The 72,089-nt window shown below is 39.1% G+C and overlaps 3 protein-coding genes and 1 long non-coding RNA gene across 6 annotated transcripts in view; 2 read left to right on the top strand and 2 right to left on the bottom strand.

Moving 5' to 3' along the window:
* The window catches only part of TRAF3IP3 (TRAF3 interacting protein 3), a gene marked incomplete at its 3' end in the record, with an annotated part of 37,890 nt that extends 37,731 nt beyond the window's left edge, over window positions 1-159 (bottom strand). The window contains 1 exon segment of the mRNA XM_072425522.1: window positions 4-159.
* A 10,429-nt stretch (window positions 160-10,588) lies between these two features.
* On the bottom strand, window positions 10,589-25,428 carry HSD11B1 (hydroxysteroid 11-beta dehydrogenase 1). Of its 2 annotated transcripts, none has more exons than XM_072425468.1 (6): window positions 25,246-25,428; window positions 16,687-16,817; window positions 15,381-15,492; window positions 13,478-13,663; window positions 11,925-12,068; window positions 10,589-11,268 (listed from the first exon to the last, which is right to left on the bottom strand). In XM_072425468.1, the coding sequence occupies exons 1-6, from the start codon at window positions 25,331-25,333 to the stop codon at window positions 11,042-11,044; spliced, it is 888 nt and encodes a 295-aa protein (XP_072281569.1). In that variant the 5' UTR covers window positions 25,334-25,428; the 3' UTR covers window positions 10,589-11,041. The 2 variants fall into 2 exon arrangements, with proteins under 2 accessions (XP_072281569.1, XP_072281578.1); XM_072425477.1 differs by lacking the exon at window positions 25,246-25,428 and adding an exon at window positions 24,547-24,747.
* Window positions 25,429-34,974: 9,546 nt separating this feature from the next.
* Window positions 34,975-43,381, top strand: LOC140340337 (probable crossover junction endonuclease EME2). 2 transcript variants are annotated; one of them, XM_072425458.1, is made up of 9 exons: window positions 34,975-35,105; window positions 35,447-36,453; window positions 36,734-36,870; window positions 39,077-39,169; window positions 40,080-40,192; window positions 40,314-40,416; window positions 40,656-40,771; window positions 42,375-42,564; window positions 43,003-43,381. In XM_072425458.1, the coding sequence occupies exons 2-9, from the start codon at window positions 35,550-35,552 to the stop codon at window positions 43,228-43,230; spliced, it is 1,884 nt and encodes a 627-aa protein (XP_072281559.1). In that variant the 5' UTR covers window positions 34,975-35,105; window positions 35,447-35,549; the 3' UTR covers window positions 43,231-43,381. The 2 variants fall into 2 exon arrangements, with proteins under 2 accessions (XP_072281559.1, XP_072281550.1); XM_072425449.1 differs by lacking the exon at window positions 34,975-35,105 and having other exon boundaries at window positions 35,179-36,453.
* An 8,782-nt stretch (window positions 43,382-52,163) lies between these two features.
* On the top strand, window positions 52,164-63,760 carry LOC140322472 (uncharacterized). Its single transcript, XR_011919200.1, has 3 exons — window positions 52,164-53,100; window positions 62,789-62,857; window positions 63,637-63,760. It is a non-coding gene; the product is annotated as an uncharacterized lncRNA (long non-coding RNA).
* Window positions 63,761-72,089: the final 8,329 nt, after the last annotated feature.

Raw genomic sequence — 72,089 nt, 5'->3', positions numbered from 1 at the left:
TACTGCTATGTGGTCACCTGCGCAGTTTAGTAAACCGTAAGTGATCATCCGCACATGTTGGCTGTTTTCTTTTCCAGTGCTGCATTACAGGAGACACTTTAACATGTAACACCTCACATACTTGTCACTTTGCATTTTTGTTTAAAACAGGAAATTAAGAAAGCCACAACATCAGCCTTTCCGCCTCTCCTTGCTACTACTCTTTCCTCCTTTCAGTGCATGTCTTGAGTGACACTGCCATCTTTGGGTTAACCCCTTCAGTTCCAGCTGCACACATTTCAATGACTATAAAACTTTTTTTGTGCATTTATATTTGACTGACATTTAGCTAAGTCATCCTGAATAAGGTGTGTGTTTAACAAAATTGTAGATAGTTTTAAATGTTAGCATCTCAGGGCGAGGTGGTTTGTAACCCTTTGGGCCTGTTACCATTTCTAAAAACAAATTAGTCTGCTAGCTTCTATCAAAAATGTCTGGTAATACTTATCTTAACTTGTCTTGAGGAAGTGACTACAGGTATGAACAAGGACTAGTGCGAATGTTATCCAAGTAAAGTTCAACTCTTATGTAGCCAATTCAATCATAATACATTTTTTAGATTGATTGAAAAATACCAATATGTAATAATATTATTATTGAGAACCAGTATTTATTTAGCCTCAACATATTACGCAGTGCTGCACATTAAATAGGGGTTGCAAATGACAGATGAATACAGACAGTGACACAGGAGGAGGAGCGAACCCTGCCCTGAAGAGCTTACAATCTAGCAGGTGGTGGAAGTATCAGACAATAGGAAGGGGGATATGGACTGGTGGGTGAGTAGGGAGGGTTTTACAAGATAGAAGAAGACAGGTAGGCAAGTTTGAAAAGATGGATCTTGAGCAGAAGATAGGAACAAGCCAAACAAAATGAGAAGACCATTCCAGAGAATTGGGGCAGCTTTAGAAAAGTTCTGGAGCCATGCGTGTAATGGGGTTATGAGTGAGGAAGTAAGTAGTAGGTCATTGAAGGAGTGAAGAGAGCGGCTGGGGGAGTATTTTTATACCAGGTAAGAAAGGTAAGTGGGCCAAGAACTGTGGAGGGATTTGAAGACAAAGCACAGGAGTTTGAATTTGATTCTAATATGAAATGGAAGCCAGTGAAGAGAACTAAAGAGAAAGGCAGCAGATCCCGAGTGGTGAGAAGACGGATAAATCTGGCTGCAGCATTATTTTAATATTTTGTTTATTCTGCATTGAAGTCTATCAGCCATTTTCATCACCTTATTGGAGGGAATTGTCCCTAACCTAGAAGTGTCAACAACTGCTGTTGGCCAACTTAAAAAAGTTTTGGAAGGAAAGCAGAGTTTTCAACACAGTGGAAGAGGTAGTGTGTTTTCAATTACTCTAAAATGGAGCTCATTGGGGCTCTCTATGTAATTAACTTGAATAAGGTGAAGAATAGTGACACATATATGTTTTTCAAATTGATCAAACTCAAATATTCATCAAGTTTGAAGGTAACGTGATTCATTGTTTCCTAACCAGATTAAAATGGAACCATATGGTTCCTCCAGAGCATTCTAGGGGTTGCCTGAGCAATGAGCAATTTGGTCCCCTCAGTTTAGTTAACAATGACACAAAATTATCTTTTTGGCTTTCTGTAAGAGCGACATTGTTCCCACTGACCAACAATACTAATATATTGTGAGCTGTGGAAACAGAAATTACAGAAGAGGTTCGCTAAGACCTGGAAGTTTTTAAATGGCCCTCCCCCCCTCCCTGCCCTTGTAAATCAGGTTGAGATACACTGATCTGATGAAATTGGATTAACTCAAACCTTGGCAAATTTGCCAATCCAATATGGATCCATAAACTATATAGATGATCCAGACTGCTCAGACTTACGTCAGGTTTAGACCTGTGGCAGAAGCAAGTGATCCTGGTGGCTGGTACCTTGCCAGCCATTCAGCCTCTTGCCCCTCAATGTTGGTTCCTAAAGAACTAGCATCTGCATGTTTGATAGTGGGCAGCAGTTAGCAGTACTAAACTGCTCACTGCTGCCCCAATTCATTCTCTATTGTGCTGCCGTGGGTAGATGTTACATGTAGCATCCCTTCCAAGGCAGCAGATGACTAGCAGGATAAAGCAGTAACTACACCACAACCTCATCAGCAGTGCAAACAAAGTCTTAGGCAATATTCATACTTCCCATGAGATTGTGATGCATTTATCACTTACTCGTGCCAGTAAACTGCTGCCTTGAAGGAGATGCTACATGTAGAGCCTACCTGCAGCAGCCCAATAGAGAATGAATGGGGTGGCAGGGAACAGTACTAGTACCGCTCACTGCTGCTAGCTGCCAACTCTGCAGATGCCTCTTTAACCCCTCCGGGCATTCTAATGCTCTCCGTATTTTTATGCAAAAACGGTACGCTGTTTTGCATGTATATTTATTTTACATTGCAGGCTTATAATTCTAAGGCATAAACCATCAAATATGTCCAATATTTAACAAATTTAATAATAAACTTTGAATAAAAAACAAAAACAAAAATCTGTTAAAAAAAGGGTGCAAAAAAATACAGAAATCTGTAATATAACTGTACAGTAGCATATATATATATATATATATATATGACACCAAGGCAGGATTGGAGGTGGAAGGAAGATATATTTGCCCAAGAGGCGGAAGACTCTCACCTGTGAGATAATTAATGAAGAAGCGCTGAGGGTGGGGATATAACATGGAGCCAGGAGCTCAGTCAGTAGCTTGGCTTGGAGAGACACAGACAGGGGTCTGTGTGAGTTCAGCTCTGGTTGGAGATACAGACAGGTGGACTGTGTGAGTGAGCTCTGCTTGGCGAGACACAGACAGGGGCGCTGTGTGGGGAGCTCTGCTTGGAGACACAGACAGAGGCGCTGTGTGAGGAGCTCTGCTGAGAGACTCAGAAAGTCGGTCTGGGTGAGTGAGCTCAAGTCAGTCTGTGTGAGTGAGCTCAAAAGTGAGTGGAAGGTTGCTGAACGCTTGGTTTTGAGCTGACAGGGAGAAGCCGTCCAGCTGATAGACAGGAACATTTGATGCATAGTAAGTGCCAGACAGGCAAGGTTTTCTTTTGCTGTTTTGTTTTTTTATCTGCAACGTTCAATAAACCTGGCTGCAAGTCAGCTTAAGGCTGATACCTCGGTGTGTGATCTGAGTTGGATGAACCAGACAAGTGTCCTTTGACCCCAGCAAAGGTGATCCTGAGCGTAACCCCTCACAATATGTATTGGATTCAATAGTTATTTTGTATTGAATCCAATACAAAATTATTTTAATTACCCTCCGTGCTTCCTGCACGAACCAACGCATGCACCGATGTCACAGGGAACTCCCCGGGAACGTCACTGCATTCGCCGGGAGATCGAGAGAAGAGGACGTGGCCTAAGGACCTGCATGGTTGTTTTTTTTAAATGTTTTAGGCGACCCCGAGTGTTGCTTTTTGCATGTATTTTTTACCCTGAGCCACACTCCGGAATACCGCCAGGGGGGTTAATAACCATCATTGCAGTGGGAGTGCTTGAGTAGCTGGCAAGGTGTTAGCCTGCCCATAAATTTCACCTGGTGATTCTGCCAGCAAAAAACTTTCTCTCTTATAATGATGTCGCTTGTTCACTCTGTTACTATATCAGGACAACAAAAATGTGACCTTCCCTTCCATGTTATAGAGGGGTGGGATTCTATAGACCTCAGAGGTAGCTGAGAACAAAGCTAGGGAGTTATCACCTAACAAGATTTCTGTCTGGGACCAACAGGTAGTTTTTATGCATCTTCCAAATGGATATGACCAAATGCTTTTCATTGAATATTTAACAGACCAAATAAGGAAAGATATTTATGTATACATTTGGAAACTGATGTCTATTAAATAATAAATACAGTGCTAAAAATATCTGTAGTGCTAAAGCAAGAATTAAATTAAACCGGAACTAAAGCCGTGCAACTCTGCATCCTTCCTTTCTTCTTCTTCCTAGAGATGATCCTCAGCGATCTTGCATGATGTGTTCGTTGTTTATTCCTCCCCAGCACACACAAAAAAGCTGAAGTTGCTGGGTTTCCCTGGCTTTATTCACAATTCACAGGCGTGAAAAAGCAGAAAACACAGGTAATAGCCTCCCATCTCTGCAATAACCACCTGCCTGATCCTTTATTTTGTAACGTGAGAATTTATTTCCACCCTAATTACCTAGATCACCAATTGTATGTGACTGCAAAAAGCACAATATTCCAACTGTGCAAACTCATATATACATTTATTCACTTATTCATTAGGTCTCTTCTCAATGTTATAAAAAAAAGCAAGGTGAATGAATTTTCTCAGTATTCCCAGCTTTCCACCTTCCTTCACATTCACTGACTGGAGGTATTACAGCCCCTTATTAATGGAATGTATCTGTAGGCCTCCCCCTTGGTGTGTCTCAGTTTATTACCCTATTAGAGATTATATAATATTACCTATTATATAATCTCATATTATTAGTCAATGTACCACTGTATAAGTATAAAAGTTTACATAGTAAAAAATTCTATAAAACCTTTATTTTTTACCAATATATTATAACTCACATTTTATTCCAGCACTGCTAATCACATCAATCTATTTACTCTTAGATTTCCTGTTCCCACCTACTTCCGGGTATGACATAACTAACCACGCCCAAATACATTTTATCACTGGGCTTTCTCATTTGTGATGTCAGTGACACGCCCACCTTGCTTTTTATACATCTATCTGTTTTCTTGAGATTTATACGGTAGTTCGGATAGCTTGCTTTACTGAAATGTGCCCACTAGGTGTCCTCTGTGTACATTTCCCCTATGATGCAATTACAATTTGTGCTTTATTATCTCACCCCGCAGGCACCACTAGATGTCACTAGTGTACGATTCTCCAATGCGCCACATGTAAAATATTTTACACAGCTCAAAAATAAAATAAAAAAATGTTTTCACTTGCCAAGGACTTTTCAACATATTTAGTGTATTTCAGGTCTGCTGAATCTAGAAATGACATCCGTTTAATTGAATTGGCTCTAGTTCTTGTGATACAGGAATCAGAATAGATGATTTTACCAACAACAAATATTAGCTCAGCATATTATCATCAACCTTTATTTACACCAATGTTTTGCATTTTATATATTAAATGTAGCATTAATTTCATGAACCTTTCATTTGCCTTCCTTTTCTTCATACATTTTCTTTTTTTTTACAGAAATATGAGTTCTTCAAGAAAAAGCTGTATAAATGACCCCAATGTATTTTGCTACATTTGTGGTGAATATTCTCAGTAAAAACAGAGAAGAAACATTAATGAATTTGTGAAACAAGCATATGTTGCATATTTTGGTATTAAACTGGGGGACCAAGATAAGTATTGGGCTCCCCATATAGTATGCAAAACTTGTGTAGAGTGTCTACATCAGTGGCAAAATGGAAAACTGAAAAGTTTGAAATTTGGTGTATTTATGGATAGGGCGAAAGCCCAAAATCATCATATTGATTGTTATTTGTGTGCTGTGAATGTAAAACGTTTCAAATGTTACAAGAAAAACAAGAGGGAGTACCTTGATTTGGAATCAGCAAGATGACCTGTGCCGCATGGTGCTGATGTTCCCAAACCAGTACTCAGTACACTCCCTGATATTCCTGTATCCGACATGGAGGATATACAGGGTTTGGAGTGTAATCCAGAAGTTAGCAGTGGAAGTGAATATGAAGGAAATGTTTTGTCAAACCAGCAGTTCTCCCAATAGGAGCTCAATGATTTATTATGTGACATAAGTCTGTCAAAACAAGTATCTGAACTTTTAGCATCCAGGCAAAAAAAAAAGAACTGTGTGAGACCGGAAGTTAAAATAACGGTTTATAGGACAAGAGAGGTGACACTCCTACCATATTTCAGTGAAGATGGAGACTTGGTGTACTGTTGTAACATGCCTGGACTACTAGCCCATATGGAAGTACCAGAATACTGAGCGCAAGACTGACGGGTTTTCATAGACAGTTCCACTCGAAGTTTGAAATCTCTTTTACTGCATAATGGCAACTGCTATGCATCAATTCCAATTGGTCACTCAAGAAAACCTAAAGAAGAATATGAAAATATCAAAATGTTCTTACAAAAGCTTTGCTATCATGAATACCAATGGTCCATATGTGTTGATTTAAAATGGTGAGCTTCCTACTTGGACAGCAAAGTGGATACACAAAGTACCCATGGTTTATCTGCTTGTGGGATAGTAGAACAAAGCAAGATCAATAAAAAAGTGACATGGCCTCCAAGGGAAAACATGAAAAAAGGTGCAGCCATCATCAATAATGAGCCAATGGTTGACAAAGAAAGAATCATTCTCCCTCCACTACACATAAAGTTGAGAATAATGAAGCAATTTGTTAGAGCTCTAAATAATGATTGTGATTGCTTCAAATACATTTTTAGATTCTTCCCTGGATTGAGTACTGAAAAATTAAAAGCAGCAATCTTTGATGAACCCCAGATTCGGAAACTGATAAATGATTTAAGTTTTATAAGTTACATGACTGATACTGAAGCTTCTGCCTGGCACAGCTATGTCATGGTTCTCAAGAGCTTCTTGGGTAACTATAAAGCACAAAATCACGAAGAATTGGTACAAAACTGTAAAAATGTGGTTGCTACTATGAGAATAAAGGTACACTATCTCCATAGCCGTTTGGAAAAATTTGCAGAAAACTTTGGCGATTCCAGTGAAGAACAAGGGGAGAGGTTCCATCAAGATATAAAGGTGATGGAAGAAAGATATCAGGGCAGATGGGATAGACACATGATGGCAGACTACTGCTGGAGCCTTCAATGTGATTGTCCTGATCATCAGCATCAAAGGAAATCATACAGAGTTTTTCAGTGACTTCTTTGTGATTACTTCTGTAAATATACTTAATATAGCATGTATTGACATTAGGTATTTCAAAAATGTAAATTTTGTATTTGTAGGCATATCTGGTTTAATTTTGCTTAATTTTCATGTTTCATTAGTTTTCTATGAGGTTATTATTGAGGTCATTATTTCAAAAACTAGAGCCAATCTAGCAATACCAACACCATATTTGGAATCTGTGTATCAAACATAACCTAAAATGACTTTAATATAACTGTTTGGCAAGAAAATGTTTGCTGACCAGTGTTATTTATTTAAACATAAATAGTCTATAATTAAGTTAAAATCAATAACTGACCCCACAGACAATGGGAGAATAAAATATTTATTTAAACTTTTTGTTTACAAAAAAAATAGGATGTTAGTTGGGATAATTTTAAAGCAATCAGTAATGAGAGGAAACATGAAATAAACAATTTATTGTCATAACAGATATGTGTGGCTCTGTGTTAAATGTGTCATTGTGGCCTGAAATATGTAGATCATACAATGATCAACATTTTAAATAGTTTCATAGGAAAGACCAGAGGATTCTTCGGGATTTGCAAGGATCTGAAGAAAAAAAACTATAATGAGATAAAATAGCTATAGCAACGGAACATACTGAGCATACTGAACAACAGTGGTTAAATGTAAGTTTAAATCTAAAATGCTTCTTTTCAAATTAATACGGCCCTGTGGAAACATTAATGGATTAGTGTATGCTTGTTTATGTAAAACAATCCTAAAAGATAATTATAAAATTAATATGTAGGACATCCCCATTGGAGAATGCTCACTAGTGACATCTAGAGGTATATGTAGGGTATAGCATAATGTATTGGTAGTGGGGAAGGAAGAAAATAAACAAATCATAGGGAAGTGTACACTGAGGACACCTAGTGGTGAGTATGAGAATTAGTGATGTCATACCCATTAATCAACAGCAGGGTATACGCACCTGTCCAGTAATTCAAGTCAAGTGAAATACACCTGGTAACAGGAGGTAGGGAGAGGGTTTGTAAGAGTTTCTAGACATTCAAAGCAAGCATTTAAAAGCTCCTAAACACCTGTAAATCCTTCTATTTATTTCATTGGAGGTGTTTATAAGCATTTACAAGCAGTTAAAAAATTAAAAATGCAGTTTTCCTTATGCTTATTCTACACAGAATGTTTCCTTTGAAGTTTAAAAGCCCATTTTTGAAATTCATATGCCTTCCAATGGGCTAGTCTATACCAGGGCATTTGTGGGAAGCCTGTTTTTGAGCGTTTAGAAACACATTTAGTATGTTTTTTTTTCTTGCATTTTTTTTCCTCAAATTGATTTATTTAATTACTCCTTTTTTTTGGCTAGGTATTACTAGCTAGGTAGTTATACTTTGTATTGTTGGACTTGTAAAGTGCCGTGTAATATGACAGCGCCATATCAATACAAGATAATCCTTTTACCTTGAGCCTGGAGTTGGGCTTTCATTCTTTTTATCCTCTAAGATGTATACACAAAGGGCTCTATTTATAAAACAGGGAATCAGACATTCCCTCAAACAATCTCTCGTGAGAATCTTCCAGATCCATATGTTTCAATGGCAGCAATTGCTTCCCACCAGGGAATGTTTGAGGGAATGTCAGATTCTCTGTTTTAATAAATAAAGCCCAAAGAATGATATTATATATATATGTATATATTATAAGTGCAGTTTATATTGATAAATAAATGAACTCAATGGTATTCTATGACATTATTTAAAGTTAATATTGATAAATACAAACAATGCATAAAAGAATTACCATACAGTGATAAAAACCTCACAAATTTGGCTTGTATATGTTCATGCCTGAATGTATTTATTAATTAAAGCAAACCTGTGTCATGCCTGAACAAGAAACCGCACAGTAATGCCTGCAAATGCTTTATCATGTAGTGCGTTTTTTTGTTCTTCAGTTTTTAACAAACAATATTTAAACAATGTTTAAACAATATTTATATTTATATACAGGCAAACATTTGTAGCACTCCTTTAGTGTAGTAAAGTCAGTTTAAATTCTCCGCAACAGAAAGATGTCAGGTGAGTATAACAAGTCTTAGTTCCTTTTTGAGGACAGCATCTCACAGGTGCTCAAATTTGGGACTGTAGGGACAAAATTTCCAGTTATATTGGGATTATGATGTACTGCATGAAAGTACCTCTCTCTCATACGAGGGGGTGTTGAGAAGTTCTTGCTTTGCCCCCTTCCAAATGAAATAGAAAAATGAGTGTGGGGGCATATGGCAGCCTAATATCTTAGTATGTAACTGTGCAAATATCAGGTCCTTGCGATTCTTAAAACTGTTTTTTTCTTTTAGTGAGAAGCTATAATGGCAGAGGCACAAGCAAGTTTCACGTTGTTGGAGTTATGGACCGTCATGAAGTTTTTGTTTCTCCAGGGAAAGTCAGCAAGTGACATTCACATTAAGATGTCACAAACACTGGGGGAGAAGTGTCCTTTCTTCAGCACTGTCAAAACCTGGATATTTCCTTTCAAGACTGGGCATTTTACCGTAGATGAGCCCTGCAGTGGGTGATGCTGTCCATTAGCTGATTATTGAGGACCGGCGAATATCCATAAAAAAGATAGACCAGATACTTGACATCTCACAGGAGCGTGTTGGGTTTGTTATCACCAAAGTGGTAAAGTGGGTCCCGAAATGTTTGAACAGTGATCAGAAGAAGGAACGAGTTGAAGAATCCAAAGCTGTTTTGGCCCATTTTGAAGCTGCACAGGACTTTTTGGCTAGGTTAGTGACTGAGGATGAAACCTGGCTCCACATCTATGATCCTGAAACCAAGGAACTGTCAAAGTAATGGCGCCACAGCGGGTCCCCACGGCCGAAGAAGTTCCGAACCTAGATGTCATGGCGTCAGTTTTATGGGACAAAGACGGTGTTCTGTTGGTTGACTACCTACCTCAGGGCTCCAGTATCACCGGACAGTAGTATGCTAACCTCCTGGACAGCTGAAGGTGGCAATTAAGTTAAGACAAAACGCTGTGGAAAGTTGACCAAAGGGATCCTTTTTTTTTGCAGGACAATGCACCTGCGCACACGTCCAAAGTTGTGGCTGCCAAAAATAACACGATGGGTTTCCAATTGGTCCACCATATCCCCATCTCACCTGACCTGGCCCCTTTGGACTATTCTCTGTTCCCGAATTTGAAGAAACACCTGAAGGGGAACATTTTGAGGACATTTCTGACGTCAAAGATGCTGCTCTTAGCTGGTTTGCAGCCCAATGAAAGGACTTTTTTGTGAACCTTCTAAAAAAGCTGCAACTACACTGTACCAAGTGTAACAGTCTCGGGGGAATATGTTGAATAAATTATTTCATAACTCTCTTCTTTCTGGGCAAAGCCGGGAACTTCTCAGTACCCCCTCGTATGTAGTTTGGATTTACAAAAAAAAACCTTAAAAATGAAGATCTGCAAACCTGTGTAAGTTTCTGTTGTTGCCCCACCAGAAAGGACCTGGGTACAAACTGGCTGCTCCTATGTGGCTGTGTGCTACACTGCGTGCGGGAAAGCAGTTTTAGTGTTTGAGAGGATTTTTCTTTTTTCAAAAAAATATTTTTTTCCTTTAATTTTTTATTCATAGGTATATTGAGAAGAATAAATCATTTTGATTGTCCAGAAAAATCTTGGATATTTTTTATTGCTTATTTTTGTTTCACAAGTTATTTTCATTGCATATTTAAACTTTAAACTAAACATTTTACATTTACAAGTAGAAGGAAATAAATATCATAGAGACATAAATTTACCCTACATGTTGTTTGGAAGATTGAAATGTATCTAAAGGATACAGTGTGTGATGTGTATGGTGTATGTTGGTATATTAGGTAGTAAAGTGTTTAGGATTTTTTTGTGCTTTCTGTTTCTCATTAGGGAGATTTCCCATCACTTCCTATGCTGTAGACTCAAAAAATGTGAAAAGATATATTTTCAATATCAGATAAATCTCTAAAATGATTGCCACTGTAATAAGTGTCTCCACTGATATCTGTTCTAACTTAAAGTTGCCCTAAACTCACATTTTTAGCTTTGGCTAATGAATATTGTTATTTCTTACTTTATCAAAAAACTTTTTATTCTTTGTTCTTGCTGAGTCCATCCACATTGTAGTTTTTAAGCACAAGATATTCTAATAATTCAGGGGCCCAATCTCTCATAAGCATTGGGATCTTAGTGGCTTCATACTGGTAATATACTTCCCTCTGACGCATGGCTCCACCTTTGATAATTTCATAAGCACATTCCTCCTTTGGAGCAGCAGGCTGCTGTATCACACGCGAAACGGTATTTAAAGCAGTATCTGCAATAATGAAATAGGGAAAGAAAAAAAAAAGTATTGCAGCAGTTTACCAGGTCCTTAAAGTTTGTATTCAATTTCAACATGTGTGTAAATGATTTAATTATTTATAAGGTAGTCTAGGTTTGTTTTGATGCTGACTTTTTGTTTTAAACATATGTCATACTGTGCACACTGGGTTACTTTGCTGTTTTAGGGCCTGGGCAACTTGCAGCCATCAAGTCAATTCTGAATTCTGTACCACAATGAGTGATGGATGGCAATATGGGGATATCTGCCCCAAAATTGAAGTAAAAAAATATTTTATGGTAATAATGATCTGATGTTCATTAGTAAATCCAAGAAGAAAAGGCTCCAAAAGAAAAAAAAACATTGAATACCAATGAAAGTTGTTGGGAAAGGCCTTTTCACAGTTCCTGTGTGTAAACACATCTATTTATATTATTGCTGAATGCTGTTAAAAAGTAATCTTTCCTTTACATTTAGTACCCTTAAATATGTAATAAACATCAACATATACATAATTGTTAACATACCAATGTTGTTTTTTAAATTAAGCATATAAAAAGGGCTTTAGATATCATTTTTTTCAGCATGCTGCATATAATATGAAAATACAGGATACATTTAATACATAATATGTCTGTCTAGACATTTACCTGTGTCAATATAGCTGAGAACACACAATGTAATGGAGACATTTACTTTCTGGTGGTAAAACTCCATTCTTAATGAGCTAAAGAAGCCATCAAGAGCAAACTTGGTAGTGGAATAAGGTACAGTTAGCGGTAAACCAACTTTTCCTGTAGGCAAAAAAAACAAGTTAAAGCAGGTTTTAAAAGTAGAGATTCTTTCTATGAAATATTGCTCTCACACAGAGTTCTATGCTTTGGGCAGGTATGTTGCTGGAAGCCATTGGGCCTCAAAGCAAAGGTTTATGTCCCCTGCCTTGGCACAAATAAAAAAAAACTACCTGACTGAAAAAAATAGAGCAATTGCATGAGTTAAAGTCTTGCATTGGGTAAAATTGAGCATAGGGGTCAGGGGTACAAATTACTCCAACTCCCCCTTGTACAGATCTTTCTTTTCCCCCATCCAAAGCCACAGTCACTGTATTGTTATTTTAGCCAAAACTGCTCTAAGCTGCAGTGTAATGTAGCAACAGATCACCGGATTGTACAACTACAGGCGCCCCACTTTGTTCGACACCGGGTAGTGCAGACTATTTGTCCAATCTACGAAGCAAAGAGGGCATGCATGTATGTCTAAAGGAATTCTAAAGATGTCTCCTTTAATAAAAGACCTGGCCACCCACTGTCTAATGATGTAATTAGAAAAATGAGGTAATAATGATTATTCGAGGTAAATTTATCAAGGGGTATACATGATATTCACCAAAAAAACACTATAGGTGCATCTTGCTAGGGCATGTTTTAAATTTCAATAATTAACCTACAGTGAAAGTTTGCTGAATGTCACATTTGTTGCTTCATAAATATCCCTCTTAAGTTCTAACAATTGTGAACCAACACTTGATCTGTTATCATTTCTCCTTCTCCTCTTTCTCAAGCCCTGGAGCCCCTAAACCGTACCTATACTCAGAATTTTCACTTTACATAAAAGAGTAAAGAACCCTTTTATGTAGGGTAAAAATTTTTTTTTTTTTTTTTTTTTTAGGGCAACATTACCTAATTCTCTGCAGCACCCAGCCCCCCTCCCCCCCCTAATTCTTGGCTGCCTAGGCAGTCGAGAATGAATGGGAACAGAAAGCCTCTCAGGATACCTAGGTCAGGCATCCCAGGAGGCTCTTGGGCACTCCTTCTACGCATGCCCAAGCATCTCAGGCATGCGCAGAAAGAGCCTTTTTGCTCAAATGTTTTTTTCATCCAACATCACCCGATATCGCGCCTGGGTCGGGTGATGTAGGATGAAGAACCAGAAAAAGAAGACGAAGATGGCGGCACCCAGAGCGCCGGCTCCGGGACGAATGTTAGGACGATACGGGATCAGATTCCGCACACATTTTCAGAGTGATCGGTCTGCCCTGCGGGATTGAAGGTATATGTTTGTTTTTTTTTTGAGTATAGTTTCTTTAATGTACTTTTGAGACCAATAGCCCCTTTGTCAGGCATTTTAATTAATTAAAACACTACAGTTTCCCAGTGTAGATGTTCCTGAAGGACTAACTGCTGTATTATAAACATGTAAGTACCAGCAAAGGAGGAGACCACCACAATATTTCCACCACTTGCTTTCAGCATCGGAAGGGCCTCCACTGTCATAGTCGCATAACTTAGAAAGTTAATTTCCAGAAGTTTCCTTATATGATCCACATCTCCATCGAAGAAACCAAAGTAGGTATAACCAATGTGGTTCAAAATGAGCATGTCCAGGCCACCTATTCATAAAGAAAAAGAGTCAAGGCAATGGCCAACAAAACAGGACCCCAGATAATAGTTGTAATTAAAATGTACGATTGGTAAATACGAATCACAGTTCACATGAATCAGTAAGAAAATACCTTACATCACCAACATCACATTATAAGTAAGAGAAAAAGTCCCTTGCTTTGAATAAATTTTGTATCTAATTTTGAACAACCAGGTGCTTTTCTGCAGACTTTCAGCTTTAATTCAGTGGGTTGAACAAAAAGATGTAAAGGAACTAAAGCATTTTTTTTACACAATCACTTAACTTCTGGGGCTTAAAAGTAATTGGACAAATTAAAAAGCTGAAAATAAAATGTTCATTTCTAATACTTTATTGAAAACCATTTGCTGGCAATGACAGCCTGTAGTCTTGAACTCATGGACATCACCAGATGCTGGGTTTCCTCTTCTTTAATGCTTTGCCAGGCCTTTACTCCAGTGGCTTTCAGTTGCTGTTTGTTTGTGGGCCTTTCTGTCCGATGTTTAGTCTTCAACAAGTGAAATGCATGCTCAATTGGGTTCAGATCAGGTGACTGACTTGGCCATTCAAGAATATTCTACTTTTTTGCTTTAAAAAACTCCTGGGTTGCTTTGGCTGTATGTTTTGGGTCATTGTCCATCTGTATTATGAAACGCCTCCCAATCAATTTGCCCGCATTTAGCTAGATTTGAGCAGACAGTATGTCTCTGAACACCTCAGAATTCATTCGGCTGCTTCTGTCCTGTGTCACATCATGGATAAACACTAGTGTCCCAGTGCCACTGGCAGCCATGCACGCCCAAGCCATCACACTGCTCCCGCCATGTTTTACAGATGATGTGGTATGCTTTGGATCATGAGCTGTTCCACGCCTTCTCCATACTTTTTTTTTGCCATCATTCTAGTAAAGGTTGATCTTGGTTTCATCTGTCCAAAGAATGTTTTTCTAGTACTGTGCTGGCTTTTTTAGATGGTTTTGAGCAAAGTCCAATCTAGCCGATCATCCACCACTGTTGTCTTCCATGGATGTCCAGGTCTTTTGGCGTTGCTGAGTTCACCAGTGCTTTGTTTCTTTCTCATGATGTACCAAACTGTAGATTTTGCCACTCCTAATATTGTAGCAATTTCTCAGTTGGGTTTTTTCTGTTTTTGCAGCTTAAGGGTGGCTTGTTTCACCTGCATGGAGAGCTGCTTTGACCGCATGTTGTCTGTTCACAGCAAAATCTTCCACATACAAGCGCACCCCCCCCCTCAAATCAACTCCAGTCCTTTTATCTGCTTAATTGATAATGATATAACGAAGGAATTGCCCACACCAGCCCATGAAATAGCCTTTGAGTCAATTGTCCAATTACTTTTGAGCCCCTGAAATGAAGTGATTGTCTAAAAAAAGGCTTCAGTTCCTCACATTTTTTATGCAATCTTGAATCTTATGAAACAAAAACAAATCAACAAAAATACCAAAAAATGAAATAGTATAGTTACCATCTAAAATCAAACGTTGCAGTAGTGCTTATAAATGAAATATCTTTAAAACTAGATAGAAATATCTTCATTTTGTCCACTATGCATAAAACAGGGAATCAGCCTAGTGGGAACCAATTACTGCCTGGAAGATTGCTACCAGGGAATGAGGGAACATCTGAGTCCCTGTTTTATAAATGGAGCCTTAGGAGTGTTGGGCCAGACATTATTCGGCTTCTTACCAAATAAACGCTCTGCTTCATGTACTACTTGTTTAGCAAAAGTCATGTTGTCCATACTTCCATGAATATAATAAGCAGATGCCGATCCGAGCTCTGTACACTTTTCTGCAACCTAACAAAAAAAAATAGGCTTGTTTAAAAGACAAAACAGATTTCAGAAACTGCATGTTTCAGAGTTCAGAAATACTAATGAGTTTGGTAAGTATGATAAATACTCACTTCATCTTGCTGGTGGAGGAGCCGCTTTATCGGTATACTACACATTTTCTGGCCCATAAATTTAACCCATATTTTTTATACGATTTGTTTGAATCTCCATGCAGGGCTTTCTTTCATGCATTATCATCATCTTTTGTCTGGACTACAGCAACATCCTCCTCTTTGGTATTCCACTAACCCGACTCTCTCCTCTACAATCTATGAATACTGCAGCCAGACTCATCCATCCTTCCCTCCGCTCCTCCCCTGCTGCATCCCTTTGTATTTCTCTTCATTGGCTTCCATTTCACCTGAGAATCAAATTCAAGCTCCTGTGCTTTGCCTTCAAATCCCTCCACAGTTCTTGTCCCACTTACCTTTCTGACCTGGTAAAAAAATATTCCCCCAGCCACTCTGTTCGCTCCTCCAATGACCTACTAATGACTTCCACACTCATAACCTCATTACATGCATGGCTCCAAGACTTTTCTAGAGATGCCCCAACTCCCTGAAATGGTCTTCCCCATCCTATTCGTCTAGCTCCTACTTTCTGCTCATTTAAAAGAGCACTCAAAACCCATTTTTTCAAGCTTGCCTACCCATCTTCTTCTGCCACTTATTTCCACCACTACATATCCCTCTCCTATTGTGTGTTAACTCCCTCTCCTATTGTGTGTTAAAGCTTTCTGACCCCTATTTATTGTACACCGCTGCATAATATGTTGGCGCTTGTTTAATAATAATAAATAATAATAATAATTATTATAAACTGAGCTTCATTCTGCCACCTAGTGGCCAGTTATCAAAAGGCACATCAGTTATTATGGTAAATTCTATATATACTCTATGCATCCAAACACATATTGGAAGAATTTCCTCTAAACTTGTTTTAGTCAGGCAGTATATTTCCAACTAAATACCCTGGATAATTAAGAAGCCAGTGGGTAAATAATAATTTCCCTAGTATCAAAATAAAAAAAAATTGTTAGAGTGGACTTTAATGTCCTACAACATGATCTAAAAGTTATGCAATGTTTAACCACTTACGATCATATGATCACTGCCCATCTATTATTAAAAAGAGAGTAGAAACACAGAAAGATGTTACCTTTTTGAGTTTCTCTTCAGTACGGGCTGTTATCAATATGTGGGATCCCATCTTAGCCAGCTGATAGGCCATCTGCTCTCCAATGCCGGAGCTTGCACCAGTAATGATTACCCTCTTGCCCTTTAACATGGCTAAGTCAAATAAAAGATTTGATAAATACTTCATAGAATTTTATCTTAGAATATCATCTTAATGAACAATTTTACAAGCTTGAGTTTCAGAGAAATGTCACATTAACAGAGATAGCACAGCAAACAATGAAGTATCAGGAATAGCATTGAGTTTCCCGTGCAATGTAAATAAACTTTTACTAATGTATGTTAGTTTATTTTTTCCCTTTGCACATGATTATTATTTAAAGTGAACACAGGTTCAGCGTATTCAGTATTTTTTACTTTACAAAGAGGTATTTACCTTGCAAGTAAGGAGCCTCTACCCTATAGTAAATTAATCCTCATGTCAATCTATGGTGGACACACTACAAATGTATTAAAAATTGGCAGCACATATGTAACTTTTCTGCCCACCACCCACTGCTTGTGGAGTGTTGAAAAGATGCTCCTTCAGGGTATGTGAACCAGCAGGGGAAACCACAGATTGCTGGTTTCCCTGCTGGTTCACATAACCTGAAGTTTGGGGTACCTACATTAGCAGGAGGGCTTGTACGTGCTGAAATTTGAAACACTTGCATTAGCAGAGCAGCAGTGGCACTTGATATAGAGTGTAGAGTAGGTATGTATACAAGGTGTAAAATTGGTAAGTATATAAGGAGCAGAGTAGGTAAGTATATAAGGTGTAGAAAAGGAAAATATATAAGGTGTAGGGTGGGTAGGTACATAAGGTGCAGTGTAGGTAAGTGTCACACTTACCTCTTCCTCACTAAAGCATTTTATCAGTTTCGCCCATCCTGCCAGACAATCAGGAAAATATCTCTTAATCATCCCTGGCTATTTAGCCAGCTCAGACCCAGCACTTATGCAACCTGTCTCCACTACTGCCAAGACCCCAAGCTCTGCTGAGCATTTCCTATACACCTGCTGATAAATGTAGTATTTCCCTGTTTAGCTCCCGTGTTAACCCTTTGTTGCCCAGTCTATTGTTTCCCAGCCAGTTCTCTTGTGCTGTTCCAGTGTCTATAGATATTCCTGTGTACCTCCTGTGCTTCTAGTGCCTCCTGTGTTCCCTGTGTCTGCAGTGGCCCCTGTGTCACTGGTCTCAATTTCCTGGATCCTTGGTTTTTGACCCCTGCCTTGTGACCTGACCTCTCTTGCTTGCAGCTTGCCTCGACCCCCGGCCTTCCTTGACAACTCTTCTGCCTTGTGATTTGGTACCGTGTTCATCCTGCCCACCCTGGTGTGCCCAAGGACCGCAACCTCTCAGTAACCAGCAGTGCAACTTCCTCACCACTAGAGGCTCTGGAGAAGACCTGGTTACTGCTTAGCACCTTGGCTCTTCTAAGGGCTTACACAACTTTTGTGCAAGCCATAGCGCCCCTTAGAGGCTCCGTCTCCCCAAGCATGACAGCAGGTATATTGTAGGTGGGTTCTATAAAAATATGGGAGGTGTACAGTACGTGGAGGAATACAAAATAATACTTGTACAATGGGTAGGGGGTGTATACAAAATTTATGTACTGTGGGTGATGTGTACTTACCTTCTAATAATTAAAAGTGGCAATAAGGGACAAAGACAGAGGATATTCATAGCAAATAGTGGGTGGGGTTCAGTGGGTGGAGCAAATGTTAATTATTTAAATTAATGTGGAACATTTAATAGGTGAGTTTTTTATATGTTGGTCAGTAAGGATGAGAAGTGGTTTGCTGCCAGGGATGCATTCACATCTGCCTCTCAGGAAAATGTCAGGGATTTGTGTGGCTGATAGCTGGATATAGGTTCTGTTGGTGTAATATGAGTTAGAAGTCAGTATGTAACTGTGCAAATATCAGGTCTTAAAACTTTTTTTTAAATATTTTTTTTCCTTTAGTGAGAAGCTGTGATGGCAGAGGCACAAGCAAGTTTCACGTCGTTGGGAGTTACGGGCCGTCATGAAGTTTTTGTTTCTCCAAGTTAGGTCAGCAAAGGAAATTCACACTGAGATGTCACAAACACTGGGGGAGAAGTGTCCTTCCTTTCCATGGAGAAACAAAAACTTCATGACGGCCTGTAACTCCAACAACGTGAAAATTGCTTGCGCCTCTGCCATCACAGCTTCTCACTAAAAGAAAAAACAGCTTTAAGAATCGCAAAGACCTGATATTTGCACAGTTACATACTAAGATATTAGGCTGTCATATGCCCCCATACTAATTTTTCTATTTCATCTGGAAGGGAGCAAAGCCAGGAACTTCTCAGCACCCCTTTGTATATCATACAGGTGCCAGGGTGCGTGTTCCCAGTCTATTCTGTGCAGTGATTTTAGCTGGGACAAATGACACATCCCGGCTTCCCCTGTGACGGTTGTGACTGAATAAACTCCTGTGTGCCCACACTCATTTTTCTATTTCATCTGGAAGAGGGCAAAGCCAGGAACTTTTCAGCACCCCCTCGTAATTCTATATCCAATGAGAAGTGGTGGGCCAGATCTTAATTCTCCAAGCTCACAATGAAATTTAAACAAAACAGCATCCTGAGATTAGGGGCATCTTGAACAATCAACTGTATAAATAAATTGAGGATGCATACATGCAACTGCAGGTGCTGCTCTGAGGTTGCAGTATGAGTTTATGATCGTGGAAGTCAATGCCCCTGATTCATCAAGCAAAATCGGATTATCGCTCGCGCATTCGTATTAGCGATCCGGAATTGTGCGCCCGCGGTAATCCGCGATCGCTGGCCGCGCGTACTTTCGCGCTTCCAGCGAGCGCGGATTTCATTGATGAATCAGGGGCAATATTGGTACTTGTGCTTTTAGTATATAATATGTAGGAAATACTTAGAAAGGGTGCTAAAAAGGAGAAAACATTTCACTGGTTCAAATATTTCAAGTTTAGCCTAAATTCTAACTACTGTATATTAGTTAGAAGATAAATATATATGCACTATAAACACGTACATTATATGCACGTAAGTTTCTAAGCATAGTTCTATAGGTAGCCATATCAGGCGATATTCTTTTTCCCCAATCGATATTCATGAGATTTTTTAGGTAAAAGTAATAATATTTCCAATGAAATGTATACCTAAATTTATTAAAATTTGTAAAGCCTGTTCTAGGCTGAGTCTTTACACTGGAGTCATTCATGTTAATCGGTAACCAGCAGAATGATCTTTAACCCAATGAACTTTCATGTCATAGTCAACCCAAGTAGGTCAGGAGTTTTCTTACTGTGTGTGATCAATGTCACAGTTGAAAATATTTTATACATTTTCCTTTTCATTTAAATTTATCTTTCTTTGGCTTCAAATAACACAAAATCATAGTTTTTATTTAATTCAATATCTATATTGTAGGAGAGTTATCATAAACGTACTACAAAGCAAAAAGAATACTAGGAACTGACCCAGTAAAATAGCCTGTCACCATTACACTACACCGAAGCAGTTACTTTAGGCAGCACTTTCTCAATAAACATGGTAGATTTCAACATTTGAATATATATAAAAGAGCAAGAGTAGAGGAGCAAGTAAATATAATGCCCAAAATTCAGTAACCCATAGCCAGAGCTGGACCAAGGCGTAGGTGGAAAAGGTAGCTGCATTGGGTGTCTTGGAAAGGGGGAAGAGGGTTCCCCAAAGGCAACTGATAAAGTTTACAGCGCGAGAGGGTACAAATGAGCTTTTTGCCTTGGTCACTAAAGGACGCAGCACTGCCTTTTGCAAACACAAATCAAATGTTAGCTTACAACAGAAACCTGCGGTGGCATGGTTACAGGGAAGGAAACACAGAATTATATTTATGTTTGCTTTACACATTTGTGTTTTGCTGGAATGGACATTAAACTTTTACCTTGCATACCAGGCACTGAGCTGTGTCACCTACAGTATATATATTTATTATCAGGTTTCTTGGATACCATCAAGGTCAAACACAGATTTCAAAAGGTAGGTATTCCCAAACAGGTTATCACAAGCAGGTTTACCATTTAAACTATTGTTCATGGTAAACATTTAATTTTACAAAAAGAGAGTTTAAAATGATGCCACAAATTTCAGTTCTTGAGCTTAAACTGATTTATTCCAAAGGTTACAAGTACAAAACATGTGCATAGATGAGTACTATACAAAAAGAGTCCTTCAATCCAGACTTTCTCCAGTATATACCATGCACATATCCTTCTCATGTCTATCATTATTATTTTTTTTAACGGCTCGCCATCCCTTGTGGACAAGTGAACTTTAGAATTTATGTTTACTATGTTTATGTGCTGCATAAATTGTAATCTTCGGATATTTGCCCGTTACTGATATTTCTACACAACCCTCACCAGATTGATCCAGGACTTCAGGGGTTAACAAGAATTTGCTGCAAGGTGGGGCCACGTAATACCGCTAAGATATTGGCCACACAACAGTGTTGTTAGCGGCTAGGGCTGACAATAGTAATATTATGATTGTATTGGATGGGCAGTGCAGCTTTGAAAAAACTGTCCTGTGAATTGCAGATGTTGTGAATCATGATCCAATGCAACCTGCTCGGACCTGGAGCAATGTATAGGGGTTGGGCAGAGAACAATAAAGGTAAATGGGTCCCCAGGCAAAATGGCACCGTTGGCCACCTACAGCTTGCACTCTTTAGTTTCTATAAATGTTTGAAGTATTTCAGTTTTATTTAGAAAGCTAAATACTGTATATATCATAACTTCAAGACTAAAGCTGTTCAGTGCCTAGGACCACTCTCCTGTCTTTAAACCTGTCCTAGCTGAATGTAGCAAATTTAGCACGCACTTCCATCACACTATACATCAAAATATTTTCAGCAATAATTATGAGAATAAATAATACTGAGATACTGAAAGTTGGTATAACACAGAGAGAATATTGTACATAATAATGGTGGTAAAAATTAATAAAAGCATAGTAACTGTGTTGCTGTAAATAAATGGGAATAACACTGGCATGGTATGATAGGGGCTTGCCTAAGGGACATTAAATTACTATATAGTAACAAGGTCCTCTAAACCCCCCCCAGCGGGGTCCGGAGAATTGTCTCCGGTACGCATCACAGGCTTAGGACGGTGGGCGGGTTGTGACTCTGGACCTGCGATAGGAGAGTGAGGCGGGTTCTGGCATCATGACGTCAATCTGGGGGAAGATTCTTTCCCTTTAAGTGACACCGCATGTGCGGTCTGGAACCTGTGCATTTAGTGGTCCGCAAGCTCCAAAGGGTTGGGGACCACTACTCGGTAGTAACTATGGTTACTTGGCAATATTTAGGAATGTCAATAGAAAATAATATACAATATGCAAACAAGTAAAAGTCAAATGTTACAAAATGAGAGCAACAAATTTTAAAACATGACAAAAAGGGTGTCAAATAACTAATCATGACAGCATGTGGACAATGAATAAGTAGCAGTTACATGCAGACAGTAAGAAAATACCTATGACAATAATGTGGACAACAAACAAACAATTTTGACAGAATGCAGGCAACAAAATAACATTTGTGACAACATGTTGGCAACAAATGGTCAAATATGAAAATATGTGGTAACAACAGGCAACCATTATATTATTGGCAATAAGTATACCGTCATATCAATATACAAGCAAACAAGACAATATGCTAGCAAGACAACTGAAACAACATGCATATAACTAAAAGTGAAACATGGCAATATGCGAGTGACAAATGGTCAAGGAAGAGTCACCCCAGATAAGGTTGTCCTTTCTGGAAACCACTAGGATCCACGCTGGGCCCTAGGAAAATGCCTAGGTCGTCATGTGAATAATTTGGCTCTAACTGCAGTTTTAGTCTTGGTAAAAAGAATTATTTAAACTTTCCCACTGGCCTTGCAGTAAACCTTTAGGTTAGGACTACACTGCCAGTTAAACTCTGGTATGGTGCCAACTTCTGAAAGGAATCAGCAAAGTGTCATGGCCACTGGATTCCTCTGCAATTGACACCGGTTTTACAGGCCCAGTATACTGGCTCCGTACTCAGCCAGTGGCTCCCTAAAGAATGCTAATGCCATTGTCCAACAGACCCAATCTATCTCCCATTTCATTAACCAATAGCCCATATGCTTTTTTCTGCTCCATTCCATGAGAACCATCCTGCAGGATTACTTCCACGCCATGGCAGTAAAGAAAAATCCGCGCTCACCATGGTGAAGACATTTTACTGGTATATACCTAACTGTTAACAACACTGTTATTCAGCCCTCCCCTCAGGCACGTTGTCTTGGTGTCACCTTTGACTCTGCCTTCTCATTTACCCCCCATATTCAGAATATTTCCAGGTCCTGACACTGTCACCTACGCAACATCTCCAAAATCCGCCCCTACCTGTCCCCTGAGACCACCAAATTCCTTGTACATGCTCTTATCATCTCTTGTCTGGACTACTGTAACCTCCTCCTCTCTGGTATTCCACTAACCCGACTCTCTCCTCTACAATCTAATATGAATGCTGCAGCCAGAGTCATCCATCCTTCCCTCCGCTCCTCTACTGCTGCATCTCTTTGCAGATCTTCACACTGGCTTCCATTTCACCTTGGAATCAAATTCAAAGCTCCTGTGCTTTGCCTTCAAATCTCTACACAGTTATTGTCCCACTTAGATTTCTGACCTGTTAAAAAGTATTCCCCCTGCCGCTCTCTCCGCTCCTCCAATGACCTACTACTGACTTCCTCACTCACAACTACATCACAGGCACCGATACAAGACTTTTCTAGAGCAGCCCCAACTCTCTGGAATGGTCTTCCTCTTCCTATTCAGCTTGCTCCTACTTTCTGCTCATTTAAAAGAGCACTCAAAACCCATTTTTTCAAACTTGCCTAACCAACTTCATCTGCCTTTTGAAACCATCACTACTTCCCTCCACTACATATCCCCCTTTCATTGTGTGTAAATTCCCCCACCTACTAGGTTGTTAGTTCCCCAGGGCAGGGTCCTCTCCTCGTGTATCACCGTCTTTATTAGTCTGTCATTTACAACCCCTATTTAATATACAGCCGCTCCAACTCAAACTACTCTAATTTTTCTCATTTTTCTCATCAGAACACCACCATCTAATAGGAAGTGAAGTAGACATGCCACCTACATCCCCCCCCCCTCCCCAACATCCTGCTTCTTACCCTCTCTCTTTCCTTTATACAGGAGATACTTGTAAGATTACCCACATTGAGTTTACAAACTATTATACCAGCTTTATGGTTCTGACATACTGTAGTTAATTCACAGGGTCCTGGATATAAATGTAAATCCAATAACTGTACTCTGTCTATGGCCTATCCAACACTTGTTTGACTGGTGAATTTCAAGTAATATTTAATGTACAACGCGGAATAGATTTGTATCTGTGGTTGACCTATGGGTAGGGTGGCCCAGTCATCATCTCTCTACTGTGGGTACACATACCCTTTCTTTGTCCTAATAGTATCTGTAACATTTAACCTCCCTGTCCCTTTTCCCAGGAATGTTTTGTCCCAAATTTAGCTCACACTGTTTGCAGAGGCACTCTATTTAATAATGAGTCACTGAGATTTTTACATTTAACATGCTTCAATAAATTATATAGGTTATAATTATAAATGTCATGAATGTAACATTTACCAAATATAAGCTACAGGTGTTTTTTTCCAAATATTTGTGCTTTAAATGAAAGTAGTTGATTCACCTGCAGTGAATATATAGTAAAAGACTGCTTTATAAATATGCCTCTTAGACCTTAAAGCAGAATTAACCTGTTATACTCACCTCCCAGTTCCATCATGGGCACCGCCATCTTCTTTTCTTCCTGGTTGCGATTTTTGGCCATCTTGATTAGCCAGGCTAGAATGACATAACTCCTGTACAGGTGCACAGGAGTTTATTCAGTCCCGGCAACTGCAGGAGAAACCAGGATGCATCTTCAGTCTTCTCTTGTCTTCTTGGCACGTCACCCGCTGTATCGGGGGAAAAAAAGAGAGCTGATCTCACTGCGTTTGCATGAGATCGGCATCTCTTCCCGTTAATAGAAACCATGCCCCTTCTGCGCATGTCCGAAATTAGGGCATGCGCAGATGGAGCACCCAGAACCTCCTGGGATGTTAGACGTAGGTATCCTGGGAGGCTCTGCACTCTCATTCAGTCTCAACCACTGCGGTGAAAGAAGGGTGTTGCACTTAAAAAAATAAAAGGGTCCAAGGTTTAGGTCCACTTTAAAAAAAGGTACGCCCTGCTATTGTCACCATGGAATCATGTTAGAAATGCTGGAGAAATGCTATGCAGCCATCACTAGACTGTAATACATGCATGTACACTGCCAGGACTTGGTTGCAAAAAGCCTTTTAGATTTGGGAGTGTGTTAAGATTTTAAGTCACATTACTATTAACATACAAGAAAATTGTGTGCAGTCTTTCAGTAGCCATCTTTAACAAACATAATATAAATCTATAGAGTTGTAAAATACTTACATGGTTCAAACACTGGTCTCCCAGGGTAGAAATAAATAGCTATGAGTATCCCAGTCAATACTACCAGTGTTTTACTGAAGAAAGACATGATGAAGGCTGACTTGCACTGGAAGAATTGCTTGCACACAGCACGTTAACAATGCTACGGAATCAGTGCTGCCTCTACAGGGATGAGCTTCTGTAAACCAGACAGGTTTGGCCTTGCTGTATCAGGGAGTTCAAGGCCTTTCTTTTACAGCAGCAATGTTAAACTTTAACTAGTTCTGTCCCTACACCTGTACACCACCTTATACACAGGAGCACCTGTAGATTTCTACTACGGGCCTATTTCGTTTTGTGATAATGTAAATAAATATTTCATAGTCAATAGAAAAAAAATAAACACACACATTTTACTGTCAGTTTAAAAATACTGTTTACAGTTAAAATGTTTAAGGTTTTTTTTCTATAACAGGGAATCTGACATTCACTGGAACTTTCACTGGTGGAGAATCAGTCACTGCCATTTAAAACACCTGTCATGTCATTTCCACTGCTTTATAAATAGACCCCTAAAAGTCTACATTTTATGCTATAATCTGTGTTTTAAATGGCAGTAAAAATAATCATTCTGATATATAGCATTGCAGTACTTTGGAAATGATTTATATATATATATATATATATATATATATATATATATATATATATATATATATATAAAAAAATAAATATATATATATATATAAAACAATGAAAAAACAACCAAATTAAAAAAAAAACAATCATCAAAGAAACAATTGAGAGGAAAACAGGGTAGATGTGGGTAATTATAGATTATTAAGGATAACAGTTTTACTAAACCCCACTATACTCACCTGTCCCTGTTTTCTCGCAGGGCGCCATCATCTTCCTCCTTTTTTTACTTCCTTTTTGCTTTATTCGACCATCTTGATAGGTCCGGGCTGGGATAAGTAACTCTTGCATAGGCATGCGGAAATATATTTAGTCCCAGCAAGTCCAGGGGATCCTGTGATTGCTGGGTATCCTGACAACTAAAGCTGAGCTGTTGATACACATCTCTGCTTTTCTGACAGTTCCATGGAGCAATCAGGTAGGATTTTTGAAGAAAAAAAATTTGCCTGGCCCTGCCTGATTGAGCATTTTTAAATATTAATTAATTAATTCCACATTTGAATGCAGATGAAAGCTTATCCCTAAAATCGGGTTGGGAAAATGTAGATATAAAAGTAACAATGTCACTTTGCATCTTAGGTCTGAATAAATGCTCTCTGAGACAGTCTATATTTTTACAGCATCTGCGGTATTTACACAACACTGCCCAGTTGTCATTTTTCAACTGCAAATTGCCATCAAAAAAAAGTGTGAGGAGACAGTGGAAGCAGGAGAGAAGAAAGGAGTGTACTACAGATGTCATTTGCACTTTAATAAACTTTTGTTTGGGTGTCCAGTATTAAAAGCTGGTCAAAGGGAAAGACTTTTATCTCTACCCCTCTATTTAGGTCGAGCTCACTCCTATCACTAAACTTGCCCAGATTTACTGTTTAGATCCCGACTGTCTTCTTGACCTAATAATTGCTTCTGTGCAGTTCAGCATTATAGATTTTATTGGGGCTAATGGAAAAATAAGAGGAGATTTGACTACTAACGTCATGTATGAGTTACACATTCACTGACATTGGGCCTGATTTATTAAAGCTCTACAAGGCTGGAAAGGATACATTTTCATTAGTAAACCTGCAATGGATCTGATTCAAGACTGAAAACATTTGCTAACAAAACGCATATGACTTTTAGAAAATCTATTTTACGTTTGCGAGTGTGACTTTACCTCCAAAAAGGTAATCCCGAGTCACACTCGGGGTCGCTTAAAACGTAAAAAAAAGTACTTACCTTGCTCGGTCGATGTCCCCCGCCTCCTGCTGGTCCCATCAGGTCCTGGGGACAGCTCCTCCCTGTGACATTGGTGCGGGTGGGAGGAGCGGCGGGAAATTAAAATAATTTTGTATTACATTGGGATTGGTAGGTGGGGTAGACTACTCCTCTTGGGGGTGTGAGTAACAGGTTAAGGAAACATAAGTAAGTAAAAACCACATGTAATCTCATAAAACCTGGTAAGAGTCATGAACAAATCAGCATTGGAGATGGAAGTGGAAGCTGTGGTAATAGCACTTTGGTGCCATTATTGCTGGAGACCAGCACAGTAGAAGGTAGGTGAATTATATGTGACAGTCTTTAGGTATGCTGTGCTCAACCCCACCCTTATGTTGACTTGTGTATTAGAGATACAGCCATTATAATATCCTGTTTCCCCTATGATAAGGCACTGTCTTATATTTTTCGAAATGCCAAAATATGCCCTAGGTCTTATTTTCAGGGGGATGCCTTATTTTTCCATGAAGAAGACTACAGTACACATTTATTGTTGAAAATCACTCATGTGCCATTGATTGTCCCCTTCTGATCACTCATGTGCCAATAATTGTCCCCTTCTGATCACTCTGTGCAAATCATTGTCCCCTTCTGATCACTCATGTGCCATTGATTGTCCCCTTCTCACTTTTTTTTGGCTTCTACGGCCGGGTAACAGACTCTGTTAGGGCAGGGATCAGCAGCTTGCTTGTCCTTTGAAGTTACTTTCAGATTCCCTCTGCACTGCAGCCAGCATCAAGGAGTCACACAGAGACACACAGTATCAGGTATCGGAGCATGTCCTATTTGCGGGGTGTGCTTTAATTGTTTGAGCAAAAATCGGGGGGTTGCTTATTTGATGGGGATGCCTTATCATCGGGGAAACACGGTAAGTACATTGAGGTATCTGGTGCTTGCACACACTTAGGATACCTTGCAATGGTGATAGTTGGGCTTCTGGTATGTTGATGTATCCTTTATTGTATATTTCACACAGCTGTAAACGTAGATAGTTCAGAATTAGGGTATTCATGCCAGTCTGGTCCATTGCAGTGCAGCAAACACACGAGTGTTATTTTGTTCATTAATGTTTGTTGCATTCATTTAAATGCACTGCCTAACGACCAGAAAGGACCAAAAATGTGCAGCGTATGAAAACACACTAACTCTCTAAATTGCAAGGATGTGTACATTAGAGTTAAGGCAAAGCCACTGCTTTTCATTTATTTTTAATATGTTAGAAGGAGGAGTACCTACCACCCCCCCCCCCAATCCCACTGATGGCACCCATGCTAACCCCATGCTTCTTTGAGGTCCTAAGCAATGTATGTGATTCAGAAGACTTTAACAAAAGACAAAATTGTGTTGCTTAGGTGTCTGGGTCAGAGCATTATTATTATTATTATTATTATTATTATTATTATTATTAATAAACAGGATTTATATAGCGCCAACATATTAGGCAGCGCTGTACATTAAATAGGGATTGAGCATGGCAGATATTGTGTTATGTTCCTATCATACAGTAGTCACCTAATTAGTCATTGCCAGCATGTGACTCTCCCCAGGAGGGACACATAGAAAAAACATAGTTTTAAACTGGTAGATGAAGGCTGGAAAGGAAGAAGCAGCAATATAAATCTGTTTAGCTTTTACTGTATTACAAATGCTGTGTGCTCTAACAAACAGAGCTGGCTGGTTGGTGGAGAGAGCACAGTGATGTGTTGCTTTCCCTGAAGTGAAGAAACATAACACACCCAACACTATTCTATAGTGTCTTAATGGGATTTCTGGCTTAGAGCTCTAACTAAGGCCCTGATTTACTAAAGCTCTCCAAGGCTGGAGAGAATACACTGGGTGAAGCTCGGAGATCCAGAAAACCAGGAATGGATTTCCTTAAATCATTTGCTACATTCTGAAAATGAAAATTATGCTGAGATTGCTATATTTGCTTCAAACCCTCCCGGTTTATATCCCACAACAGGTACTCTGCAGGTTTAGACAGGAGTTTCTCCGCTTTGTCTGGGGGGTGACAGCCCTCGTATCGGGCGACGGTTTTAAGGTTGCCGTGGAGGTATTACGTGGAGGTATTGCCTTTCATGATCCCCTATTGTACCACCAGGCTACCGTGTAACGGTTGATAGACTGGTGCAGAAACGGAGGCCTTAAGCCATGGGTAGCGCTTGAGGGAGCCATTGCTAATCTACCGTTAGCAGAGGCCATGTGGTCCCCTCCAGACACACTATCTCCCATTCTCAAGCTGCCGCTGATAGGAACGACCCTCCGTGTTGTGCAGAATTATTTCAGGATCTCTGGTGTGTGTACTTACCCTTCGCCAGGGTTTCCCCCAGGCGCATCAGATTCTAGGTTTCGCTCATGGAGGGAGCAGGGAAATTTCAGAGCATCTCATTTTTTGAGGGGCACGGAGTGGGCACCTGTCTCAGGTTTGACAACTGCTCATGAACTTCCAGAGCTGAGAGCATTGCGCAGCTTACAGCTGTGTCATTTTCTTCACTCTCTCCCACCACCATCCAGGTTTGTGCTCCCCCTATCACGGGGGGACTCTCTCTAGTGCCTACCAGATGCTATTGACGGATACTGCCCCCTCGACTTTAACTTTACCATTTTTGCATAAATGGGAAGGTGACCTTGACACCACGTTCTCGCCAGAACAGCAGGATCGTCTCCTGTACACGGGTCATAAAGCCGCTCTCAGCAACTCTTATCAGGAACTGAACTATAAATTGCTCACGCGGTGGTACAGAGTGTCGACTGTGTTGGCCAAAATGTATCCGGGAGTAGATGATAGATGATAGATGCTGGCGTTGTGAAGCGGCTGCTGGCAGCCTGTTTAATATATTCTGGGAGTGCTCTAAGTTGCAGTCTTTCTGGTCAGGGGTGGTTATTGAAGAATTGACAGAGGTAGATATACGTAACAGCCCGGAGCTAGGCCTTTTACATTTGAATGATTGGTCTAAAAAGAAATACCATGCTTCTTTACTCAAACATCTTTTAAATGCTGCTAAGGCCTGTATTCCAGCCCTGTGGAAACAATCCTCTCCTCCCACCTTGTTTCAATGGTTTAGAAGAGTGAATGACATTATGGCAATGGAAGACCTTATTACCAGCCGGGACGGTAGATCGTATAAATTATGAAATACTTGGTTCTATTGGATACAGTATACCACGACTCAAGCGTACCTTTCAGTATACAGTGAGGCTGATAATGGCGACGATCTGTTTTGAATGCAGAGGATATCATTGAATTATTGCTATGTGTTCCCTACTGTGTTAAATCTGGCCTTTCTTCAATCTGGCCTGCAATGCTGTGCCCCTCCCCATTCTCCCCCCCCCCCTCTTCCTCTATTGCTTTCTATTTCTCTATTTCTTTCTTTGGTTATTTTTGGTAATACTTTGAAAATTGCCTGTGCTCAGTCATTATGCTTGTTTGTTCATAATATGTTTGTGATGCAGAAGATAACACAGTTGGTGATTTGTATGTTTTAATGTTTAATACCAGTATGTATGACTGTTCACTGAATAAAAAATAAAATTATAAAAAAAAAATAATTTGCTAGCAAATGTATAGAATCCTGGACCAGATCCATTCCAGGTTTGCTAGATCACCAAGCTTCACTGATCAAAGTGTATTCTCTCCAGCCTTGGAGAGCTTTAATAAATCAGGGCCTAAAAAAATGTACTAGTATATTGGTTTACGAGTTTACACAGAGAATTTTACTGTCCGAGCAGAAAAGCAATTAAAGAAAAACATTTCTTCATATGGATATTGCATTTAAACTGATCTCCAGGATAAAGGTAACCCCCCCCCCCCCCCCACCAAAACCAACTGCGGCATCTAAATGCCCTTTATATTCACCTAAATCCCTGTCCTTCTCTCCTCTTCTCTTCTGTTCTGCTACATTTCTATTGGCTGCCCATTGGCAGGGTACTCCATGGGCCCATGAAAAGATGCAGAAGCATGGCACAGCAGTGCAGGGGGATAGTGGGGGACTGGAATTGGTGCATCTGCAACACTGAATCAACAACCATCTGCACCTGAAAAAAAAACAGATGGTCAGTATCAAGCAAAAAAATGGCAAGGAAAGCAGGGAGCATGTTGAAGTTGGGTCACAGGAAACCAAACCAAAGAAAACTTGCTTTAGGTTTACACCTATTGGTATACTACAGGAAGCCATATAAATAAAGATAAGTCACTGTGACAGACCACCTATGGTTTGTATAGACAGGCAGGTAGACAAGTGGTTTCCTAGCATTTTATCACAGTTTCCTCTAAGCACTTTCTTTATCATTGAAGTAATTTTTGCTAAAGCCCAGAAATCACCAAGCTGAATGGCCATAAAATTAAATTATTATTTCTCATTCCTTATTATTTTTTATTAAAATTACCTGGGTTGGGACAACAAACATTTTTTGCCAAACAGATTAAAGTCATTTTAGGTTATGTTTGATGCACTGATTCCAAATATGATATTGGTTTTGCTAGATTGGCTCTAGTTTTTGAAATAATGACCTCAATAATAACCCTATAGAAAACTAATGAAACATGAAAATGAAGCAAATTTAAACTAGATATGCCTACCTATATAATATTAAATTTTTTAAAATATTTAATGTCAATATATTCTATATTCAGTATTTTTAAAGAACTAATCACAAAGAAGTCAATGAAAAACTCTGTTTGTATGATTTCCTTTTATGTTGATGATCAGGACAATCACGTTGAAGGCTCCAGCAGTAGTCTGCCATCATGTGTCTATCCCATCTGCCCTGATACCATTCTTCCATTACCTTTTTATCTTGATGGAACCTCTCCCCTTGTTCCTCACTGATATCGCCAATGTTTTCTGGGTATTTTTGCAAATGACTATGGAGATTTTAAAGTTTAAGAGCAAGTTTTGTACCAGTTCTTCATAATTTTGTGCTTTATCGTTACCCAAGAAGTTCTTGACATCAATGACATAGCTGTGCTAGGCAGAAGCTTCAGTATCAGTCATGTAACTTGTGAATTTTAAATAATTTATCAGTTTCCGAATCTGGGGTTCATCAAAGATTCCTGCTTTTAATTTTTCAGTACTCAATCCAGGAAAGAATCTACAAATGTATTTAAAGCAATCACTGTCCTTGTTCAGCTCTAACAAATTATTTTATTAATCCCAACTTTATGTGTAGTGGAGGGAGAATGATTTATTCTTTGTCAACCATTGGCTTGGTAATGATGATGGCTGCACCTTTTTTCATGTTTTCCCCTGGAGGCCATGTCCTATTTTTCCAGTGAACCTGTCTTGCTCTACTATCCCACAAGCAGATGAAACATGGGTACTTTGTGTATCCACTTTGCTGTACAAGTAGAAAGTTCACCATTTTTAAATAAACACATAAAGACCATTGGTGTTCATGATAGCAAAGATTTTGTAAGAACATTTGATATTTTCATATTCTTCTTTAGTTTGTTGAGTGACCAATTGGAATTGATGCATAGCAGTTGTCATTATGCAGTAAAACAGGTTTCAAACTTTGAGTGGAACTATGAAAATCCACCAGTCTTCTGCTCGGTATTCTGATACTCCCATATGGGCTAGTAGTCCAGGGAAGTTACAACAGTACACAAAGTCTCCATCTTCACTGAAATATGGTAGGAGTGTCACCTCTCTTGTCCTATAAACTGTTATTTTAACTTCCAGTTTCACACAGTTCTTTTCTTTAAGCCTGGATGATAAAAGTTCAGATGCTTGTTTTGTCTGACTTAGGTCACGTATTACATCATTGAGCTCTTCTTGGGAGAACTGCTTCCTTCATATTCACTTCCACTGCTAACTCCTGGATTACACTCCAAACCCCACTGCTAACTCCTGGATTACACTCCAAACCCTGTATATCCTCCATGTCGGATACAGGAAAATTAGGGAGTGTACCGAACACTGGTATGGGAACATCAGCACCATGCGGCACAGGTCGCCTTGCTGATTCCAAATCAGGGTACTCCCATTTTACAGTCACAGCACAAAAATAACAGTCATTATGATGATTTTTGGGCTCTTGTCATACCAAAGGTACACCAAATTTCAAACTTTTCAGTTTTCCATTTTTCCACTGACGTAGACACTCTACACAAGTTTTGCATACCATATGGGGAGCCCAATTCTTATCTTACTGCCCCAGTTTAATAGCAAAATATGCAAGATATGCTTGTTTCACAAATTCTGTAATGTTTCTTTTCTGTTTTTGCTGAGAATATTCACCACAAGTGTAGCAAAATACATTAGGGTCATTTATACAACTTCTTCTTGAAGAACTCATATTTCTGTAAAAAGAGAAAGTGATTGAATAAAAAGAAGGCAAATAAAAAGTTTCATGAAAATAATGCTACATTTAAAATATAAAATGGAAAACATCTGTGTAAATAAAGATTGATAAAAATATGCTGTGTTAACATTTGTTGTTGGTAAAATCATCTATTCTGATTATTGTATCACAAGAACTAGAGCCAATTAATTGAAACTGATGTCATTTCTGGATTTAGTAGACATGAAATACACTAAATATATTGTATATAGTGTAATCTTATCCCATTGCGCCATCTTGTGTCCCAAAATAAAATTGCAGGTGCATTTATAAAACCCTTCTGAAAGAAACAAGCACTGCTGATCAAAAGGAAATAAATTTGAATTTCAACAAATTGACCTTGAATATTACCTTATTATTATAATTATTATTATTAATAATAATAATATTAAAGCTCAACTCCACTTTTTTCACATGTTTAAAAATCACTAGCTCAGCTGTGCAAAAACACAAAGGCAGCTCTTGCTGCGGTGCTTATCTATTCTTTGGTAGTTTCCCCAGCATCCTTCACATAAGCCCAGACTCCTAGGGCTAGACTCACTCCAGTCTGGGCTCACAGTACCCCTGGACCATGCAGTGCTTTCTATAGCTGACTATACAATTTACATTAGATGATGATACAAATAGAAAGGACTGTGTGGCATGTTATCTGTAAATCTAATGGAGGTTGTGCAGGGATTGTATGATCAGCCTATGGCTTGTTAGGACAGCACTGGCAGCCACTTCATGGCAGGTTAGTTTGAAGGGAACTCCTCACTACACTAATGGCAGCTTGCCCCATTGTATTCTAATAGTTGCCTTTTCCATGTGTGCTTTCATTGGGAGTTTTTTTTTTATAACTTTGTATGTGCCCCCCTCCGTATAGATTTGTGTTTGCAACAAGAACCTGTGATAAAACAAAAGGGTTTTGCCCTCTGCATGCTTCATAAATGAATACATAAACAGCCCTGTATAAGGGAGAGCAGAGGAGGTGACAGTGCTGCTCCCTGGTTTTGGGCAGGAGTGGTTCAGCTCAAGGTTAGAAGGTAAGACTCCAGGAAGGAAAGGGTTACGTTTACATACCGGGGGGTGTATGAGTAAGACCAGAGCTTAGTAAAGGGGGGGGATATTTCCACAATATACAAACAACACACTATCCCCATAAATGTCGCACGTTGTTGACCTCACCGAGCTGTGAATTGTGTCACCTGATCAGATTTCCATACAGCAGAGCTTCTAAACGCAGGGGCGTTTATTAGTCTTTCAATAATAAAATAAAATCTAAGATTTTTAATTACTTGTGTGCTTAGAAGGTAACAGTTACACGTATTGCTTTAAAACAATGCAATTTCATTTTGTAACAGATGTGCCCAGAACAAATATGGCCGCTACCGTCTCCGTGATGTAATCATACAGCGCCACCTGTCAGCCGGCTTTGTAAGTGGTCAGTCGAGCTGGGCAAATATTATTGTTATTATTAAATATTACTATTACTACACAGTATTTATATAGCGCCAACGTATTACGCAGCGCTGTACAAAGTCTATAGCCATGTCACTAGCTGTCCCTCAAATGACATATTGACATTATTTAGCTGTACTGTTAAGGTACTGAAGTGTTGGGAAAAGCTGATGTGTGTGTATGATGTATTGTTTATATTCTTCTACTTTACATTTATTTCTCGACAGTCTTGTAAATAAGGTGATTTCTATGAAGGGAGTTCTTTTCCATTACTGACTGCTGCTGTACTACAATCAGATGACATATATAGTCATATGGTATATTGGTATATGCTATTTATTTATATGTTACTTATATAGGTGTGTGTGTGTGTGTGTGTGTTACATGTGCAGTATATAGAGAATGTATGCCTCTGATACTGATATTGTGTCACTGATGGTATTGTTGAGGCTTAGCATTGAAATGATTTGATTTATTCTTCCTGCAGATAATCCATTCCTTATTTCTTTATATTTGGATGTTCAGCCCTTCCCATTTGTCGTGTATGGTGTTGTTTCTAGAAAGCAGTACAGGTGTGGTTGTCTCTGAAGATGGAGCAGGTGAAAGTCAGAGACGCTATTTCCCAGAGAAAAAGGGCCAAAACGTGGGAGATATCTGATTCAGAAGACGAAGAATCAGATTGCATTGTGAAAGCTGACATCAAGGGATCCAAGGCAGAAATAAAATGTGTGAAAGTATTGTGTGACTTGGGTGATGGTTCAAATGTAAAGAAAGAACCCAACGAGAGTGGTGACCAAGGAGGGCCTGATGGTCAACATGGCTGGGCTGGACCTGGTCTAAAGTCTGGAATTGCAGAGCTGTGTGAAACTCAGGCTGGTGATGGACATCCCTCTGCTCCAATCACATCTACTTTATCCCTACCTTCTCCTAAATCCGCTACCCCTAGCCCAGTCAGGAGAACAAGAAAGAAGAAGAGCTCCGAGGAGGTGGAGGCATACAGAGCAGAGCCTAAGGAAAGAAAAAGGGCAGAGCTGTGTGAAGCTCAGGAGGGCGATGGACATCTCTCTGCTCCAACCTCATCTACTTTATCCCTACCTTCTCCTAAATCCGCTACCCCTAGCCCAGTCAGAAGAACAAGAAGGAAGAAGAGCCCAGAGGAGGTGGAGGCGTACAGAGCAGAGCTGTGTGAAGCTCAGGAGGGTGATGGACATCCCTCTGCTTTAATCACATCTACTTTATCCCTACCTCCTCCTAAATCCACCACCCCTAGCCCAGTCAGGAGAACAAGAAAGAAGAAAAGCCCAGAGGAGGTGGAAGCAGACAGAGCACAGGCTGAGGAAAGAAAAAGGGAGAAAGAAGTAAAGCGCCAAGAGAAAGAAAGGTTCAAGATTCTGGAGAAGGAGGAACGGGAGAAAAGGAAAGAATCTGCACAGGCACTGAAACTGCTGAGACCAGATCAGTGTGGGAAATATATGCTTGTCCAAGTGGACGCAGGTAGGAAAATGTCACATTTTTCTAAGTTTAAACTTTGAAAGGACCAGTTAGCTGGTGGGGTGGAACACAATGAGAATTGGCTCCTTTGGTGTATGCTATTATGTGAGATTATCTTTTACACCGTTGCAGCTTTTAGCAGGACCTGAATCTGCTAGCTGGTGAGAATTGTCATGACAAACACGGCCTTTGGTGCATGCTAACATAACATATTGCTTTTGAATCATCTTTACAAAACACACGTGTATGTCCACAACATTTTTATTGATTTCTTATTGCACAGGTCTTCTCCAAGATGCAGCGTCAGAAGATTTGCTGGAAACCCTGACAACAGCTGGCTACAAGTACTCCATAGAGCCACATGCTGTGCCTTTTAGCATCACCTGGAGAAGAGAGTTGCCCATTGACTGGACTTGTGTAGTAAGTTGTGCTTGGAACAGACAACATTAGTATTTTTTCTCCTATTTGTGGTGAACCATGTAAAATTTAAAAGTAAAAGGGTTAGTCAACTAAAAAATATTTTATTTTTCCGGCACATACAAAAAACTTAATTTTATTTTTATATATATCTTTAGGACCTTTGGGTGCGATCATTACTCAACTTATAGGTTTTCACCTAAAGTGGCTATTGTGAATGGCTTAACCTCCCTTCTATCCTTGTTGGGTTTACTATTTGAGATTTTGGAGAATATAGTTGGAGTTGAAACAGAGTTCATAAATATGTCGGGAGATCTTCCTGTTCTCCAATACTAGATCCTGTGGGAGCTGCCATTGGTAAGGTCTTCTTTAGAAATGCTAGGTTTTGTTAGTATGCTAACTGGAAGACTTCATTACTTTGAGTCAATGATCAGTAGAGTGTTTCTAATTTCAATACACAATGCTCTGATTAGTCATCTCTGTATTTATTGGATATCAGTACATGTACTGAAATGTGACCTTTTGTCAGCCTTTTGCCACCCCCTATACAACAGTCTAGGAGAAGGGGAAGCCAACCAGCTTCCTAGTTGTGCTTCCTTTCTCATATGCTAACAATTTGCCTGCTCATAGTAGGAGAAAGCAGACTGTCAGAGAGGAGAGTTTAACAGCCTGCTTTCTGACCTCAAAGTTTAGGAAGAACTAAGAAAGCTCTTGATTAAAAAAAAAAAAAAAAAAAAATAATTACAATATTGAGTGCGCAAATAGAATAAATGCATTCTGTGGACTTTTCTAGACTTTTTTTTTTTGAGTTTATCATATAAGTATGTGTAAACCCAAGGTACTGCCTTTAAAAGCCCTGTGCATTATAAACAATTACCATTTTTGAAAAAAGAAAATAGTGAAATGAAGCATTTTATCATTGTTGGATCTTCGAGCACCTACATCATGTTTAAATGCACTCTATTGATCATCCATGGCTGCAGTGCGTTTGTTTGGGTGTGTGTAATAGTAAAGTTACCACTCTGCCGGAGATCATCTGTCCAGAAGCCCTTAGCATCCTCAGCCTTCCTTTAGCTGTGCAAAGATGTGCCTTTTTATTTTAGCATTCGGTGCACTTTCAGGAAATGAGCACAGCCAATGAGCAAAGTAGTTCCTGGTTCCAACCTTGCCCTGCTATTGGCTGCTAGCCTTTTTTTTTATACTTCCCTGATTTCAGGCTCTGGTTGCTGGATGCTCAGACCCTTGTTACCTGTGAGTTGCTCAGTCGCTTTCTTCAATTTCGTGCCCTTTGGATTTCTGACCTGTGCTTTTACCTGGTGTACACTTGTCTGCCGTCTGCCGTGACCGTCAGTCTGCCTGGACCATACCTCTTGCTGTCAACCAACTGAGTACCTAATCTGTGCATCTCTACACTAAAGCCCACTGTCCCACTCGCACCTGGTGGGGAGAGCCTGGGGGCCACGACCTGGTGTTCAGCCCTCAGTGAAGTATTCCGGGGGCCATTAGGGTCATGGGCCCATCATCCCTTGCGCGGTGCTCGTGCGAAGACCCGGAGATACTTATACTCCGCACCCCAGGTGATCCCACATCACCTGCCAGGGGGTGCAGCCCTAACAAGTAACAGTAAACGTGCTTGTGCAAGATGTGTCCTGACCCATAGTATTAATTAATTCAAAAGATAACGCTGTAAGCTGCCAATGCTGAATTAATTTTAAAAAATGCTAATTTCAGAGATGTAAAACTGATCTCTCTGATTAAGTAGCATCAAATACAAACCAGAAACTGTGTGACACCTGAGCTGTATACCCATTTTGGGTTAGTGAATCAGAAGGTATTCAAGGCAGAGAATCAGAACACCAACCAAGATGGATATTTTGGAACTGGTTTTGACATGGCAGCTTTTATAATCTCTGACTGAGTAAAAAGTTCATTTAGGGTCTTTATCACACCTTTCAATTATGAGGGCCCCTCCTTTGTTGCTATTACATAATGAAATAGGATAACACAGAGACAGTTTTGTATTCATCAGAGTGACTCCTTAAAGTTTGATCAGAATCTGATATTACCATACAGTAGCCCTCTACAAACTAGAAAACTTGTAAAAGCAGGCCAAGAATGTTTCACTAATGACCTAATCGGTTGAAAACCGAAGACCTCAAAAGACAAAATTATTTATCAATATTCCATTCTTTGTTCTTTTATTTTCTAGGACGGTCTGGAACTGTGTAAAGGTGAAGAGGATCAAATGTTGATACTGGTGGAGCCCAGAGATTTCCTTAAGAGGGTTTCCTGTTATAGTGAGGTAAAATGTGGGAAGGCAAAGGTTTGGCCACAAGGTTATAGCTACCTATGGGGCATGTAGCTCAGTATATGTGGCTTGATGTCTTTATGTGATAATTGTATTTGTTCAGAGTAGTTGTAAGAAATGTGTTTCCAGAATTTGTCCTTTTTTTTTTATACCTCCGAAATACTGAAACTAGTAACATTTTTTTTTGCATATTTCTGAATTTTTATGAGATCACACATGAAAGTAGTTTAAGGTACAAAGGAAATAATATACAGAAGTATACAGATAGCCAAACCGAGGATGGTTGGCTATGGTCCTATAGATCTAAAACGTAATATTATTTGCAAGAATGTAAAGCTTCGTAAACACATGACCATCGTCCGAGATGAACAGTCGCTCCCCAACGTTGCTCAATGAACTAATGAGCAATGGATCAGGAACAACCGCTATGCATTTCTGTGGAGGAGAGCACAACTGGGTGCTGCTCCCTTGTCCTACCTTCCTGTATATCTTATGCTAACCAGATTTGCAGAGGTGTTAATTTGAGAACTTGCTGTATATGTTCCAAATATGTCTGAGAAATATATTATAATATTTCTTCTGATATTTTCTGAAAAAAAATACAATAAATCATACCCCCAACATCCTAAGCAAAACACAAATTTAAATATTAAAATGTATGGTCTGTATTGCAGCTAACCATTTATGAGATATGGTGGCTTCATTGTACACAAATTTACCAGTTAGCAAGATTTCTGTCAGCATCAACAGGTATTTTATGGACTTTGAAACCACTTTCAGTGGTATGTTTTACGAACTGAAAGAAAGCTAATTGGAGAGGTTACCGTAATTGCTGATGTTTACATATACATCAATGAATATTCTGACATAAAGATATAAAGTACCTGATCTCTGTCCATTCCAGGCTCTAGAAAACTCAAAGACTTGGGAGACTCTATCCTCTGCGTTTGCAATGGACAGAAAATACCCTGGAAAGAAAATGACATTGGCTGTTTTGGGGCTTCATGATTATAGAAGGTAAATAGGAATACAGATTACAATCTTCATTATTGAAAACTTTCCTTTTATGCTTAAACCACTGATGTGGTTAAAGTTAGCTGACTGAGCTTTTGCAGTGTATTTCTTTTCTTTTCATCAGATATCAAAGACTGTCACAAAAGATGGAGAGACACTCTCTGGAGCCAAGACACTTCTATGATGAACAGCAGGAAAGTCATCTGACTAGGCAACAAATAGATGAGGTAAGGACTTAACACTAAATATTCATCTTCCTTATTAACATATATATATATTTTATATATATATATATATATATATATATATGGTATAGTGGTGCAGAATCCTGAATATTGGACAGCTGGGATAGGCAGAAGTGAAACTGATGTTTGTAACATTTGAAGGTTCCATTTGCAAGATACAACTAAATTGTTTGTGTGATAGCACTTCCCTAATAACTGTTTTTCTGTTTTGGGGGAGGCAGGCCCTTGTCTATTTACAGCTGTACCATGAGACAGAAGTATTATTCCTGGATACATGGAGAGAACTAGGACAACATATATGTTTTATGACCAAGAGTATAGCTCAGCGCCCTTTCCGGTAAGTGTATAATAAAAATATATACAGTTAGGTCCATAAATATTTATGAACTGCAGAGTTTCAGCTTTAATTCAGTGGGTTGACCAAAAAGATAAAAATGTAAGGAACGAAAGCTTTTTTTTAATTTTTTTTTACACAATCACTTTATTTTAGGGGCTCAAAAGTAATTGGACAAATTAAAAAGCTGAAAATAAAATGTTCATTTCTAATACTTGGTTGAAAACCCTTTGCTGGCAATGACAGCCTGTAGTCTTGAACTCATGGACATCACCAGATGCTGGGTTTCCTCCTTTTTAATGCTCTGCCAGGCTTTTACTGCAGCGGCTTTCAGTTTCTGTTTGTTTGTGGGCTTTTCTGTCCGAAGTTTAGTCTTCAACAAGTGAAATGCATGCTCAATTGGGTTCAGATCAGGTGACTGACTTGGCCATTCACAAATTTTCCACTTCTTTGCTTTAATAAACTCCTGGGTTGCTTTGGCTGTATGTTTTGGGTCATTGTCCATCTGTATTATGAAACGCCTCCCAATCAATTTGCCCACAGCTGGATTTGAGCAGACAGTATGTTTCTGAACACCTCAGAATTCTTTTGGCTGCTTCTGTCCTGTGTCACATCATCGATAAACACTAATGTCCCAGCGCCACTGGCAGCCATGCACGCCCAAGCCATCACACTGCCTCCGCCATGTTTTACAGATGATGTGGTTTCCTTTTGATCATGAGCTGTTCCGCACCTTCTCCATACTTTTTTCTTGCCATCATTCTGGTAAAGGTTCATCTTGGTTTCATCTGTCCAAAGAATGTTTTTCCAGAACTGTGCTGGCTTTTTTTAGATGTTTTTGAGCAAAGTTCAATCTAGCCTTTCTATTCTTGAGGCTTATGAGTGGCTTGCACCTTGCAGTGCACCCTCTGTATTTACTTTCATGCAGTCTTCTCTTTATGGTAGACTTGGATATCGATACGCCTACTTCCTGGAGAGTGTTGTTCACTTGGTTGGCTGTTGTGAAGGGGTTTCTCTTCACCATGGAAATGATTCTGCGATCATCCACCACTGTTGTCTTTCGTTTCTTCAGTGCTTTGTTTCTTTCTCATGATGTACCAAACTGTAGATTTTGCCACTCCTAATGTTGTAGCAATTTCTCGGATTGTTTTTTCTGTTTTTGCAGCTTAAGGATGGCTTGTTTCACCTGCATGGAGAGCTCCTTTGACCCCATGTTGTCTATTCACAACAAAATCTTCCCAAAAAGTTGTCTCTGTCCAAAAATTTATGGACCTAACTGTACATTTACTGTGTTTGAAAGTTTTTATGTGTGACAAAAGTCATAATGTATACTTAAACACTGTCTTGGCATTTGACATCTTCCGGTCCTTTTTTGACATGTTTTCATCTGCCATTGAGACACTTTATTTTTGTTGCCTGCAGTATTAATGAAGTTCAGATTCCTGTTGTTAATTTTTTGGATGCAGTGACAGCTGACTTCTGATCTCTTCTCATAAGTAGAAACGATATTATTTCTTAGCTGAAAATGTTATTGGGACCCAACAACTTACAAGTGATGGTGCAGCTAGGTGAACCTCTCTGAACAACATGCTGTCCATGTCTGCAGGTTGAATTGGGAACCTCAGAGCTATTCATTCTGTACCTCAGCAAGCACTTGGCGAGGTTGGGGACCCAAAGGATCACTCACAGGTTTACCATTGGCCTGGAGGAGACAGATTCAGCAGTTCAACAGAGTTAGTCCAGCAATGGCTGCAGCTATAACAGAGGTTTATCCTTCCCCACAACTCCTCATGCAGGTAAGTTACCTGTGTAATATTGTTTTCTGCCTGAGGTCTGTAGATGTTTTTTTCACTAAAGGGGTGGCTAACAGAACAATGTATACCACAGAGACTATTGATCACTTTTACAAAACTGACTAAGAATAAACAAGCATGTATAAAAGAAATGACAGTCAGTAATACATTTAGGAGGGAGAGGCAGCACAAGCAGTTATTTGAGCTGCACTGCAAAGAGTATGCAGATAGCATAAAACATATGAGCTCATCAGAATGCTGCTTATATTGTCAAGTCACAGGGAGAAGGTCGGACGGAAGGAAGTGAAAGTTATTCTGCCAAACAGAAAATATAGGCCGTCTCCAATCCTAATCAAGATTGTCCTGTGTGAAGGAACTGTGTAAATCTACTTACAAAAAACATACATTTTCATCTTTTTCACCTTCTTTCTCTGTCCCCAGGCATATGTAGCATGTAATAGTGATAAAGAGAGACTGTCTCTTCTAAGTAACTTGAGGATACCACGTGCTGCAGGTACAGCAGAAGATATGGGTGACCCAGATGATGAAGTCACACAAGCCAATAATCAAGACCAAGCAAGAGAAAGGCGTATTGGTCCTGATTTGTCACGACGCATCTGGCTGTTCATGACATCAACCAATCCAGAGCTGGTGTTGGACCTAAACTAGAAAATATTCCCTGGTGTTTTTTTTTTTTTTTTCTCAAACCAAATGTTATTTGGCAGTAAACTATTTATAATAAATATAATTTATAATAAAACTAAATTTCCAAGCACTGTAATAGAAGAAATTCACTTGTTCTCAATAGGTGAGGCACCTACTATGGAAAGGTTCATAGTAAATTTAGACCATACTGGGCAGCTGTCCACTGACATATAGACCTAGTTATCATCCTATTGGTCTGCAGCACACAGCTCTTAACATATTATGCCTTGTTCATTTTGAATAGATTTTCAAGGCACCACAGCAGTATTAAAATTGTACCTTTTTTTCTTTCTTTTGAAAGAAATAGCACAGGAGCACACTGAATTCTGTAATTTGTATTACTGTGCATTACCACAATGTGGAGGTATGAGACTTGCCTTATTTGTCTTGCATTACACAGAAAATGTGATCTGTTAGCATAATTCCCTGCATACTAGAGCAACATATTTTTTTGAGCCATAAGCTACTCAATAATAATACCAATAAATTAATTGTCCCTTCATCCAAATTTCTTGTAACAGAATCATGAGTCATAAGGAAAAAAATCAAGTTATATTGTCATAAACTTTAACTTTGAAAATGATAACTGAGGCGTGTAGAGTGTGAAATGAATCTCTTTAGTTTTTTGTAATTTCTCAGAGCATTGTATGGTCTGGGACATCTGGGAAGATTGTTAAATGTTTTCTGGCTTTAAAATTTTGGACTTCAAATTGGTTGCAAATTGCCCTATAACTCCTTCCAGACTGATGGCAGGCCAACCCATAGACATTTTTTAATCGATCCCCTCAACAACAATGGTGTATGTGTAGGAAGAAGGGTTGTGTGAATTGCACTTTAAGGAACTGAGCTAGGCAGAACTAACTAGTGCTTGACATAACACAGGCAGATAAACACCTAGATGTGCCATAATCTATTATCGGCTCTCGCAGAATGCTGCACATTTCGATTTTTCAAATGTGCCCCCTCTAATTGCATAGGTATGAACTTTGCCGTCCATATGTAAAGCTTATTTAGACACATTGTGTGGTGGAGTGCATAAACACTAAACAAATACCTGCAAATATGATCAAAGCTTAACTTTCTCCAGGGTCCCTCTTTCTTCCCCTCTAGAGCAGGGTGCCTTCATTTTTTCAAGGCAGTTTCTCAATACATGACAAGCTCCTCAGAGTAATTCTACCCACAGCAGGTTTTACTGTGGTGCATTTTGTAAGTGGCTTACTACACACTCAAAATCATGCTACTAATGCTAGAGATGACCCTTACAAATTTTGTTTTTGGGTGTTGTGGTTTGTAGCTACACCCGTTAAGCATGAGGTTTTTCTGTTAAATCCTAGTGCATCCCAGAACCTTTGCTTCCAGTGTTGTGTGTCCACCAGCTTTTTGTACATCTTCCATTGATTTGTTTTGCTGGATTCCTAAAGGACCAACATAAATGAAAGTTTTTTTTAGTATTATAATGGGCTCTATAGTTTCCCATCATTTCATTAGTTTCTTTGGGGCTACACTAAAATAGCATACCATGGGTTAGATGAAAAGCAATACAGATGAAAAAAACAATACAGAGCTGTTCCTGGTGGCAGCAGTGATGCATCTCTTACCTGGCACAGCTCCATCACCTACCTATGGCAGAGCATCTAACAGATGTTTTGCAAAGATTATTTCCGGTCCACAGCAGTCAGGCCTAGCTGCAGTGAGCACCCACAGGCAGCACTTGGCCATTAGGTAAAAAGCATATTAGCTCAAGCCCAGGCATCTTTAATGCCAGAAGTGAAGACTCAGTTAAATAGTGGCTGTCCAAGGTAGACCAATTGCCACAAAAAAGAAGAAGGGTAGACATTCCCTTTGTACGAGTATGTTGGTGCCAGCCCCTAAGATTATTCATAGATCTAAAACAAAAGATAGACAAGAGGGCAATAGAAAAAAAATATATTTACCTATAGATTCACATACATAGTGATACTGTATATTGGTCAGCGGTTATACTATACTATACTTTTAGTAAAACTAAAATATAATGTGCAATTGTGATCGAAAGGGACAGATTAATTTGATAGGATCATCCAAGTTTCTGATGCATTACGCTGTTTTGACATCCTCAGGGGAGGTAGAGACATACAATCATTTGTAATTCAATGTGTGATAAGGTAACATTCAATTAAATTACAGTTACATTGTATAATGTAGGTAACAATGTCAAAAATGTAATTAGCGATGAAAACAGAAGTACATAGATTGTAATTGAATAGGCTGTTTGTTAAAAAATTGTAAGGTAACAAAGATATAGGTAGTTGACCATATATAACTATAATGTACTGTGTGGTTGTTGGTACATAAACCTAATTGATGTAAATTGAAAAACGACTATATGTTTGAGTAGAAGCAAATGATAGTCAAGGACTTGGTATGACCAATGGCCATAATTTGCATGCAATAGAGATGCTTTCTTGTCACTTGTGAAACACATCAGGTTTATTAAAATTAGGGTTTTTTATGGGTAAGTTCCATTGCTGTGGACCACACTCATCATGCATCTATGATGGGGAATACATTTACAAAATCAAAAAGTGTGTACTTGTGGGGGAATGCACAACAGTGCCAGACATGGCTTTTTAGAAGTTGTTGCTAAAGATCAACATATTGGCTTACTAGAAATGTATGAATATTTGTATGTGTGTATTTGAATTTATTTTTTCTTTTACCAAAGGTGATAAAAATTGCTTTTTCAAACACTTTACCCAAACTAAAACGAAATTTCCTGTCCACAACTGTACATTGTATGTAAAGGTGTGCTTGATTTTTTTTTTGGTGACTAAAACTTTTTAAACAGATCACCCAAATGTGCACCCAAAAATTACAAATTACAAGATTACAAATTTTGATTGGAACTTTAGTTCTGCCCTATGTGACCTACAAGTAAGGTCCAATGACTCTATTGGCAGTATCCGCCATCTTAATTTTACCTTACACATGAATAACAGTACACACTTCGACTTTACTTATGTACATGCAGTATCTCATACATTCCGGTTCCTTTCAGTGTCCTACATCTTTACCACATGGAGCGCGTTAGGTCAATTTTCTGCACAACCTGCCTTGTGTCTCTGTATTACAATCTACATGGGCAGACATACAGGTACATTGGTTCAATAGCAGGTGCCATTCTCAGTTTTGAGATTGACAGCTAGTACACATGTATTTATTGACAATGAATATCAGCGTACATGTTCTTAATCACATTAGTTGGACAAATAAACATTGTAATACACTGAAATAAATGATCACAAAATAAGGTAAAGAAAATAAAAAAACAGCTTCACCAAGCAGATACATTGAGAATGGTAGCTGCTATGAAACCAATTTATCTGTAAATTTATCCATGTCTACGGAATACCAGCACATTAAAAGCTACATATTAAAGCACATACGTGGCTAGAGGTTATATGTTGGAGTAGGAAGGCTTTTATGTGTTAAAGATTCACATCAATACCTAACTGTTCGTTATCTTGTAGGGGAATGTTAAAAAACAGATTAAGGGTTAAGTAAGAGGGCCTGAGTTTGCAATTCACTGCTAAAAACGAGCTCTGGGCAAACAGCAAAGTATACAGTGGAAATACACTTCTGTTTAAATAACTTTGTGTTAAATTTCATGCTGAAAGCATTATCTTCCAGATAAAATGAGCTATTAACCCTTGCATTGGGGAGAGGGACTGCTGAAATTGAAAAAAAATAAAATATTTTCCTTAGCTACTTTAGATTTTAGCTTTAAGTGTATAGGAAAGTGATGGTTGACTTCTTTGAGGGTACTTTAGTCCATTGGTGACTTTGTATTTACTGTTGAAGCTGCAGGGGTATCTTGTTCTGGGCATCAGTAACCCTGCTCTTTTTGCCACTAACACATCCAGTTGATGTTAATAAAGAAAATCCTTCAGAGCTGTAATCACAGGAAGTCCAGCTGTGCTGTTGAAGCGCAACTAAAGTTCCACTTTCAAAATTTGGGATCAGGTTGGGCTTTATTGCAAAAGGCACTGACAATGTCCCTTCTGCAACAAAACATACCTGCCTGATTGCTGTTCTCTTCTGCCAAAGCTCACTGAGCTGCATAGGAAGCTGGAATACCTAGCGCATCCCATCTTCCCCCACGGGACTGAAAAAACTCCAATGTGATCAAAGATCAAACCCAGACACAGGGAAAGGTGAGTGTATTTAAAAAAAATTTGACCAGGCAGGTAAGGATTTTTTATTGTAGAAGGGACAGGCAATGGACTGGATATTTTTTTATTTCTAGAGTTGTTTCTTATTTTAGCTGCCATCACCTTGCCTTTTAATTAAAAGGAACATTCATTTTTTACGAATGTTTAATCTCTAATACAAGTAATTATAGGTATTTAAATGTATTTATTCTGCTGAATACATCTGCCTGTAACTATAATATATAAATTTAAAATCAGCAGTGCTTACATATAATCAGCTGTTAGTGTAATGATTATATGTTAAGCTGGTACCCAGGCTTACCTCAAATGGAAATGAGTATTATGGCAGTATGTGCACTCCTATTGTTATATGTGTTGTTATGGGTTGTATGCGAGTTTCCTGTTCTTCCACATATAAACAGCTGAATGGTGCCTAACTAGGGTAAAGGTAGGGAAATGGAATGGAATGTAAAGCCCTATATAATGAAGTCACCCAACCTGTCGTCGTAAGTAGAGCTTGTTCATAACATTTGTATAAATGACTAAATTGTTTATAGGGACGTTATATTAACTCCAGAAGAGGAAAGCATGGGGATAACAGTTCTTCAATTCTAATATTTGCTTTTCTTCCTCCTTAGCTAAATCAGTTTGTGCTTCTTGGCCCACTAGATTCCACTAGGAAAGCTAGGGTTCTGTCAACATTGTTATTTTGGAGACATTTTACTGTTTTGCTTTTTTTCACTACAAGAATAAACCTGAATCCCAGCCATACATTTTTTCAACACTTGTAAATACTCCTCCCTGTGCTAAAAAAAAAAAAACTTTTTCCCATTTTCCTGTGACTAGGTCTTCCACAAAACAATCTTTACAAGCACTCCTGCAATTTTGCGCTCTCCTGGCCCTCCCTTTCCAGGTTTCTGTCTTGACAGTCCTTGAGGAGCAAATCAGTTCTAACACAAGAGGTCAACCTAGAAACTACAGATGTTGATCTGCTGATGACATGCACTATGTTAAAGCAGAACTAAACCCAAAACTAACCAAAAACAATAAAATAACTCTTCAATCCAGCAGGTCAGTCTGTCCCTCGGGGGTTTCCTCCATCAGGTCCCTCATCGTGCCGGTGTCTGTCTTCAGCCCGGCGCATCTTCTCCACTTCTTCTGGGTTCTCCTTCCTGCATCACTCAATTTTGCACTGCGCATGCCTGAGATCGGCAATTTGTTTCCTTATCGATGAAAGGGCTCCTCTCTCAGACATGCGCAGAATGAGCAGCCTAGAGCCTGTGTGTATCCCAGGTGGTTCTAAGCTCCCATTCATTCTTGATCCCCTAGGCGATCGAGAATTGAGAAGTGGTGCTGCACCTTTTTTTTTATTTATTTTTTTAAAAAAGGGTATTCCACTTAAAAAAACACTAACAAACAAAGTTTTTACTTTAAATAAAAAGGTTGTCTACCCTTTAATGTAAAGTGAAAATTCTGAGTTTAGGTACACTTTAGGTGCTGCATCTAAACACCTGTTAGGTCTTCATTAGATCATAGATAAGGGTAAGGAGGTTGTGCTGGTAAAGGGTATCAGGTTGTGGCTGTCAATCTAGCCACAAACAGGGACAGAGACTATGGAAGGTGCAAAGAGTGGGAGTAACAGAAGAAAAGTTGGAAGAGTCTGACCCTACCCTGGCTTTCAAGAGCAAAGAGGATGGGGGTCACTGAGCTGGTTGTGACTGGCCATATTGTGGGTATCAGAATAACTGTTCTTGTCCTATCGTTTCAAGTGCACTTTGACACACAAGAATGCAAGAGTTTTGACACCCATTTAGTCTCAACTTCATGTGTTAGCTTTTCTGAGATCGGTCTGCATGCAGTGCTATAGTACTGATGCAGGGAGTCTGATTCATTAAAGTTCTGTAAGACTGGAGAGAATACACTTTCATCAGTGAAGCTGGGTGACCCAGCAAACCTGCAATGGATCAGGTCCAAGATTTAAGACATTTGCTAACAATGCAAATTACTTTGAAGAAATCCATTCCAGGTTTGCTGGATCACCCAGCTTCGCTGATGAAAGTGTATTCTCTCCAGCCTAGGAGAGCTTTAATAAATCAGGCCCAGTGTACGAAAAGCAATGCTGTGAGCTGATAAATTCCCTGTACTTGCAGAAGTTTACTGTTTGCTGTCATGGTTTTTATTAGTGAGTCGCCGTTTAATGAGTTGGGCTACTATGTGATTAAACTGAGAAAAGATAGGATATGAAACAGCTAAGATTTGTGTGCAGTAAACAGTGGCAGAGAAGAACTGATGAAAAAGGTTAGAGAAAAACTGTTTGAAAGACGAGTTTTAGGTTTGCCAAGAGTGCAATATTAACACAAGTGAAATCACTGTTACTTTTTCAGTAAATGATTGAGATAAAGGGTTACCTGCTTACTGTAATGTACAGCATTTCTGCAGATTATGAGCTAGAGATAAGCTGGGTGACTGTTTTCTTTTAAGGCACCTTTCTTAATCAAATCACAATGTCACATACATTTTCCTAAAACTATAATTCATATGTTAAAAATCAGAAAAATGTACAAATACAATTTCAGTCCCAATATCTTTAACGCATTTCGCAAATTCTGCTTCCTTTTACATCACAGGACTGACATCAAATAATTGATGAATTCCATCTGGTGAATATATATTTCAAAGTATTTATTACCAATTTGTTCTAGTATAGAAGGGTCCGAAATGGATAACATAGGATACTAATGGGTTTCACCAATATGCTTTTATTTTCATCATTGGAATGATTGAGGAGTTCATCACAAAGCACTTTTGCAACATTGCCCCATTGTTGGACATGCATGATATTTACTTGTATTGCCATATGTTCAGTCCTCACTTGCTCTCCCCATTGGTAATCTTAAACATTTGTGGAAACCATGTACTCTCCATCCTAACTCCCAAGGTTAGATCTTTTGCAGCCCCTGTAATTATGTTTTTGGGGGAAAAAGAAGGATTACACAGTACAGGGTCAAGCTAATTAAAAACAGAAACAAGGTACATTACACAAAAGGAGGAAGTGGGGGTTTGAATGTACTTTAAGGTGGTGATTAGAGTTTAGCTTAAGTAAGAATGATTATTAGAGTCAGCTTCAGGAACTCCCACTAACTCACAAGCTCCACCAGACATATTAGTTTCTCTGCCAAAATGGACAGATTACCAGTTCGGGCTTGTGCATAAATATAAATATGAATAAAGGTTAAGAATTGGAGTATAAATAGAAATGGTATTTATTTTATTAATCACAAAGTCACTTCTATGCTCTTGACCTCTAATAACATTTCCCTCTGTGCTCAGTTTTAGGATTCCTTTGCTTTGATTGGCAAAGTCATAGTAAGCAACTGGGATTTAAAAGGCTACTTGTCTTTCAAGGATTGTTGTGCCAAGGGTAAGCCATGTAAGCAGATAAGCAGATTTAAAAAACTCTTCCAACAATATTTGTACCAACTTTAATAGTATTTGCTAATCTTCTTCTATGAGGATATGGGGGATTGCGGTTTTTTGTGTGTTTTGGTGCTTTACACTTTGTATTACAACAAAAAATGGATTTCGGAACATAAACAATCTTACTGTGGAATGTTCTATTTAAAATCAAACTTTTTTAATGGTAATGATAAAATATCACCTGATTACCCAGGCCCCTGTTTATAGATAAAGATTATTAAATCCATATTAATATGTTTTGTAGTTTAAATATCTATATACAGTAATGTTGACTTTTTCCATTATTTGTGTAGATTTACATAAACATGCACGCATGTATACTCAAAAATGACAATGGCGCAAATAAGAGACAGACACCTCAGCACAAAAAAAGGCTTTTTTTCTTTTTTATATATAAATAAATAAAAAATGTAAACATACATTTAACCACGCACAATATTGACAGATGGCAAACACTTTGTCTGATCCTACCCTAAAGGGGAACTTAAAAGAGTTAGGGACTAAATAACAATCAGTAAGACCTACAAAGTGCAGTATTCATCACCCTACTTTACAGGCTTTGGTGGCTAGTGGATTAGCCCCAGTCCCCCCTTTGCACACTGCTCTTTAGTGGCAGTTCCCTCGGTTTAAAAAAAAAATGGTGGTCAGTGTTAATTTCTCCCTTTCCTCTAAAATAATTAAAGGTCTATTGTACTTTCCCTCCTCTCCCCAAAAGTGTTGATGATTAGTCTCAGAAAATCATTGGTGATCAGTGGGGTTGTCAGTTTTCGGTCTATAACTTCTTTCAGATGAAGCTCTGCAGTATAGGTTTGCTTTTTAGCATCAAGACTTTTTGGACCAAGCTATTTAAGGGAGTCTGTGCATGATTAGTCTGCACCTGGATTCCCATTTACCTGTGCAAAAATTATATTTCATATGTGGATTTGCAGTTGGCTAAGCAAAGACCTTTCTGAGCATGTTTCCAGGCTCCTGTTTTTGTGTCTCCTGTTCCTCAATTGTTTTCATGTGTACCCCCTGTTTCTCAATGATTCCTGTTACCTGCCTGCCCTGACCATCTGTCTAAATGCAATTTGGCCTGCTGATTTTATACCATACTTCATTGCTACCTTATTGTCAGGAACTGGGAGTTGCCTGCACCCAAACCTGTTATTTCTTGCGGGATGCTCCCGTGAACACCAGGCAGCTTCATGGTTGCCATTTTATCTGATTACATAGGGGGTGCACTACCTACCGTGTTTCCCCGATTTTAGGACATCCCCATTAAGTAAGCCACCCCCGATTTTTAAAAAAATAATTAAAATAAGACACTCACCCGTTTATAAGACAGCTCCAGATATCTGATCCTGCGTGTGTGTCCTTTATGCTGGCTGCAGCGTGTGTGTCTCTGATGCTGGCTGCAGGGCGTGTCTATTCCTGAGCCAAACTGAAAGTAAAAAGCCTGCACACGATTCTGAACAAGGAAGCAAGCTGCTGATCCCTGCACTAATGGAGATCCCTGCACTTAATTACGGGTAAGTGATCAGAAGGGGACAATGGAGTCAATGGAATAGAGTGATCAGAAGGGGACAGTCATTGCATAGAGTGATCAGAAGGGGACAATCATTGGCATAGAGTGATCAGAAGGGGACAATCAATGGCATAGAGTGATCAGAAGGGGAATATGAACGGCACATGAGTGATCAGAAGGGGACAATCAATGGAACATGAGTGATCATGAGTGACTTTCAACAATAAATGTGTACTGTAGTCTTCTTCATGGAAAAATAAGACATCCCCTGAAAATAAGACCCAGGGCATATTTTGGCATTTCAAAAAATATAAGGGAGTGCCTTATAATCGGGGAAACAGGGTATGTGATGGGTATGTCCCTGCTTTGTAAACAAAAAGCATAACTAATAAGTGGTGTTTCTCTCCTTCACCAAAAAAGGCATTAGTTGTCAGTGGTGTTTCCCCATTCTCTAAAAAAGAACAAGTAATGAATGATTTATGCTGAGTGACCCACTCCACTGCCTGGGAATGATTAGTTACTATGTTCATATTATGGAGGAGGAAAACGAGTCACCCAGCAGTACTGTATGTGCATAGTTGTGGAGCAAAGTGCTGGCACTGGTCTCCTGGACACAGCCTAATTCTGGGGAGCAAAGTTCGTACACCTTGTAGAATTCAGGTTGGTTGGGATCCGATTGCTCATTTGTTGTTTAATTTCCTTTCCATTGCTTGCATATTACATTACTATATTACTGCATGATTTTCCATGTATTTTCTGTCTGTTGTGATAATTACATTTTTGATAAGAAGCTGCTTGGTGATCAGGTTTTCAGGAGGTACCAGAGGTGACAGGAAAAAACACGCACATGAAATGCCTTGGACAATTTGGTATAAGATGCCGCAGGAAATACATACTCCATGTGGGATTTCAGTAACATAACCATATCCTACTACCCTATCATCCAGTCACCAATGACACAAATACTGTACATGCATCACTTGATAAAACTACCATGCTAGAAACATATGGGCCATGATTACTGACCTTTCTTGTTGAAAATGGTAACTGTCAAAATGTTATGTCTCTGTCTGATCCTCTTGCATAAAAATCTTAGACCACTATCCTAGGAACAATTATGCAAATAAAGAATATTCTTCATACCTGTGCCATGTTTGTGGCTCGAAAAGATGGGCCTGTCTCATAGCCAGACAACTATTTCTTTTCATTTCATTTGCTAGAGCAAATGGGATTTCAGTCAAACAAAGGTGTGTTGCAGGGTCTCCAGTAAATTGTAGCCAACCCTTTTTTGGTCACATATAAAGCTATTTCTGGTATTGTCAACAGTTACACATGTTCCCCAATACAACTATTGATGACCATTGCTATACTCTCCTTTATTTTTTTGGCTGATATTTTGCAAAATATATCCGTGTCAGAAGTACTACCATCTGACATTTCTAGCTGTATGCCTAGTCCAGGTCAGTAACATAGAATTCATTGGGACAAGGCAGATAGGGGGTCAACAATGGCAGCTTTTAGACATCTCTCAATACAGGTTTCTTTTAAATTTCAGGCAGCTAAACCAGCTTTTATAAAACCTAAACAATGCAGGGAAAGGGGTGCAAATGAGTTCAATATTGGAAGTTTTTAATAGAAGAAATTTCAATGTATGTGTAATAATAAATGGTAAATAGCAAACTTTTTAATGTACTCTAACCAAAGATAGAACCTTGGGAACCCTCACAGATTGCACATAGCCAAGGTCAGACAATATATAGATTATTTTGCAACATCCCTTTGATATATATGTTATCATTTGAGTTGCACTTGCAAGCAAACAGACCAGCTAACCAGATGATACTGCGTTATCTGCTATTGTGTCATCCCAAATATATGTACACTGATTTGTGATATAGTTTGTTTACCTATGTCTGGGATTCATTACATCATGTAGGCAGAGTTCCACTGCTAAAATACAGTAATAAGCAGCATTATTTAGGTATGACGGTGGAATCATCCTAGGGTGAATAGGATTTTTCTTGAATTGTGGGTAACGGACTGAACTGGTACTGAGTACTGCCTGTCATGGTGGTTATATGGCACAAGACTCTGGGAGGGACAGTTTTGGCAGAGAAAGGTGCATGGTAGCTCAGAACAAGAATGTCAATAAATGAGTGTAATTTGGGGCAAGATGGTTATGACCACATAACTTTTTGTGAATGATGAATGGAAGCTGAATTTGCTATGGCAGTTTGTGTGTGGGAACACAATAGATGTGTGAACCCAGGATTGTCTGGCCTAAAACAAAAGACACACAAATCACACCTTAGAGACAGTGTACTGTCACTATGGTGTGATGTGTGTGTCTTTTGTTTTAGATATACTGTCAAATGGCTTGGGGCCTGTGTGGAAAAGCTTTGGCTTATGCTAATGGCATCCTCCTTTTGACCTACTTTTAGGAGGTTTTGCATTTCTATAGATTTGTATGGGCATTAAAAAAAAACATTTGAAATTAATAAAAAAAACACAACTTTAAATAGAGGCCCTCACTTTTTGAGAGCACACACTGGAAATCTTTGGTCTCAAAACACCAGTGCAGTAGAGGCTGAAACTTGAGTAGTTTTGTAGTTAGTCTGTATGAACAGATTTGTAAACAAATAAAATTGTGAGAGGGCTATAAAGTCTCGATTAAAAGCCTCCCTATTGCACATATTTTTCGTCAGTCATTTTTTCTACATCTAAAATGTCCTTGAAATTATCCTTGTTTATAGTTAGAAATTAAAAGCGTATCTGCAGGTGACATTAGACTGTTAAATATAGCCTGGAGTTGCTGAGAAGTTCAGCCAAAAATGTTTTAAATGCTGTAGATGCATGCAGTGGCAACGGTGTCAGAAACAACAGTTGTGTCCTTCAGGTGTTAGAGCTAGGTTAATCTGAAAGATATAGTGTTATATCACACTAAAAACTAGTTAAAGACAAAACACTATTTATACCCCCTCCTATTGTGTGTTACTATCCCCACCTCTTGTATTGTAAGCTTATTTGTAACCCCTAATAAATGTACAATGCCGCATTATATGTTAGTGCTATATATTTAAAGTTTAATAACAATAAATGATTTAAATAAATAAATAAGGTAACCAGGTGGTTAAGAAACAAATAATTTTGGGACTTTTGGGGCCAACTAATTTTACAAAGTAAAAATGTTTAAAAACCTTTATTTCAAAAATGTATTTCAATATAATGATTATGATTAGTAAATAGTAATATATATTAAAATAAAATCTCTATTATGAGAGTAAATATTTATATAACTACTATAACGCTGGCTGATAACCATCTGAACCAATTTCAATTCATTCAAACTTGTACTTTTTGTTTTTTGTTGCTCTTTGGCAAGACATCTTTGATTACTGATAAAAGTGTATTGGAGACATACTTTGCACCGCGCCTGTTTGTTTTCAATTTCTCATAACATCCTTGAGAGGATATAGAGATGGTTGGACTGATGTGAGCATCATTGTAAGTCATTTTGATGAAAAAATCATGTGTACTTTTCTTGTTTTTTATATAAATTTGTATATTCTGTTTATATGAATTTATTTCTTGATCATTTATTAATATTATAGATCTCCTAAATTGTCCTGATGAAGCAGATTGTATTCTCTGCGAAATGCGTGGGCAAGTTGTAAAAGCACTCTCTGGTGTTTACACAGCAGATCTTGCATCTTTTGTATGTTTTTCATTTTTGGAAAAAGTGTGGATATTTACTTCATATTGAAGTAAAGGTTTTTTAATCTTTTTACTTTGTAAAATTAGTTGGCCTAAAAAGTCCCAAAATTATGTGTTTCTTTCCCACTTGGTTCTAAAAAATGGGGATGTGGCCTGTTGTGAATCTTGATATAGGATCCACCATTCTTTTATAAATAAATAAGGTAGCTGTATCCTAAGGGTACGAATACACAGCCCAGTAAAAGCAAACAAGATGATAAACGGAACTGTGAATGCTCACAGGTAGGGATGATTGAATCCAAAAATTCTCTAGTAATTTAATGATTGATGATTTTTCTGAATATACATGACATTTCGTCAAATCTGGGGAGAATCACACTAACTTGGCATCTAAGTTGCTGTTTTACATCAGGTAATTGTCCTGTACATCAAGTAGAACAGCTACCGTATTTTCAAACTTTTTAACATTGTATTTACTGCAAATGTACATGTATGCCCAGATGATATAAGTAAGCAGAAAGAATAGTAAAGCATGTTTTGGGTATAAAACCGACAAATTCTTGTTGAAGCAAATATGATATTTGCCCACTCCTCAGTAGAAGCCTGATAGAAAATGCTGTATCCTTTGAAGAAGTGAAAATATTCATCTCTGATGGGTATAAATGTTTTGTTTGGATCTCTACTCATTAATCTTATCAGGTTTAATCCAAATAAATCCATCCAATAAATGTTAACAAAGGTTACATGTATTTGCTTAGTGGTTTAGCAAAAAACTACCAATGACTTTGGCAGCCAAGGTCATACAATGTCTTGGAAATTCTTATCTATTAAACAATACTATGTCAACAAATATATCTTCCTACTGTGTTTATCGACTGCAAGTTTTCAGGTGTCCAAATTTGTTATATTGTATGAGGAATTTAGGAGTATCTTAGGTCTTGCTAATATTAAAGACAATTTGTAGAACTGCAATTCACATTTTCATTGGATCACTGAAAACAACAGGTACCCCTATGTATTTCATGATATTAAACAGGTATGTATTTAATGAGAAATAAAATATTATTGTACTATATTTTTTCATGATGCTTTTGAGCTGCACTGAAAGCATGCTGCCAAATCCCAAGATGAAATACACATAAGAAGAGCTGCTTACCTACAACAGATTTATTATTAATAAACTGTATTTATATAGTTGCAAACATAATATGCAGCGCTATACATTAAATAGGGGTTGCAATTGACTGACAGATACAGTGACACAGGAGGAGTAGGGGACCCTGCCCAGAAGAACTTAAAATCTAAGAGGTGGGGAAAGTATCAAACAATAATGGGGGTATATAGAAAGTAGTGAGGGTTTAAAGCTACAAACACACTTCCAATGGTTCTCGCCCGATACTCGGCTCGGGGCCGATCTGGGTCGATAATCTGAAGTGTGTACAGCGGGCGTTGTTCAGCGTCCCAACGACCGTCCTGGCGGATCCACGGACTTTGAACGAACATAATGCAAATAAAGGGGGAGAGCGTGAGCGGGGTGATGCTCCGTCGCTCCCCCTTCCCTCTGCATTGAGCAGAACAGTACTGTATGTACAGCATTGTTCATGCATCGTGGAGTGCTTAGTAGTTGGAAAAGATCGTGAAAGATCTTTCCAATTACTATAATTGCAGGTGTGTATGTGGCTTAAGAGACATATGAAGAGATGGGTTTTGAGAGCCCTTTTAAATGAGCAAAAAGTAGGAACAAACCAAATAGAACCATTCCAGAGAGTCGGGGCAGCTCTTGGTTTATGTCCATCCTTTTCTGAGAATTATACAACTGATTTTCTCAGTTTTGCAGTATTGCAGCTTTGTGTGTCTTCCAGGTCTTCTCCCCAACACCAGCTTGTGACTGGACAGTGAATGAAAAAGCAGCAACTTCATAACCTCATCTCTCTATCAATCTTTCCTCTTTCATTGAGGACTTCAGTACAAACAATTTGCTCCCTGTTCTGCATCTCTTTTGCACAGTCTAATCTCTGCTATACACAAACTACAGATTACTGTAAAAGATTGAAATTTAAAGCTGCAAACATATAAAATAAAGCTCATAAAACTGAACTTTGTGCACAAAAATGTTTAATGTATTCTACAACAGTCACAAAGGATATGTGACAAACCTAGATTTTACCTGCAGAGGGAACAGAGCTGTGGGAAGATCCATCAAGTCCATCAGCTACAGGCTGGTAGTAGGGTGTATACAAGACCAGTCATCCTGCACGTCTGGATTTGACTAAAGAAATTTTGTTTACTCAAAGAAAAAGTTGTGAAATACTACAAGAGTAAAAAAACAAAACAAACAAACACTAGTCTCACATAGGAATACGTATGCATGCTGTTATTAGGCATTATTTGCCTCATTTGGAGTTCAGCTTTAAGCCTGTTTATTTTACTGGCACAGTGTAAATAAGAATTTGTTGGCTTCATTCCGGCTCTGGGTTGGCAGCCTTCCTAGTAAAGTATTTTTCCACAGCTTGCTTAAGCATAAAAGAGACTGTTGGGACAAGCAGGCACAAGTTCATGGATCATAAATATAAAAGGTTAGATGTTTACCATAATCTGTTAAATAACTAGGTGCTTTTTACCTGAAATATAAAGATGGCTAACTACCGTGTATCTACATTCCTTTGAAGAACATTCTTTCAATAAAAAAGTCAGTTTTTAAATGTCCATAAAGAGAAACTTTAATCATTCATTTATTCTTGATTCATAGGAAATGCCACACTGAAGATTGACACCAATTATAATTTACTGGTAAGACAGACATTTTAGAGAGGTCAGATTACTTTTGCTGGAAATTATCTTTCTTGAGTGTTACCCATGGCAAATGAACGGATGAGTGCTGTACATACAACAGTGTTCTGTTTAATGTGGGTGGGGGGCAGAGAGCAGCACCCTGTTGTCCAGCAAGGCAGATTGATAAATGACATTGGGGTACCCCTGTGCACACATCCATGACACTTTTTGCTCACTGTACTATGAATGAGCATAGCCACCATTCAAAGTAGTCACTTGCATATCATTATGATAAATTCAGAAATCATGTATTAATAGGGGATGGATAGTAACCACTGTGTGTAGATATATGGATTATTGCCAGGCCCAAATCTTAAATGGGACAAAATAGAGAACAAATTAACAAACAGGCTTTTTGGCAATTCTAAACAGTTCTTTACTAAAAGATAAGGAAAGTTGTACATGTCATTCTTTTAATGTAATAGGATCATGCCAAGGAGGTACTAGACAGAGACTTCCTAAATATACCAATAAAGATATAAAGAAAGTCCATAAAATGTAATTTGTCTCCATTAACTGACGCGTTTTGCCGTTGCTAGCTTGTGAGGGAGTTTTGAGCACTGCATGTCCACTTCTGAAACAAATCCTCTGAGACTTGGAGTTCATCTCCAGGGAATATACTCCTTGAAACACATACCTCCTATGTTACCTCACTCTTCCTATCACCAAAAGACCGGCAGAAATTGTATGTTGCACTTCTCCACCTCCCCTGAAGAAACCAGCAACATCGAAATGGGTCAGGAAATCGAGACTAATTACGTTTTCGGGACTTTCTTTAAACCTATATCGGTATAATTAGGAAGACTCTGTCTAGTACCTCCTTAGCATTACTTCATTACATTGATTGAACGTCATGTAGAACATTCCGTGTCTTTTACTGAAGAACTGTTTAAAATTGCCAAAAGGCCCTTCTGTTTGTTTCCGTCTCTATTTTGTACCATTTAAAGCAACTAAAATTTCACTGAATACCAATTGTAAACTACAGATTTTTCATTCAATTTAGCATGTTTTTGATCAATTTTCACACTGCAAAGTCAACTTTGATAGAATTTTTTTATTGTTTTCCATCAGTCTCTGTCACAACAGGATGTGCAAGTAAGAAATTCTGTCTTAGACAGTTGTCACCAGAACATTTGTACCATTTGCAGATCTCCCCTCACCTACTGCTTTTTAATGACAACTCTATAATCTACACTAAATTTTTTATTAGTGTTCATCGAGACAAATAGAGAGGTAAGAGTTGCACTGTTTAATAGTGGACGGAAACCAATTAGAATTTACTCTGAAGTAAACGGGACCAGTAAACAATATGTAGCACTTTTCTAGTATAGTAAAGTCCCTTCCCTTGCATTAGGACCATTCATCACCCATCGTCCGTGGATCCTCTAGAACGGTCGTTCGGACGATGGGTGGCGGGCGCTGTACACACTCCAGATTCTTGTCCGATAACGTCCCTGTGCCGATTATCGGGCGGGAACCATTGGACGTGTGTACGTAGCTTTACAGACAGCAAAGATCGTCAACAGATAGAAAAGATGATTGTGTCACTAAACCTAACCGGAGAGGCACAAATTGTTCACTGCTCAGGGAACCTCTAGCAACCTCTGGGAAGTGCAATCTGAACAGTTCTTGAACCCATTCCCCTCTGGTTATGATTGTTGGTTGCCTCTGTCACAGAGAAGACACCTGTTTATAACAAAGAAGCAGCTTAGTTAAATAATAGGCCTATGTTTAGGCCTATGTCAATGTTTAAAGCTTTTTTAGGTGGATTTCTACAACAAGTTGAATATGTGGAAACCTTATGTGAGGGGGCAGGGGAGGCAACCGGGGCCTGACAACTTAATCTAGTAGGACTGGTACTTTAGGAAGAGACTCACTCCGGTGTAGAGATGCTTCACTTATGGCTCATTGTGGACCCAAAGGGTCAAGTAAGACTAAAGGTGCGTACACACTTCCAATTTTTATCGTTCCAATCGAACGACGAACGATCGATTGGGCAAAAAAATCGTTCATAAAAAAGTAACCAACGACGCCGACGAACGAGGAAAGTCGCTGGAAACGAACGACCGGACCGGCGGATCGGATTGGACGACGATCGTTGAACATCGTTTGTGTGTACGGTCGTTCGTTGATCGTCCATGTTCAGAGCATGCGTGATGAACGAACGTCCGTTCACTTTCCTGTCGTGCACATAGTTCCTCTATCGCTTAAACGATCGTATCTATTGTGTGTACAATATCTACGAACGATCGTGTCGTTATCTCTATGTGCAGGATCGGTGCTATACGATCGTTCGTGTATATCGTGCAGGAACGTTCGTCGTTCGTTTTCCGACGATAATAATTGGAAGTGTGTACGTAGCTTTAAGGTCAGCTTCTTTTTGGACTATGCTATGGATGTGAACTGCTACTGTATGACATTCTGCTGCCTCAACCCACTTTCTGTATGTGTTAGGTTACAAAAAACCCTAAAATAAAGATGTATTATTATTAATAAACAGTATTTATATAGCGCCAACATGTTACGCAGTGTGAATTTCCTATGCCACACTACAAATTGGAACTCAAGTAAAATTTGTCCTCCCCTACAGGGTTGAGCCCTACAGATGTTTTGTGGCTCATTGTTATGCTTCTTCCCCTGGTTGATAGTAGATATGTGTTTAAACCAGTTATTTTTTACAATGTTACAATGACTAGGGTGGTAAATGTAATTTCCAGTCAGCCGGATTCCTTATACATATTTCTCACTAAACCAATTTCGAATATTAGTTCAGTGAGAAATATGTGCAGCAATTCTGTTTTATTTCTATAACATTTAAATAACATACGGACATCCTATCCAACACTGGCTCTACTATTAAGCCCTTTCTCAGATGAAAACCTTTACAGGTGGAGGCAGGGGTTTTAAGCTGCGTACACACTTGCAATTTTTGTCGTTGGAAAGGATCTTTCACGATCCTTTCCAACGACAAGGGAGTGCACGATGCATGAACGGTGCTGTACATACAGCACCGTTCATGCTCTATGGAGAGGGGAGGGGGAGAGCGACGGAGCGGCACCCTGCTGCGCGCTCTCCCCTTCCCTTTCATTAGGATCGGCTGTCGTCCATCGTCCGTGGATCCGGCAGGTCGGTCGTCCGGACGATGGACGACACCGACTGTACACACGGCAGATTTTCGCCCGATAATTGGCCGATGCCGATTATCTGGCGATAAAAATCTGACGTGTGTACGTAGCTTTAGGCTAGATAATTATATAGTAACAGATCATAAAATGTCTGTAATAAGTGTTTAGCATGCCACTGTCTTCCAGCTCTGCAATGAAGTCTAATGAAAAGGTGAAGTGTTAGAGACAGAGGGGGACGACCATCTGGAAAAGTTTTATTGCAAGAAAAAAATTGTGGTAGTGCAAGCCATTACTTATGTATTGTTATCTGGAAGTAAGGCACAACTTGGCAGGCATTGGCACCCTTGTCTGGGCTTTCAAAGTCTAGAACTGCATGGTCTGTAGAGTGATGTACAGTCTTTTCCATTAATAAATGTATGGCTTATTTTATATATAGAATGCAGAATGGTACTATGTGTTCAGTAAATATTTGTGCTATGCATATGATATTCATTGTGTAAAATGTTTGCACTAATTTAAATAGATAAATCTGAACACATTGTTTAAATCATGGTGTATACTCATCTTGCTCACAATGCTTCCAGGAGTAGTGGGTGATATCACTGTGCCTCCTGAGATAGCTTTGCAAATCCTGCAAACAGAATACACAGCTCAATGCAGATGTGTTTTTTCCCCAGGATTTTGGGAGATTGTAAGGAGTGATGTCACCAATGCCTCCATGAAGCCTAAAAAGCTAAATGTCTAAGGTAAGCATTTTTTCTTGTTTGAAGTTTATTTTTTTGGAGTTGACTATGTTTGCAGAGCAGGGAGATTGGCTGAGAAATGGACACATTCACAGGACTCCATAAAGCCTATATTTTGGACAACTGTCCTATGGTGGGTATCTCATTAGGAAGACTTCCATGTCATGTCACCCAACTTTTAGAACATGTGATCTGATTCAAAGATAGCCTCAGGATAGATAGTAATATGAAATATAGTCTGCTGCTATATGAACTAGATCTTTACAATTCCACAAATGGAAATAAATTGTTCCTGAGGCCAAAAATATACTATTATATAGATTCAAGAGATCGATCTATAAGCCACCCCCTCACAACACAAAGCTGCTCCTTTCTTCTCAAGTGTCCCTTTCCAGAATTCTTTCTTCTTTAAAGTCCACCCCATTATTTTGCTACTTTTCTTAATGTCCATATTGTACACAATTGTACAGTAATTATACAATTTTAATTTGTTTTTGTTTTATTTGATGAAGATTTTAAATGTCTGCAGTTTTTTATTTAGTTTTTGTTTTCTCTGTCCTCACTTCCTTTCAATGTAGCCCCTATAGTATAATTATATGTTCAGTAGTCAATGGGATAGAAAGGCATGGAAAGCAATAACAAAATGACTTTTAACCATTCCTACTCTCCTGTAAATATGTTTGTCTGTGCCCAATGTGAAAATAGCAGAGTATAAATATTAGTAAAGTTTCCCAACAGGTACACATACAGTAATAAAAACCTGACTGAGACTTTCTTTCCAGCTCCAATATCAACAGTGTGTTATGCAATACATCAGAGGTGGATCGCAATTTACCGGTAGATCGCAAAGGCAACACAAGTAGATCACGGAGCCGTGCCTTTCAAAATAAACTCTACTGCACACAGGAGTTAAGTGCAAGTTTTTATTGTTGGTAGATTATTTTGACTTGGTCATTTTAAAAGTATCTTGCAAGCCAAAAAAGTGTGGGCACCCCTGCAATACATAGTCTATGAGCCAGGTGGTGCTAAACACAGATCATATCTATAACTGGGCTTATGACTAATATCTATGCTAGCTATCAGGTAATGAGCACCGACCTTTGATTTTTTTTTTTGTACTCATTTCTGATAAAACATGTACTTCCTGCAGTCAGTGTGAAGGTCTTTTCAGAGATTTCTTTGGCTTTATCGCAAAGATAAGACCATCAACACAGACATCCTAAGTATATTAACTGATTTACAAAGATTAAAATACTTTCTAAACTGTCAAGCTGCTGGACAATCAGATGGTGGAACAAGATGATATGTACAAATTGCAGTTGTATTTCCTAAAATATGATACATGGTAAACCATTTTTGTTTTCCATGTTTTGGACTGAGACATCAATTAAAAGATGAATTGACAGTAACTCAGTGGTGTTACTCAATCTGTTCTATGATTAAACTGCAGCTTGAGCTAATGTACATGGCATAATATGTTGGTGCTATTAAAAAACAGTATAATAAAGGTATGCCCTTTTTCTTGGTCCAAACAATGCTGATACAAAGGATTGATTGTGATCTTCACCTTTGTGTATTAATACTGCTATCAAGATGAAGAGCGTGTTCTGAAAGCTCGATTACCTACAAGTGCAAATGTGGTTATATATACCGGTGTTTTATTGTATTTAATGTACAGCGCTGTGTAATATGTTGGCGCTATATAAATCCTGTTTATTAATAATAATAATAATAATAATAATAAATTGTGTATGTGTAATATATATCCAATATGCATTGGATAACTAGATGTGTCATGTTACTGACTGAAGATTCAGTGTTATTTCATGATGTGATTGACTGGCGCAGAGACCAGGTGATGCTGCACTTACATGGCACACACTCTTATGCCCTTTACAGGAAGAATAAGCCCCATTATGGGAAATCGCCACCCTGAAATACATAACGTGTACAACAGGATACAGCATTGCATATAATGCCAACTCCCCCTGTGTTCCATTTATTAGCTCTGAGAAAACTACCTCTATGACCTGGGGACTTTACCTGGAGCAGCCACCTAGTCGAATGTCCATGATTTACCACTATAAGGTAAAAGCAATTTGCTAGCAGATAGCTATATGGCTAAAGAGATGGAAAATGAAAAGGGGTTAGCTTTGTGTGCCTCGTTTTATCGGTTTGGGGTTCTATGGAAGTTTTGTGGTGGACCTCAACTTCATCTCCATCTACTATCTGTCCTCTTGACCCAATTCCCTCTGATCTACTGCGTTCCCATTCCTCCACCCTGGACCCGCCCTAACTGAACTGATCAACCTCTTCCTTTCTATTAGTATATACCCCTCTGCTTTCAAACATGCCATTATTCTCCTAATCCTGAAGAAACACTCACTAAAACCCCCCTACCTTCGAGCTACCGTCCCATCCCCCTTCTCCCATATGTTTCCAAACTTCTTGAAAGCCTTGTCTAGAAAAGACTCACTGATTACCTGAGCACCAACTCTCTCCTTGACCCTCTCCAGTCTGGTTTTCGAGCTGCCCATTCCACTGAAACAGCCCTTACTAAAGCGGCCAATGAGTTCATCGGAGCTAAGTCTCAAGGCAACTTTTCCCTGCTCCTTCTCCTTGATCTTTCCTCTACTTTTGACACTGTTGATCACCCCCTTCTAATACAAATCATGCGCTCCATTGGTATCAGTGACACTGCTCTCTCTTGGTTTGCTTCCTATCTGTCTGACCGCTCCTTTCAAGTTTCTTCCAATGGTAACTCCTCCTCACCCACTCTCCTCGATTTCGGTGTTCCCCAAGGGTCAGTCCCTGGACTAGTTCTCTTTTCTCTGTACACCTCCTCTCTCGGTAGTCTCATATCTTCCTTTAGCTTACCATCTGTATGCTGATGACACTCAAATCTATCTGTCCATCCCTGACCTGTCTCCCTTAGTCCTGGCTAAGGTTTCATGCTGCCTGTTGGCTATTTTGTCATGGATGTCTGACTGATTCCTGAAACTCAATCTGGATAAAACAGAACTCATCATCATCCCCCCCTCAAATTCCAAATTTCCCCGATATATTTATAACTGTTAACAACACTGTTATTCGGCCCTCCCCTCAGGCACGTTGTCTTGGTGTCACCTTTGTCTCTGCCCTGTCATTTACCCCCCATATTCAGAACATTTCCAGGTCCTGTCACTTTCACCTATGTAACATCTCCAAAATCTGCCCCTACCTGTCCCCAGAGACCACCAAACTCCTTGTACACGCTCTTATCATCTCTGGTCTGAACTACTGTAACCTCCTCTCCTCTGGTATTCCACTAACCCGACTCTCACCTCTACAATTTATTATGAATGCTGTAGCCAGACTCATCCATCCTTCCCATTGCTCCTCTACTGCTCCATCTCTTTGCAGTTCTCTTCATTGGTTTCCATTTCACCTTCACAGCTCCTGTGCTTTGCCTTCAAATCCCTCCACAGTTCTTGTCCCACTTACCTTTCTGACCTGGTAAAAAAAAAAAATACTTCCCCAGCTGCTCTCTCTGCTCCTTTGATGACCTACAACTGACTTCCTCATTCATAAACTCATCACACACACAAGACTTTTCTAGAGCTGCCCCGACTCTCAGGAATGGTCTTCCTTGTCCCATTTGGCTAGCTCCTACTTTCTGCTCATTTAAAAGAGCACTTCAAACCCATTTTTTCAAACTTGCCTACCCATCTTCTTCTGTCTTTTGAAACCGTCACTACTTCCCACCACTACATATCTCCCATCCTATTGTGTGTAAATTCCTCCACCTACTAGATTGTAAGCTCTTCTGGTCAGGGTCCTCCCCTCCTGTGACACTGTCTGTATTCGTCTGTTATTTGCAACCCCTATTTAATGTACAGCGCTGCGTATTATGTTGGCTCTAAAAAATCCTGTTTTTTTATTATTATTATTATTATTATTATTATTATTATTACAGAAAGCTGTAAACTTTTAACAGAAGTTTTAATTCTCCCTCACTATATCCAAACCAAAATAATCGTTTGGATATAGTGGATATAAAAAGCTGGGTTTTAAGCATAATTATTTAGCAATTTCTAGCATTCTAAAAACATTTTTTTTCATTTTACAGAAATATATGCCTTCAAACTAAAACTTATACTCTACCAATGGATATACTACAACACACATAAATGTTAATGTTACAGTATGGTATTGCCAGCGGTAACAGCAGAGAGAATTTTCATTCTCCAGGGAGACTTATTTAAGTACTTAGCACTACTTTCAGGTCATTTCAAGTGAATAGGCTTAAGCATTAAAACCACTTAGGTTGATTAAGCTGGCCAGAAAGATGAGAATAATATTTGCAGAGGCATCTTGAAAATATTTGAACCTTAAACAACAAATAATTTAAGTGAGATGATATCTAGACCAGTGTTTAAAGTGACCCTTTTAGGGAGTTAAAACTTACAGCTGAAGTACTCTATGAAGAAAGCAATATTTTTTTGTTTTATTTGCAGCCCATTAGCTGAAACTTTGTTCTGAAGCAGAGATGCTGGCACTGATCCAATTTCACAATTTCAAATGTGTGGTCTAATGCTTTCCCCTATGGTTCCTTCCATGAACCCATATGTCACTATTACATCCTTCATTGATTTTAGGTCAGCATGAGGAACCCACTATTTCAACAGGCCCTATGAGTCAAATAGGATCGGTGGTGGGAGTTGGGCTACAGATTGAAGTAGCAAATAGGCTAATGGACCAGTAAGTGTGCTTCAATTGTAATTTTCTAAATATCCTGATAAGGCCACTTTAATACTGATGTAACACTGGGGATACCCTATGTATAACTATAACCATTTATGATGGGTGCTCTCGTCGTTGTTGTGCTTTTACTTTTTTTGCATGTGTTCTAAATTTTATAACACTAATGTGATGGTGCAAAACAAATCAATATTTATATTATCAATTATTTTACAGATAGTCGGTGGTTTTGGGGAGGGGCTCAAAAGCTAGCACTCTTCCCAGGTTCAAATCTTAGCAAGAACACACTCCATGGAGTTTGTACGAGGGGGTGCTGAGAAGTTCCTGGCTGTCCCCAGAAACAAAAGAGCCAGATTTATGAAATAACACATTTATTCAACATATTTCCCCCTGAGACTGATGTATTTGGTACAGCGTAGTTGCAGCTTTTCTAGATTGTTGAAATAAAAGTCCTTTGGTTGGGCCGCAAACCAGCTCTCATCAGCATCTTTGATGTCAGATATGTCCTCAAAACGTTGCCCCTTCAGGTGTTTCTTCAAATTCGAGAACAGATAATAGTCCAATGGGGCCAGGTCAGGTGAGTAGGGGGGATGACGGACCAATTGGAAACCCAAGATGTTCAATTTGGCAGTCACAATGTTGGATGTGTGCGCAGATACATTGTCCTGCAAACAAAGGATTACTTTGGTCAACTTTGCTCAGCGTTTTGTCTTAATTGCCTCATTCTGCTGGTCCAGGAGGTTAGCATAATACTGTCCGGTGAAACTAGAGCCCTGAGGTAGGTAGTCCACCAACAGAATACCATCTTTGTCCCAGAAAACAGACACCATGTCTTTTTTGTCTGATTTCTGGATTTGCAACTTCTTCAGCCGCGGGGACCCGCTGTGGCGCCTTAGATGTTCCTTGGTTTCAGGATCATAGATGTGGAGCCAGGTTTTATCCTCAGTAACTAACCCAGCCAAAAAGTGCTGTGCAGCTTCAAAATGGGCCAAAACGGCTTTGGATTCTTAAACTCGTTCCTTCTTCTGATCACTGTTGAAACATTTTGGCACCCACTTCACTGAAAGCTTGCGCATGTCTAGGATAGTAGTGATAACAAACCCAACACGCTCCAGTGAGATGTCAAGTATCTGGGCTATCTTTTTTGCTAACCTGTCCTTAATAATCAGCTCTTGGACAGCATTGCAGGTTGCTGGGTCAGTTGAGGTTGGGGGGCGCCCACTGTGGGGCTCATCTTCAACGGTGAAATGCCCAGTCTTGAAATGAGATATCCAGGTTTTGACAGTGCTGTACGAAGGACACTTCTCCCCCAGTGTTTGTGACTTTCCCTGGAGAAACAAAAACTTCATGACGGCCCATAACTCCAACGACGCAAAACTTGCTTGTGCCTCTGCCATCACAGCTTCTCACTAAAAGAAAAAACAGTTTTAAGAATCGCAAAGACCTGATATTTGCACAGTTACATACTAAGATATTAGGCTGTCGTATGCCCCCACACTCATTTTTCTATTTCATCTGGAAGGGGGCAAAGCCAGTAACTTCCTGGCACCCCCTCGTATGTTCCCCCTTTCCTTTGGAGCGTCATTTCACATTCCAAAAACACACTGATAGGCCAATGACCTTAGGCCGTGCTAGGTACAATGCCAGGGTTATTGGATTGGAGATAAGGGACAGTTCATTCTAGGACTATTGACTTGGTACCAAAAATAGCTTTAAAAGAGGTTAAGATTTAATATAGTACCAATCATTAGTTCTGGACTGAGAACTACAGATATGCATACACTATGGGCCTGATATATTTAAAGTTCGCCAAGGCTGGAGAGAATACTTTCACCAGCGAAGCTGGGTGATCCAGCAAACCTGGAATGGATTTCCTAAAAGTTGTTTGCTATTTGTTAGAAAATGTTTTAAATCCTGGACCAGATCCATTCCATGTTGGCTGGATAACTGCTTAACTGATGAAAGTGTATTCTATCCAGCCTTTGGGAGCTTTAATAAGTCAGGCCCATTATCTATGACAGTCAGTGCTTGGACTTATTCATGTAATTGTAGGGTGTCAAGGAACATGCATGTTCACTTTAACTTGTCTATCAATGGTTAATACCATGGTTTTTCACATCACAGATTGGTTGATTGGGTTGACTTGTATATATGAATTGGGATGCCATTAAATACAAAACAGCAGCATGTTGCAACACACGCAGATCAGTGCATTACTGGCATTTTGAACATTGTTTTTCAATAAATTTTATAGCAATCACATTGTATCTAAAGCTAAACCTGCCCCAACCCTTTTAATATTTTGGAGTAGGTAATATTTAAACCGGTTTACAAGAATTCCAATGTATTCTTATTCTGGTGGGTTGTATTTTTTTTTGACAAGGACACAGACAGATATCAGTATAAGCTTGACAGGGGTTCCAAACTCCTCACCAACCCAAAAGCAAGCTTGGAATGCCCATACAGGATTAGTACAGATCCTTATTGCTTTCCCGGATCATTGCCTGGCATACTCTTGTTGGTACCTACAGATATGGAGTCACAACATACGAGACTCATGTCTATGGCCACCACTGCATACATAAAATTTATGGTTTAGCATATTTCATTAATCATTCATGTACGACAAAGCATGAGTATAGTAAAATAAAATATTTATTTAAAAGGTAACATTTGTGTATTTGATAAAAAAAGCGTTAGGGACGGAAAGTTTTTTTTTGACCACTTATGTGGCATATCCCCATCATATACATACTGCTGCACAGCAGCAAAAAGTCGGTAGTCCATAAGGTTGCAACACATCCATATATATATACAGGCATTCAGTCACTTCTCCAGGTCACACAATGCAACCCACAAGCTGGCAGTCTTTGCAGGAACAAATAAGTCTTTATGATGCATGGCCCCGATTAGCCACACTTCTTCCCCTCACTGCCTGGGGGTTGATCTTCTCCAGTATCACCTCTTCTTTTTTTTGTGCATGGGAAGGAGCTGGTAGTGGGGCTGAATGCTTGAGTTCTTCAAAGTCCGTGTCCTCGCTCCTTGTGAATGGACTGCACACCGTCTCCACCAATCCAATCACCACTCCAAAAAGGGCCAGCACGCTGCCCAACACATACATTTTTACCATCTTCTTGTTGGGTTTCTGGCTCAACAACTCTTTGGCAAAGGGGATCAATTCATTCATTGTTTCCATGGCAGTAGATTATATGGACTGATCTGATCTACCTGTAGACACAAACATAAAAAGGAGAAAACATTAATTATCAGTTATCATTGTGGGACCAAATATATATTTAGCTAGCATTTACATTAAAATAGGACTGATTGCATTTATTAATATTAAACAGGATTTATATAGCGCTCATATATTACGCAGCACTGTACATTGCATGAAATTAGTATTCACATAAACATGAGGATGTTTGTAATTAACCAGAATCCATCTAACACTAGCACTGATCACACATTAAACCCATCATCCATATAGACATGGGACCTATACTATCTATACATAAATCTCCTGATCACATAACTAGCATCTACACGAACAAGGGGCTGAATATATGTAACTAGCATTCACAATGGGCCACATCACATTTAACCCATCATCCATAGGGACTAATTATATTAAACTGGCACTCATTAGAATGGGGCTAATTACATAGAACCAGCATCCACATGGGACAAATGACATTAAACTAGAATCTACAATAAAATGTGAAGGATTAATCTAGCACATCATTCACATCAGAATACAGTAATGCTTTACCACGAAATCAAACCTTTTCTTAGTAACTAGCTTGCAGATCCTTTAATTTATAAGTCTTGTTTTATGAAGCTAAGATGACATAGTAACACAGGACAATCATCATAATTATACAATATACAGATCCTGAAAATCTAACATCCCAATTTACATTAATATTGTATCATTTACTAACACGTCACTGGGTACATACAAATCTCATCACATAATAGGGGGGCAGATGGATCAATTAATATGCCACACACCATTTTCTCCAAATATGAATCACAAGCCTGTATTATAAAGCCAAGCAAGCCATTGATCTTACCTGCTTTGTGTGTTAGCACTCCTGTGTGATCGCTTAGTAAGAAGCTGGAAAGTCATCTGCCCGCATGTTGAGCAGCTCAGGCTTTTAACTTGCAGTCCCCGCCCACTGGGTGTTAGTCACGCCCCTGTAGTGTTGGCGGGGGCGGGGCGGGTGAACATGTGCTGATCACGCAGCAGTCTTGGCTTCCGTTGTGGTCAGACACCTAGCCAGTGCTGGGCTAGTGATAATGTGTGCGGGGCTCCCAGCAGCATGATGTGTACATGCACGTAGCATGCTGCACCCCCCACACACAGCCATTCCCAGGATCTAGCAGGGGGGGTAGAAGCTCCTATTGTAGCCATTACTTGTAGTGTACTGGTCACGTACAAAACGTGCTGTGGTCAGGGCTATGTGACCTGTCCTGCAGGCAATCATCATTA

Source organism: Pyxicephalus adspersus, chromosome 1 (assembly GCF_032062135.1).
Source record: "Pyxicephalus adspersus chromosome 1, UCB_Pads_2.0, whole genome shotgun sequence".
Taxonomy (NCBI): Eukaryota; Metazoa; Chordata; class Amphibia; order Anura; family Pyxicephalidae; genus Pyxicephalus; species Pyxicephalus adspersus.
This window is presented reverse-complemented; position numbering and strand designations above follow the sequence as displayed.

What these genes read in the sequence shown, in the direction of transcription:
- HSD11B1 (XM_072425468.1), bottom strand. Translation starts at nt 25,333, where the DNA reads ATGTCTTTCTTCAGTAAAACACTGGTAGTATTGACTGGGATACTCATA. An exon ending in CTGAAGAGAAACTCAAAAAG is followed by an intron (nt 15,493 to 16,686) that starts GTAACATCTTTC and finishes TTTTTTTGTTAG; the next exon opens with GTTGCAGAAAAGTGTACAGA. An exon ending in TCTCAGCTATATTGACACAG is followed by an intron (nt 11,269 to 11,924) that starts GTAAATGTCTAG and finishes TCATTATTGCAG; the next exon opens with ATACTGCTTTAAATACCGTT.
- LOC140340337 (XM_072425458.1), top strand. Translation starts at nt 35,550, where the DNA reads ATGGAGCAGGTGAAAGTCAGAGACGCTATTTCCCAGAGAAAAAGGGCC. An exon ending in CCATTGACTGGACTTGTGTA is followed by an intron (nt 36,871 to 39,076) that starts GTAAGTTGTGCT and finishes TTTATTTTCTAG; the next exon opens with GACGGTCTGGAACTGTGTAA. An exon ending in ATAGCTCAGCGCCCTTTCCG is followed by an intron (nt 40,772 to 42,374) that starts GTAAGTGTATAA and finishes CCATGTCTGCAG; the next exon opens with GTTGAATTGGGAACCTCAGA.